This window comes from Gymnogyps californianus, chromosome 25 (assembly GCF_018139145.2).
Source record: "Gymnogyps californianus isolate 813 chromosome 25, ASM1813914v2, whole genome shotgun sequence".
Classification (NCBI taxonomy): Eukaryota; Metazoa; Chordata; class Aves; order Accipitriformes; family Cathartidae; genus Gymnogyps; species Gymnogyps californianus.
The window spans coordinates 6,141,988-6,202,935 of NC_059495.1; the positions used below are offsets into that span (position 1 = coordinate 6,141,988).

The 60,948-nt window shown below is 43.7% G+C and overlaps 1 protein-coding gene across 4 annotated transcripts; it reads left to right on the forward strand.

The window, feature by feature from the left end:
- Positions 1-6,127: 6,127 nt before the first annotated feature.
- On the forward strand, positions 6,128-47,965 carry ZBTB44 (zinc finger and BTB domain containing 44). Of its 4 annotated transcripts, none has more exons than XM_050910897.1 (6): positions 6,128-6,220; positions 25,308-26,377; positions 31,060-31,144; positions 36,753-36,916; positions 39,269-39,569; positions 41,703-47,965. In XM_050910897.1, the coding sequence occupies exons 2-6, from the start codon at positions 25,360-25,362 to the stop codon at positions 41,983-41,985; spliced, it is 1,851 nt and encodes a 616-aa protein (XP_050766854.1). In that variant the 5' UTR covers positions 6,128-6,220; positions 25,308-25,359; the 3' UTR covers positions 41,986-47,965. The 4 variants fall into 4 exon arrangements, with proteins under 4 accessions (XP_050766854.1, XP_050766855.1, XP_050766856.1 ...); XM_050910898.1 differs by having other exon boundaries at positions 36,804-36,916; XM_050910899.1 differs by having other exon boundaries at positions 36,807-36,916.
- Positions 47,966-60,948: the final 12,983 nt, after the last annotated feature.

The following is a 60,948-nucleotide window of genomic DNA, read 5'->3' on the forward strand; positions in this document are numbered from 1 at the left end:
ATTCTGCCGCTTACTAGGAGGACATACAGCCTAAACAGGGCTAAAATAAAGGGGATGCTGGCTCCTTTGCCTAACTATATAATAACTATAGATAGTAGGAACTCGGTGCTGTGTCTCTAGGTGCGGTGTTGTCCTCTGAAACGCAGGATCACTGAAATTTGGTATACGGCAACGCAGATTTTGGAGCTAGCTATCTCGCTGGAATAAGCATGGGCTTATTACAAGGTAATTTAGAGATCTTTGCTTGGGTCAAACAGGCTCTGCTGCTAGATGTCCTAGGTGAAAGCACAGCCTGATGTTGAACAGCGGCTGTGGTTTATTTTCTGTATATCGGTGATTTCCATCCACTGATGGAGCTAGGAAATGATGCTGCCGGGGGCTGGGCAGAGGCTGCCTGCGTTTAGCCCCACGGGAGGGCAAGGGAAAGGGTTAACCCATCGCCGTGGGACGTGTCACGACGTTAACGGGCACAGCGACGCATGCCACCCTATTTATAACCAGGTGTGACATTCATTTTAGATGACTTCCCTTGGCACCCGTACAGCCGGGTCCTGGGTTTCGGCTCATTAAGGCGACAGCCTGCCCCGGCTTTTTCCCCCGCTTTTCTTTTGTGTCGTTTTGTTGCTATCGCTGGGTTTGAGTTGAATAATTGGAATTTCAAACAATGCCAAAAGCTTTGGGATATTACCGGGTGGGAAATTAATCATAGCGGTGTAACCATCATAATTTAACTTTTAAAAAAGAATAGTGGGGTAAGAAAATAAACCTTACGGGAGCTTCTCTGTCACCGTATCCACGAGGGTACCCCAGAGACAACGGGGACCAGCGGGCAGAGAGACGCATTTCTGTAGTCCCATCGGGGGGAAATTATTAGGGTCAACCCACGGCTGGACCCCCTCCACCACCCCGTGCTGCGAATAGTGCTGCTCCCCAGTCAGGGGTAATTCTATTTTACCGGCGTATTTCCTCTTACAGGGCGCTTTCCGAGGATGTAGGATGCCCCAGGCTGCTCCCCCATGCATGAACATCACCAGGTACGTGTTAAAATGGTGGTTTGCTCCTTTGTTCCAAAATCTCCTCCCTCCAAGGGCTGGGCTCTCCTGATCTCCAACCCCAGTTATTGCCAGATAGTTGCTCCCCCTTGTTCTTGTGCTAATGCTGTTCTTTAGTTTAACCGCTTTCCTCTCTCCTTGGTTTACACCTCCCCTCCCATGTGTTTGTAGACAGGAGTTGTACCCTCCGTCAGCCTTATTTTGCTAAACTTTGCAAGCCGAGCTCTGTAGGCTCAGCTCATAAAATACCCTCCTCGGCTCTGGGCTGAATTTATTATCCCGGACAGAAGCAACCACAGTATCCCAGCAAGGTCACACCAGCACCTGGTGCTCCAGCCACAAATCCTTCCTTATTCCTGATGGAAACATCCTTCCTGACGTGTCCTAGGACCACAATGTCCCTTGTCTGCCGTTATCCTCTGCTCAGCTCATCCATCCCGGTCTTACGACTCCTCTGCTCGTCTAGATCTCTCTTTCTCCGTACAGATACCTGTTAAATCCATCCTCAGTCGCCCAAGCAAGCGGTCCGGTTCCCGGAGCTCCTGGGCGATGGCATTTCAGAGGGGCTGTTGCAATTCAGAGCATCTTACAAAACACGCTCCTCTCCTAAACTGCTCGCTTCAACCTCCTCTCCTGCCGACCAGGATCCTTTAACCCCCAGGACGGCACTCGCCGAGGACCAGGCAAAGCGCTCCCGGCTCTGGAGAGGACATAAACCCCAAATCCTCCCGACGCCAGGAGAAAATCAGGGGTTGCCAAAGAGAGAAGTCAGCAGGGTTGAGCTAAAGCAAATTAACTGAGCCCTGGAGACCGCAGCAGGCAGGAGGATGGAGAGGAGACAGCTCCTGCACACCAGTGTTAATTTAAGGAGTAGGCAGCAGGTCCTCGAGGGTGGGAGCAAAGAGGTTTTCCCTCCGGAGGTGCCGAGGTCAGGGAGGGGAGAGGAAGGTTGTGCAGGGAAGGTGTCGTTTGCTTTCGATGTTAATGGACACACACTGCCAGGAGCGGGAAAGGAGGCTCCTAGCAGCACGGGAGCTGCTCCAAGAGCCACTGAAGCGAAGGGAGACGTACGCCACAGGCTGCAAAAAGAGGGCAAACCAGCCTCCCGCCAGGAATTGCACGTCCTGGTTGCTTGAACGGGGTAAGCAAGGGAGAGATTCAAGGAGATTAAAGCGAGGGGCCAGACACCAGGGAAGGACGGGAGACGTAGCGGGGTGTCTTCTGGGTGGATGGGAAACCACGATTTCTGTTTAGACAGACAAGGAGGGCTTTAAGGGGACGGCACAGCCTCCTGCCGCGTCCACCGTGGCCGCAGACAGGACCCCCTTCCTCGCAGCGGCTGCTGGCAGCAAGCCCCGAAAGCGATGCAGGACCGCTCTGCTAAGCATCCCCGGCTCCGGCAGTTTGCATCCCATTTAAAAGCCGAAGGCGGAGGCTACGAGTCACCCTTTGAAAGCTTTCTCCTCATTTTCTCACTGGTGTTTTATACTCATCAAATTCCAGCCGGTTCAGCCACGGGACTCCTGAGGTCCCTATATGTCCCTATAAATGAGCAGTAGATGCACAGACCAGATTTACCACTGAATTACTCAGGGCTTATGTCAGCGTTGCTCCATCTGCGTCCACGAATGGAGCCCGCGATGCTGTAAAATGTGCGTAAGAGCAAATCTCCTTACCGGGAAAATACCGGGAGTCGATATTTCGGCAACTCATTGCAACGCCTCTCGCTGAGAAACTGCAACTCCGCAGAGAAAGCAAAGAGTAATAAAGGACGACCCAGTAGCTTAGGAAACCCGAGCAGGCGTAAATCAATACGGCTCCTTCCCTGATTTACTCCAGCAAGTGACATGGCTCTGGGAACCGCTGGAGAACCTCTTCAGATACCGAGGGCTAATAAATTGTTATTAATAAAACAGCCTCTTCTGCTGGAGCGAGAAGAAATTCATATCAGAGTCAGGCTGGCTGATGTGCTCCTCCGAGGTGACGATGTGCCGAGCGCTCTGCATCCCAAACCCCACCGGCTTCCTGCACCCAAACGCCCCGCCGTTAATTGGAAACCTAACGAGCCACGTGGAGATGGCGGCCGGGAGCCGGCTGTGCCATTGCGGGAGGTTGTAAGGAAAAGGGAGAAAGAGGAAGAAATTAAATAAAGGGCTTTTTTTTTTCTTTCTTTTTTTTTTTTTGTTTAGCAGGGACGGGTTTGAATCGCCAAAGACGCGGCGATTTTTCTGGGGGGGAAATCAAGGCACGTGTGCGGGCCAACTCCCCGCCTTGCGAACACCGCCGTCTGCAAGGCAGCTTGCTTTCCCGAGGGGGAAACGCCGTGGATTCAGAGGCAAATCCAACCTCCGTACGCCGATTTGCACCGGCCGAGCATCCCGCGCTCATCTCTGCTCCAGGGGAAGCCCGGGCATCCCAAGCTGGGTACCCGCAGCCCTGTCGCTCGCCTGACGCTGGGGCCGTGCTTTATTCTCGGGGTGTTTATGTGTAACAAATTAATTCCTTAGAAAGAAAGTCAAGGTGGTGTTTCGTCGTGCAGTTTTATGGCTTATTTCCAGGCCGCACGTAGCAGGTTGAAAGGCCGTTGGTTTAAATGCTTTATTCGGAGGATTTTGTTATTTTGCCGAAGCACGGCGAGGACACAGACCACGCTGAATTTTACTGTCTTGCAGACATGAATTTGGGTAGTTTGGACCCTCTTTCCCCCCTGTGCAAAGCCCCTGACCTGCTCAGAGCAAGTCTCAAGCGGGATACGGCTGTCGGTTGACTAAAATCACTCGATCTACGACAGTTTCGCCATCAAACGCCCCCAGCTCGACACTTTTCGGGTCAGTGTTTCGAAGGTGAGGGATGGCAGCCCGAGCTCCTTCCTTAATCCTCTGTGATTCAGGAGTTACCACGGACAGCCAGGAGCTGAGTCTTCCTTGCCTTGCAAATTACATCTTAGTAAAGCGGGAGCAAGCCGTGCACACGGGCAACCTGCTGAAACCGGTGCTATTTTGCTCCTGCTTTGCCCAGGAGCGGATTGCAACGCGCATCAGGGTTGCAATACAGCTCCCCGCGAGCGTGAAGCCAATACAAGAGGAAGCGAAAGGAGAATTAAGCAGCAGAGAGTCCGACCTTGGAGATCGCCGGGGCTCTGGTTCTCTCCCCAGTTTTGCAAGGAATCATCTAAAATGGTCCCAGGGGTTTTTTTTACGACGGAGCGGGGAGTTTAGCCTCTTTTTTTTTTGTTGCCGACGGAGCAGTGCGGCGTTTTCCAGGGGCTGGTTTGAAATTTTTTAGTGCTGATTAACGTTTTTGGATCACGGCCTTTCAATCTGTTCCCTGCTTCAATTTACCGAGCGCTCATCGCGAAAAAATCCCACAACAACAACAACAACAACAACAAAACCCCCGCCACACAACAAGCCATGGAGGAAATGGTTCCGCTCTTCACGTTAAATTAAGCTGTGCTTACCCCGATTTAGCGCAGATTTGGACCAAATTATAGGGGCGGATTAATTCAAGACTCGTTAAGTCTAAACTTGACTGGGATGGATGCAAACTGGAGGGCAGTTTGCACGGTCTTGGGCCCAGGGGGTGCATGCACCGGAGCACCCGGTGCTCACGGGCACGGCAGGGATGCACGGGGTGCACGCCCATGGGTCTCGGGGGTCCATGCACTGCGTCACCCCGTGCTCGTGGGTGGGGGGGAGGGCGTAATGCACGGTGCTGGGCCCGGGGGGTGCATGCACCCGAGCACCCCGTGCTTGGTCAGGGGAGACGCACACTGTGCATGGTCCTGAGCCCGGGGGTGTATGCACCGGAGCAGCCGTGCTTGTGGTGGAGGGATGCACGGTGTGCACAGTCCTGGCCCCGGGGGTGCATGCACCAGAGCACCGGGGGGGTTGGGATGCACGGTGTGCACGGTCCTGGCCCCGGGGGTGCATGCACCGGAGCACCGGAGGGTTGGGATGCAAGACCGTGCACGGTCCTGGCCCCGGGGGTGCATGCACCGGAGCACCGAGGGGTTGGGATGCAAGACTGTGCACGGTCCTGGCTCCGGGGGTGCATGCACCGGAGCACCGGAGGGTTGGGATGCACGGTGTGCACGGTCCTGGCCCCGGGGGTGCATGCACCGGAGCACCGGGGGGTTGGGATGCAAGACCGTGCACGGTCCTCGCCCCGGGGGTGCATGCACCGGCGCACCGGGGGGTTGGGATGCAAGACTGTACACAGTCCTGGCCCCGGGGGTCCATGCACCGGAGCACCGGGGGGTTGGGATGCACGGTGTGCACGGTCCTGGCTCGGGGGGTGCATGCACCGGAGCACCAAGGGGTTGGGATGCAAGACTGTGCACGGTCCTGGCCCCGGGGATGCATGCACCGGAGCACCGGTGGGTTGGGAAGCAAGACCGTGCACGGTCCTGGCCCCGGGGGTGCATGCAGCGGAGCACCCCGTACTCGGGGTGGGGAGGCGGGGATGCAAGGACCTGAGCATCCCGGTCCCGGAGGGATGCACGCACCGGAGCAGCATCCCGGTTCCTGGGGACACAGCGGCGGCGGGCTGCCCGCCGTGCAGAGCCCCGGGGCGAGCTAGGACCCTGCACACACCGGAACGCCCCCATCCCCGGCGCTGCCCGCCGCGGGGGTGCCCGTCCCGGCCGGTTCCGCCGCTCCGCACTGCGCATGCGTTCCCTCCCTACCACCCCTCCCGCCGCCGTCGCCGCCGTCGCCGCCGCCGCGGCGGCGGCCCCGCCCCCGCCGCGGTGCACTGTGGGACACAAACAAAGTGCCCGGCCGGGCGGCGCGGCGCGCGGGAGCTCGGACCGCCGGGAACCCCCCCCCCCCCCGGCTTCCTCCCCCCCCTCCTCCTCCTCCGCCCCTCCCCTCCCCGCGAGCCGGCCAGCGCGCGCGCGCCGCCGCGTGCACGCCCCCTCCCCCCCCCTTCCCCCCCCCCGCACACCTCTCGCGGGGGGGTTCGCGCGCGGGCCCCCCCCCCCGCTCCCCGCTCGTCGCCTGAGGGGGAGGCGGCGGCGGCGGCGGCCTCTTCCTCCTCCTTCTCCTCCTCCTCCTCCGCCGCCTCCCGGTCCGCCGTCATGGCCCAGGCAGGGCCCCGGCGCGGCCCCGGATAGGGGGCTCGGCCTTCCCGCGCACGCCGGGCCCAGCCGGCCCCACCGACCGCAGGTAACCGGGGAGCGCGGCCGGGCCTTGAGGCGGCGGGAGGGGTGTCGGTAGGCGGGGTGGTGGCGGGGGTGTGTGTGTGTGTTGTGTGTGGTGTGTGTTGTGTGGTGGCGCGGAGGCCGTTGGGGCCGTTGGTTCCCCTCAGGGGCGGGGGACGGCGCCCCTGCGCGCGCAGGCGGGCGCCCACCCGGGGGAGGGCTTTGGCTGCTGCACCCCGCGGGTCCGTCTCGCTCTCCTCCATTCCCCCCCCGCCGCTCTGTGCACGCGTGTTTCCCGTGGGGGCGGGGGGGTGGGGGGAGGAGGAGGAGGAGGGTCTGGCGTGACCGGCGTCCCCGGGGCTGCCCGGCTGCGGCTGTGCCCCCCGCGGGGGGGGGGGGGGGGGGGGGGATGGCATTGAGCGGTGCACTTCCTCCGCCGCGCGCCCACGTGTGTCCCCCTCCCACGAGGGGCCGTGTCACCCCAGCGCCTCCCGGGCGGGTTCCCGGGGGGACGACGACGACGACGATTTACCCCCCACCGGGCAGCCCCGGGGTGGGGGGTCGTGCTGCCCGTTGTGCGCGGTGTTTACGCGCCTCCTGAGCGAGCTGCGTTGCCTGTTGAAGCCCGTGGGTGCACTCGGCTGCCTGGGCACACGCAAACATGTAGTTTCGGGGCGGGGGGGGGGGGGGGGAGAGTGTTGTGTTGTCTCCTGCCTCCCAGCGGGATACCTGCTGCCTCCCTTTTCCACTGCAGGTTTATGGGAGGAAAAGAGGGATTCCCACTAGCTGTTAGGCAAAGCTTGCTGTCCCTTTGTTGTTGTTGTTTTTTTGTGTTGTGTTGTTTTTTTTTTTCTCTACAACACCCTTTTTTGCATATTCTTTACTGCCCATCTGCCAGGGTCTACTGTGCTGCCTCTGCTTGTGCCCGTGTCCACGCACGATGAGGATATCGCAGTGCTCATCTGCCAAGATCTGTTGCGTGTTTTTCTGCTCTCCTTCCATGTATTAGGGGTTATTTTCCTATATGCAAACATAAGCATTGGCAGATGCTGGGGATGGGGGGGGTATACGCTGCCTCTTGCTTGCCAAGAGCCTGTTGCCTCCTCTCGTACACACAGGACGAGGGTACCACTGCCTTCCAAATCTGCTGTACTTCTTCCCACACACAGGTGTGCTGGGGAATACCTCCACGCTTGACCGCCACAGCTTGTTAAATACATACACCCTGGGAGGCTTCTTCCTGCCTACGGAAAGCTGCAAAGTTTTTTGTTTTCCACCCCAATAGACATGTGGATGTCTTCCACCAAAGCCTAAGGGCCGACTCCTCCAGCCCATCTCCTGTTTGCGCTGTGGAGCTTGTTCTGCCCCGCTGATGAGGGAGGGTCTCTCTCCTCCTACATATATATACACACGCCAGGGTTATCCCACTGACTGCCTACCAGAAGCCGGTGCATCCCGCGTCGTGCATGTTTGCACACATGAGGAAAGGCGCAGGCAGCATTTCGCTGGTAGCCTTTGGGAGGCAGGCAGGCATTTCTCCTACACGCTTCCAGGGAGAAGGTTTCCCCTGTTTGTCCTTTCATGTCTTGCGTGTTCCCACAGACACCCAGCGGCAGCTGTTTCGGTGCCTGCCCCCAGACTGTAGTACTTCCTTGCTACACGTGCCAGAGAGGTCACCCGTTCTTACCCATTTCTTGTCTCTTCTTGGCTGCGCTTCATGGCTGCCTGTTACGTCTTTCATGGCTGAGACTTTCAACCCTTTTTCTTCATGTGCCCTGCTGATACCGCAGTGCGATACAGTCAGGTTAAGCCTACCTTGGTTTTTTGCTTTGACTTTTGGTTTTTCTTCGCTGAGCAGTCTGCCAGAGTAAAAAGAAGTAGTCTGGGTACTTCCTAGGTGTCTGCAGATCCCACGGGTCTAAAATACATTCAGTTTCTCTTTTTCCGGTCCTATACATAATTCGTCCAGCCCAGGATCTATTCTGATGTTTCTGGAAGTCTCCTGCTTTCATTATTTTCCTCACGTGAGGTCCTTGGTTTGCCATACCCACGTGAGGAATTTCTCAGGTTTCCCGGTTACGTGTTTGCCCCTGCTTTCTTTCCGTGCTTCTGCCTGACCTGAGACTTTTCCCCTTTCTTAATTTTTATTTTATTTATCCTTGGGGTGTCTAGTACACTTAGCTTTTATTTAGGTGGAGGTCACCCAGTTCACCTCCTGAGTTGATCCCCGGCTTCCAGCTGCATGTTTTTGTAGGCTAGGTGACGCGTTGTTTATCATGTGCAGGGCACATGACACTGAGTGGGAATGGCTTTTGTGCAGGCGGGTCACAGACTAGTGTCCAGGAGTCTTTTAGGGCATTTTGAGTGCGATGTGCTTTTCTTCTGCCATCGAGGTCTCTCAGTGCAGCTTGATGTCTGCAGGTAACGCAGATCCAAGTTGCGATGCACCTGGAGACCTTGCCTGGGTTTAAGCGCATCTGTTTAAGGAGATGGAGCTGAACAAGTGTTAACCTGCTAGCTTAGACACAGCTCTACCAGTATAAATGCCTCCATTGATGTAAAACTGTTTATACCAGAAACCAGTTACAATGCTGTAAGTGTCTCTCCCTAGGGACTACTTCTATTTAAACAGCTGTTTTTAATCCGAAACTTTAATTGGTGCGAACACTCTGAGCAGTCCCTTTCCAGGGGAAGGGAATTTCCAGCCCTGCTTTAGTCTCCCCAGGTGGATGTTGCACGGATGCTGACTTGTCAGGAGGGAGGATCGCGCTCGCTTTCCCACACAGAAGGTTTCGCGCTGGTTTTGTTTACAGGGTGAGAGAATTCCTCTTTTTGAGACTGTGAGGTTGAGGCGGGGGGGGAAGAGTGTCCTTACGTATTTCTTCTGTAATACGTAACAGAAGTAGTCAGCGAGTGAAACTGAATCCTTGCCATGTTTGTTGCAACAGGAGGTTAATCATAAACTCTGGCAACTTTTAAAAGGGGCGGTTTCGTTCTGTGGTGTCTGTAGCAAATGTGTGCTGTTAGGAGGGTCTGGTCAGCTGTTTGCTAAGAGGATCAAAAGCAAATACAGCTTGCCCCCTGTGTGAAGTTGAACAAGCGTCCGAAAGTTATTTTTGGTTGTATCCCGTGGCTTGCTTGAAGGAGGCTTTCTATTTTTATGTCCTTCTTGTGAAGGGATGTGTGATGCCTGTGCTACGAGGTGAACCGTGTTTGTGTGACTTGTCACTGATAAGGAGAAGGTCTTGGGTACTTCGCGCTTGTATTGGTTGCTTTGCACCTAGCATTTCGCAGGCATTGTCTGTTATGCCTGGTAACCTTCATTTTCAACGGGCTTTGAGAACATTTGAGTATATTCCTATGAGAAGATCTGGCGATACGCCTAACTTCACTCCTTTTAGGCATTGTAATCCACGAGCTTAAATGAGAAGAAAGTCAAACTGTGACAAAGCAGTGAAGCTTTTGCTGGCACGTGACGAGGAAGGAGATGTCCCTTGACGTAGAAGGGATTGCCTGTTGACATTCTTCTATCTCGCCCGGTTATAAGTAGGCTATCCCTGCTCAAATTATGCAACTGTGCAGACAGCCAGACTTCAGGAATTCCAAATACTTCAACGTGTCAAGTGCTGACTTCGACATTAAATGCTACGGTTGCAGAGCGCGTTCACAGTCTGTTGCTTGAAATGGGATATCAATCTTGGAATCGCGTGTGGCTGAAAAGGGGCAGCAACTTAATTGCTTGTTTCTTTGAAAAAGTGTTGTGTAAGATTGCAGGAACAAAACTGGGTGGGAGATGACCTGTAATAGCGTTTCGATATGGAAGTACGTGGTTAGCATTTCAGTAGTTACAAGCAGAAAAAAAAATACTGAAAGCATTGATTTACGTAAGAAATTGAAACGCCTCACTCTTTGTGGCTGCTGCTGTTGCCTCGAAAGATGCAGTTTCTAGCATGTAGATCTAATTAAATAGTTGTGTACTTACTGCTAAGTAAACATAGGAGTCCATTACTCTTAACTTGCCTTGGAGATCAAATTGATTCTTCTAATGGTTTCACTGGATGAAAACAAATGTCTAGTACTGCTTTGTACAAGGTGCCTAAATGAAATGGTGGTGGTAGAAAACGAACTGCAAACCTGATGAAATGGCATTCGCGCGTACAGATGGGAAGAGAGGAATTGTAAACGCTCGGCATTTCATTTAATTCTTGCATTCCATTTAATCAAGTTAAGGAAGTGACTTAAACTGTGCATTATTTGTAGATAGCGTGCTTTTAATATATTCCAATTTGGAGCTGGGGAAATAATTATTTCACATGAACAGGTTTATCAGAGTACGTGAATGATGGGATAATAAGGATGGCAGAATGTGCGTTGGGCTCAGCATGTGGTCTGTGACAGTGGCCAGAAGTAAGTCATTAGGGGGGAAAGTGGAAGAGCTTACATAGACGGCACAGTAATCATTCCTCCGCACATCTACAAGCGGTGAAGGGTTTGGAGGTGGCCTGAGCTAGAGGGTATGTGCTGACAGTCATGTTTAACAGTGCCTGTCGGACCTGTCGTCTATGGATTTGCCTAGGCCTTTTGAACAGTTTATGCCTGTAGCTTCTACAGTATACTGTGTGATGAATCCCACAATTTGTGCAAAAATCAGTTCCTGGGTTTTGGAGTGGGTTTTTTTTTGTTGTTTTAAGCGCGATGAATAGTAATCTCATTGAATGCCTCCTAATTTTTGTAGTATGAGAAAGAATAGAGAATATTTTCCCAGTCACCACCTCATTTGCAATTTTATAGATCTCTGTGTTCTCAGTTTTCTCTCTTTGGTTTTTTTTTTTTTTTTCTTTTCCAATCTGTATTGTCCCAGTCTGTTTAGTACATCTGTCTGCTGAGGCTGTTCTGCAACACTTGTGTTTTTTGTTTGAGCTCTGCTATGTTGTTTTGAGGTGATTTGACCACAACATTTGTTTGCTTGCTTTACCCAAGAAGACTGAATAAAGGCAGTTTTTTCAGAGCATTAAGAGATGCTTTCTAATAAAGGGACACTTTGTAGCTCATCTGTGATAACATTATAAACATTTACTGTGTGTAATGTTTTATATTCAAAAGTACAAATGAACGTAGTAATTGTAGTTAGAGCTATTTTAGTGGAAATACAGTTACAGACACTGAAGAAGATCTTAGTTTATAAATCTAGCTACAGATGGTAGTTGATACGGCATTTTGTATTTGGATATTAACAAGAGTGCTTTATGGAAAAACTGCTATTATGGTGGGTACTTGCCAGAGTTAAGTCTTTTGGAAGGTTTTGGAAGCATGAAGATGCCATGTCCTCTGGAGACCCAAGAACCCTAGAAATCACTAGTGGGTTCGGAAATAACTAGTGGGTTAAGGGGCAAGCTGGTCCCATGTTAGGGGCAGGTATTTACGTAGTGTTGGAGCTCTGCAGGTCTGACAGTTTCTGCCGTTTTCTTTCAGCGTCTTTTTTAAGTGGATAAATACCACTGTTAAGAAAGACCTACTCTGAGAAGTTTCTGTGAAATGTTAGTAAGGACGCTAAAGGCTTAAAAAAAAACCAAACCCACCAAACTCTCCTTATCCCCAGCCTGAACCATGGATATGGTTCTGCCCGTCCAGATTTGGCCATACAAGGGAAGAAAGTTAGAAAGCCTGTATAGTTGCTGCTCACCTGATAACGTGATTTGTGGATAAATACAAGGATTTTTAGTTTTCGGGGCCAAGAAGAACTCCTTTTAGGCATTTAAGTTTATCTGTATAAATGAGTCATTAGGAAAATAAAGGGTACACATAGTGCTAAAAGGGTGATGACACAACCACATTCCTGCCTTGCTGCAACTTGTTCGGGATTCTTTATAGCCGCTTCCGTTCGAAAGGTGGCTGCTTGTTTATGTGTCTGTGACACCTTGACTAGCTGGCCGCGGTCCATGCTGTCTGGATTAGCGATGCCTTTTCGCCTCTTCAGACCGTACACGATGTGTGACTTTGCCTTGATCTCTCCCTTTTGCTCTTTACGCAGGTTTTTCCGTGGCGTTGCTTGTCAGCGCAGGCTTCCAGTACTTCGGGCGTTAATGGGGCTAGCCTCAGGGAGATTTAAGATTTGCATTGGACTTCGGAAAAATTCATTAGTTGTAGTTAACGTGGATTTCATTAAGGTGTAACGCTTCCTTGCTAATCTGGAATAAAAGTGAGAGAAGGAGAGCTGTCATTTTTTGTAATAAACCTGAATACTTCAAACAACAAATCGATTGACAGGTAAGCTTTGTGCTGAACTAGTAAAAACTAGCACTTAGCCAAATTTGGCTGTCACAAACCTAATGATTGTGATATGCAGTTACAGTCATTTGTTTCCATAAAATGAGGAGACAGGTTTGTCATTGCCAAGTGACAAAAATTAAAGCCTCGTGCACGATAAAGGTAGGAGGCACAGCTTGGGGGTGATAGTGGAGAGGAGGGATTCTTCAGCTACCGAAGTTTGGTTGCTATTGGCAGCTCTTGGGGCGTAACGCACCCGGTTAGGCCCTGGTTTTGTCTTGGAGGAAATGAAGAAATAATTTCTTTTCCAAGCATGGTTTTCACTGCCATCAGTTAAAATGATCTCTGAAATTGACCCTTTTCTGTCCGAAAACGAGGCATGTGCCCTTTTCTCTCTTCAAAGACATGTAGTAGGACTTGGCACTGTTCTGTAAATAGGTGTACATGTGTGTGAGGAAGCACAGATAGTTTTTTGGTTGGTTTTTTTTTTTTTCCTATTGACTCTTTCATGGATCTAATGCAGTAGTGCTACCAAGAAAATCTTGAACCGTACTAGAATGTTTTGGTATGCAGATAGAAAAACCATGCCATTTTTCTTGATATTTCTTTCACCTGGTACCACCAAAAAGGGATTGGAGATTTTTGCTTTTGTTACTAATTTGGGAGGTTGGCTTGAGCAGTCTTTTTGATGTATATTTTTCATAAGTTTATGTTGATGTGCTTGCAGAGCTTCTGAAAGCGAAGACTGAAATGCTATGGGTAGCCATGGTAAAACAAGAAAAAAACCAGCTTTCTGAAATTAGTTTAAACTAGAAGGTTGCTGCCACGTGACAAATAGAAGTACTTTATGGATATTTTTTGGCAATTTGCAGTACTTAGAAGAATTTAATGTTCAACTTGTTTTTGGTGTTTTTTTCCCTTTGTGTCATTCATTTGTACTGCTGTTAAAGACCAAAGACTATAAAACCGAAGCCTCGCTTCTTATTACACAGAGTGGGAAACCGTCATGTAATGGCTTTTCTACACCAAGAATTTTGGGAAAAATTTAACCTGAATTTGCATGGAGCAAAAGTGTAAAGAAGGTATTAAGATCACGTAAAAATTATGCGTGAACACTGTCATGGAAAGAGTGGTTAAATGTGAATGTGTGCCTCAGGGATGTAACACATCGGTCCATTCAGCATAATCTGATTACGTTCTGTGGGGCTTGCCTACGTGAGGATATGAAGAGGACTATGAATTCACTTGTTGCTTTTATTCTGGTAAAAAAAAACAAACCCAAACAGAGGTTTGCTCATATGTTGATGGCACAAGCATCTCTAGCATGCGCTTTCAGGGCAAACAACTGTTAAACTAGCGATCTAATAGTTCGGTCATGTGCTTTTTCAGAGAACTGGTGAAAAACAGAAATTGCAGGGCAGTGAATCCGTTGTGAAATATCTCTATATGTTCTATCTGGTGAAGTTTGCACGTTAATTTTTATTATGAGAATAAGCGTAATTCAGTATATAACAAGAGCTTTTAGCGGTTACTGCTCGTATTGTTAAATGAGCCTCAGTTTTAAGTACTATCAGAAAATTTGCTTTTATGTGTTATATGGAACACTAATGTGAGATTCCTACAATGAAAAGTTCAAAGTGCTGGAGGCTGGGGAAAGTGGCATTTATCTAGTTTGCTTATTCAACCATGTGAAAGCTATATTAGGCACATAAACTTTATACTTTGCACTGCAGCTTCAAAAAGGCAACAAGTTAAATCTGGGTCCTTTGAAGTAGTGAATGGTAACATTCTGTTCTCTGAAAGAGCTGACTTCAAATGATCGCACCAAAACTTGAAAAACTCTGTCATGGCTAGGGAAAACAAGACTTGGAGGGGGAAGGCTATGAAAATGTGTGGAGTTTCTTGCGTGTTGTTAGGAATAAAGAGTAGCCAGACTATTGTGCCTGATTGCGTTCCTGAAGCTCTTTGCACGTTCTGCACCAGAATGGTGCGAAGTTACTGTTTTAAATTCTTCCCAGATAAATCTGATTTAAGAGTTCAGCCGTTGCATGAAACATGGAATTTGTTGGAGCCAGCGAACCTCAGTTATGTAGAAAGGTACAGTCTTTTAAGAAAATGATGTCTGTCTTCCTTATGTATCTGTAAATGGTTTCAAGAAACAGCTTGTCTTCTAGCTGTTGCGTAAAAACAGTCAGTGGCGACAGAGCAACAATTTACATACGACATGCACTGCTGTACTGCCCTGATTATTGTAATCTCTTCTTTTAATTAGATCCTGAGATTAAGAGCTGTCTTGCTGATCAGTGCGCTTAATGTATGCCCTATCAGTTCTAGCTAGTACATGTTTCTAGCTGAAACGTCATCTGGTTAAGTCAGATGCTCTGAAAAGATCTAAGCATAGTTTACTTTACAGACATGTTAAGGGGGAGCTGCACAGAGAAGAAAAACACACCAAAAAACCCTCTTGAGAACCTTTTAGGAGGTTAAAATAGATATTGACAAATACCTGACAAAAAATGAGGTATTGAAATAGTCTGGTTGTTCTGTGGGCCTTTCAGTTAGCTGCTCAATTTAATAGTGTGGAGATCTTACTCCAAAGTCACTTTTAACTAATTAGCTTCCAGATTATAGCTCAAGTCCATTACTAGCTCCCTAGTATGTAATGTTGAGGTTTTAATTTCATACTGTTGGATTTGCCATGAATTTCGTTCTGTTCCTAGGACTCCAGTTCTCAGTCGTTTGTGTTTGTGTTGTGCTGACGATACATCTTAACCTTTTCATCAGCATTTTTTGAGCCAGTGTCTCTACGGAAACACTCAGAGATCATTGCAAAAACAAGTCCTATGGCACTTCACAGGTAAAATCTTTAACCTGTTATTTCAAGTACATGAATTACTACTTTTCTGCTGGCTCCTTAGCTTCATCTCCTTGTTTTCACTAATAACTCTGTATGTCATGTTATTCAAACACTTTAATGAAGTTCTCATCGTACGTGGCGTTTCCTTTTTTCTGAAAAATACATTATCAAGTCAGTTTGACATACTTTAGATTCAGTAAACACAGGTGGTGTCCCATTTTCTGTTTGTGTTCTTATTCTTCTTTTCTTCAGATTGTTTCCATTTAGCCAGATTTCTGCAGTTGTATACAAAAACCTATAATCATATATCTTTGAGAGATGAAAACATCTCTATATTTTTAAATAATCAGAGCTTCTGCACTAAATATTGGAGAGACAGAATTAACACAGTGTTAATGTTGCCAAGCTTTCTGGCAGGTGTGTACCACAAAATGAGACAATCTTTGAACAGTCCTGCCTCTTCTCCGAGTATACTAGCACCTTTTCCTTGAGAATTAAAACACCGGTTTGCATGTTTGTAATCACAGCGGTGTCTAATGGAAACATTTCTAGATTGACTTCTAATGAAAGGAGTGGTAACATGTTTTACACACCTACAACGTGATCTTTAATCTTCAAGTTTTATCTAGACTAGGAGTTGTAGCTATGCTTTAATCTTCTTGCTGTATTAATCTGGCACGCTCAGTGCCTACATACAGCGCTCTCGATTGTCTGTCAGTGGTTCCCAAGCTTTTTTGGTTACAAGCTGTTGTCAGCTCTCAGCTTCTCCCATCAGTCAGAAGGGTCTGCTGTTGGCCACGGCCATTTACAGTGCTGCACAGACTAGTTTTCATTGCCCAGAAGCCAATGGGACCATTTAGCAGGTTAAATTTCACTATGTATGACTTGCATTCCAGCTCTGTGACACTTCCACAGTTAATAATTTCCCGATTTATCTGTGAATCGGTTATCTGCTATGGAGCTGCCTCATGACAGCTGTGAGTTCGTCAGGTGCAGAGACCAAAAGTGTCATTTGCGTATCATTTGCCCGAGACATGACTAGTGTGCAGTTCCTGCTATAGAAATTAAAAAGAAAGCTTTACAGTGTCACTTTCACAAGGAAATGACAAGCCAGAGCTGCACGAGAGTCTACTGCAAGTACGTGGCTGCTGCTGAAGTTAATGAATGTGGCCTTGGCATCTGTAATCTATTACGGTCAGGCAGATGACTTCTTAATTCTGCCAGATGCAGGGGTTGGAAGAGCTCCTTTCTGAGTTGCAGGACATGCTTGGGGGTTTCAAACAGATACAGTCTGCAGAGGACACGCTGGAAGATGTGTCGGCCCAAGTAGGTAAGTTCCGTGTCTTGTTCTGTTCCGTCACTGGGAAGTTTTCGAAGGTTTGTGGAGGCACTGTTATCGACAGATCCAGCTTGGTTTGGGTGCACGCATTTCCATCCTCTCTGCTGTGTGCTGGGCTCTCATGTAGGCTCCTCTTTAGACTGTGATACTTCTTCCTATCAGCCCGCACCCAGGCTCTCTTTAATGTCTTCTGCCACGCTGTCAGAACATGACTGCTGAATTTTTACATCCAACTTCTTCATTTCCATGCAAATGACTAATCAGGAAAACAAAACACAAATCCCTAAGACACGTTGTGCTTCACATTATACGTAGAAAGAGCAACTCCTGAAAAATAGCGATGGTTTAACTAACGGTTTACAGCTTTTTCTTTGTTATGACCTCATGGTACAAGAACAACAGCTCTGTGATATGTTTTAAGATTCTAAAATAAAAGTAGTAGACACGTTCCCCTCTTTTTCGTTACAGTAGATGTTGCTTTTTTCATGTATCCAGCAAACATCCTGCTTTTATATGCTGAGGCAGTCTTGTAGCATGAGGAAGACTTTGGTCTTCTCACTCTGCAATCTGCACACTTTTTACTTGGAGCTTTATAGTTTAGAACCAGAACAACCGAGATGTTTGGAACTAAGCAAATATTTCCGATTTATTCTTGGTCTGTATTGCTTTAACAGCAGTTTGTGTTTAATATCCATGGTGTAAAAAAAAAAAAAAAAAAATTCTGCAAAACCGAGGAGGAAATAGAAGAGCATGCTAAGGTACTGCCTGTCTTTTGGCGAACAAAGTCGAAATCAGGTAACGGGAATGTGCCCAAGTGGATTGCAAGAACAGTGCCTTTCCCCGTCCTGCCTCGCAGCAGAGATTTGGTAATATGTTGTTACCCGGGATCTCTAACAAGATACTTTGGCTTCTCTCACAGGCCCCTTCAGTTCTGTTCAGATCAGCTCTGAGTCAAGACAGCCGCGCTAAGTGGACATGTTTCTCGCCCTGTGTGCCAGGAGGGCAGTGGCAGTTGAGGGACGGGCTGCTGGAGTTTTGACAGAGTGCTGGCCAGGAGCACTTTGATTTGTTCAATCAAAACTTTGGAACCCCCTTCAAGGTGATAAAGGAGGATGACAAAACGATTTTGGTGGGCAGGCCCTGGGCTCATCATGACAAAAAATGAGGAGAGAGATGAGAATTTTTGTAACTATTTTTAGGAATTTGCACAGAAATGGGAGCTCTTTCATTAGCCTCATACCTGGTGCGTATCGGTTTCTTCGCCACCGAGTAAACCTCATGTTCCAGCTTGTGGAGAGCTCGAGTTCGGTGCATTGAGCAGCAGCATTGGTTGCTGACCAAAGCTTACGCCTTGATGCTAATAACGCTTAAAACTGAAAGCCAGAATAGGTGAATCTTTTGCTAGCTCTTGTATGGGAATACACTTCAAGAAGTTAATTAGATTAACTTCTTAAGGGGGGGGGGAAAAAGCAGCAATTAAGCCACAGTTGCCAAAAACAGTACCTGGGTTTTAAAAGATGAAATGCAGGGGAGATAAGTGGCTGGGAGCCATGGCATCTTGAAGAGGAGGGGTATCGGCTCCCTCTAAATTCAACACTCAGCTGAAGCTCCAGTCATGCAAGCCGGTTTAAGATAGTCTGTATTCTGCTGTGAGGGGAAAGAAGTCTGTTGTTACTGCAAAAATTGCACCCTGAACTTTCCCTTAAAATGTATATGTAAATGTTTTCTAATTTTATCCTTTCAGAAGTATTCTGTTGCAGCTGACCTACCGTCTCAATTTACAATAAAACCATTTTGTAGAATAAATTGCTGGTTTTGGCACCCCGCTACTTGTCTCAATGCTTTCCCCAGCTCTGAGAATTAAAATGCACCTACCAGATTAGCGTCACGCAAATCCACTTTTCCATCATCTGAGATTTGAGTCGTTCTTTTCTTATCCACGTTAAAGATTCATGTTTTCAATAGCAATGATAATGTGAGTCAGTGCTCTAACTGCGATCTAGGACTTTGCCATGCCCTCACACATCTTCTTTCTTCTCGTGGCATGTTACAGTTAAAGCTTTTGCTTTCTATTATTATAGGGTTTAATTTTGGGGAAACTTAAGAGATATCTGTTAGGATATCACGGATACTCTGGACCCTCCTTGTTCCTGAGTAATTATTTTGGAGGAGGAGCTGTTGGATGCTTTTTCTCCTCGTCCTTTACAGATAAATATTATTCCTGGTCTGTCAGAGAACTTGCAGTAGAGGAATAACATGTGCTTTTGCATGTGCCTCTGTTTCCTGTCCTGCAGAGGTTTACCTTGGTTGGTACCAAGCAAGTAAAGTCATTGTGGACCCTGGCACAGCTCAGGATTTCCAGATGTGCAAATCTTTTCAACAATTTTTTGTGAAGAGTTGCAGCCTTGGTGCTTCAACTTTGTAAACCACTGGCAAGGAACTTAGCTAGATCCTTACAAATTCATTTAAGATTGGGGGGGCAGCTTCTTGCCCCAGTGCAGTTTCCGCAAGGGTTAAACAGAGGCGTGGGTGCATAGAGTTCATCTTTCGTCTGAAAATTATGCAGGCTATTTACACAGACCTGGATCAGTTAGAATTATTTGTGTGCACTTACACATTTGAAACCATAGCTGCTTCCTGATAGTGTTTTAGTCTGCCTCTATGAAGCTTAGCTCTAGTTCTGAAATACTGCCTGCCACCCTTCTGCAGAAGCTTCTGGTGATCTGTACCTAAAATTTAGGAAGATCTTCTGGGAAGTCTCTTTCCCAGGAATTTTTCGGAGGAAGAGGTAGCTGCTTGTGAAGCAATTTGCCACTGTAGCATCCTTGCAAAGTGCTCTTGCAAAAAAAAAAAAAAAAAAAAACAAACCCAAAAAAAATTAAGTGGTGAACATAGGTACAAGCTCGTGCATAAGTGCAAAGAAGCTAACATGCTTTTTGTGAGCGACACTAATGGTAGATGGAGTCAGTGGCCTCAAAAGCTCTGGCACGTGAACTTGTCAACAGTGGCGTGCCAAAACCCCAATTTTTACAAAATAAGTGGCCTTATTTTATCAAATGCAGTACTTCTGGAGTACGTAGGAAAAGCACAACACACTCTTTCATACACCTTTTACTGTGAAAGGGAATATTACTGCTAACAATAAATAGATGGATTGTAGTATTTCAAGTCTTCAGCTTGCTAGGTGAAATTGCTCTACCATTAAAGCTCCCAAGTGGAGTTCTCCGGAGTTACTTATCTTGCTGTCAGTGGTTCTTTGCTGGGCAGATGGAGGTCTTCCTGGAGGACTGTCCAATGTGCAGCTCGAGAGGCCTGTCCAAGAACAAAAGCCCCCCACAAACTCCTTAAAACAGAAAATGCCTGAAAATTGTCCTCTTCTGTGAAGCTGGGAGGAAAGGGACACGGGAGCAATTTCAGTGTCTGGGGGTGTTTCAGTGGGAGTGGTTTGGAGAATAAAAGTCTGGTTCCCAAACCTGAGAGACCAAGGACAGGTCAGCCCCAGTACTGAATGCTCTCCTGTCTTTTGCAGGGTATAGTGTCACCTCGGCCTCCATTTATAGATTGCAGCTCGGCATCTATTTCAGGTTTTAACATAACGGTGTTTATGAAATAGCTAACTTAACACTAGCTCCTTTGTGCACTTACAGTTTGAAGTACGCTGTCCTAGAGGAAATTGAAGTTCTGAAACACTGCATACTTATCTGGGTGGTTCATTTCCCTGGTCCAGTCACCCACTGCAGCTAAAGGTTACAGGTTTGCATTCCACAGATTCCAGTACACCGAAGTGAATGCTGCACATTGACGTAATTTTGAGCAAAGAAACCTTGTGTTTTCCTTCTCTTTTTCATAAATACCATCAGGCTTGGCAGTGGTGGGCTGAGTTCAAACCAGGTTTACTGACCTGACTTAAAATACGGTTTTAAACAAAGTTTGGAAAGCGCTGTTGATTCGTTTGAAAGGAGAACAGTTTGGCAGCTCCAGCCAGCAGTTTTGTCGAGTGAAGCAAGGCAAGATTTGTAGTGGGAGATAGTACCTTTTATTAGGCCAGCTGGTGTTGGGGGAAACAGATGCGTGTTTAGATACACAAATGTTTCAAGTCTGAAATAGAAATAGCAGGCTTGAAGTTAAGTACACACTGAGAGCAGTTGTTCTAATTCAATTATAAACTTAATTATACTAACCAGTTAGGCAGTTTGAGGGAGCGAGGGGTGCTGGTACCTATGTAGCACAGCGAGAAGTTGACAGAGGTAAGGCGGCCCAGGTTAGGCATTTATCCCCGCAGAAGATTTGTCGGTGCCTGGGCTGCTGCTGCTGTTTATGGGATGGTGCTGTAACCAGTGCCTAAGGAGTGGTCTGGGTTAAAAATAAATTGCAAAAAAAAAGATAACTAGTGATCTGGATTACACCATGGCCTCACAGTTGAATGAGTGTACCTGAGGGATTGGTGAGCACAAGGGTGGGAATTTCCTAAGCTTTTTGGGCACTAAAGCCAATGGCACTTATGTATCTGAAGTTTGTTGGGTTTAGTATTCAGAAAAGTTAGCGTTTTCATGGTATTTTGTAAGTTGCCACAGGTCAGGATACAGGGGTTAAAGGTGGGGTGGTAGTTTTGTGGTGCTAAAAAATTATTTACTTCTGTTGTAAAATGATGTAGCTAAGTGAGAAGCTGAATGCAAACAGCTGTATAAGCTTGATTCACTGACTTTTCCAAAGGAAAAAAAACAAGATTATTGTAGGTACCACGTTTCAAAAGCAATGATTTGAGCCATAACATTAGGCAGCAGGTGAACAAGGAGCTAACTCTTGGGTACAGGGAAGCAGGCAGGTCACATAAGCAGTATTTTTCAGTTCTGTTACAGTTTCTTTTCCATTTACACAACACAGTGTACGCTTGCACCTTTACTGTTTCTAAGCCCAGAAACTTGACATGTGTTTAATCATTGTCCCAAACCAGGGTATATGACTTGGTAACTTGCTAAAACTTGTTTTTCAGTAGCCTTGAAACAGTAAGAATGAGCTAAGTTCCTTTGAACTGCTTAAAGGTCAGGTCTACATTAGTGCTCTTAGGATTAAAAAAAAAAAAAAAAAAAAAAAGAACTAATTTTCAAGTGAATTGTACAAAGTCTTTGGTACGGGAGCACTTACCTTCAGACTGCTTTCGGCTAATAGAGGAGAAAATTCTCCTTGCTCTGGAAGTCCTGGAGTGCTGACGTTTGAATTCTCACCTTGTTCGGGGATCCGCGCTTTGGTGGTGAATCCCCACACGTTTCCAGTGTGCAGGAATGCACGCTGGAAAAACCATTCTCTCAAGCTGTAAGTGTCGGCGGCAAAGTTAAATACAGCCCATTAAATATGGGCTGAAGTGTCCCGCTGACAACATTTTTAAAACTTTTGAAAGTGTTTTTAAATTTCACCGTGTTTCTCTGGAACTTTGAAATACTCTAATGTATTGTGGACCGGGGCATAAGCGTGTGCATGGGGATTGTGAGGAGGAGGAGCCATGCTGACAGCAGCTGGAAGGGAAAGCAAGCCACCCTTTCTTTGATGCCAACCCCAGTCCCTGCCTAGAGAATCGCTGATGGTTTGTGGCTCGAAAATGAACAACTTTCCCAGCTCCGACTCATTTTATGTGTGCACCTTGATCTCCCCACCCCAAACACTCCCAAGGTACCGTGTATATTTAGTTCTAGTTTATGGTTCTTTAATCACTCCTGAATGTAGCACCCTATACCTTATGGTCTAACAACTGCTGTCGTGAACTATCTAATGATCAGTAATAAGACGTGACAAAATGTCATTTCGAAATGGTGATGATCCAAAGATGTTCGACTTGAGGTGAAGTTGTAACGTTGCAGCCCTTTACCCTCTTTCGTCACTGTGACTTAGTGTAGCTATAAAAGTGCCCTGTGCCACTAAAAGATTAACAAAGAGAATTGAACCGTTTTATAACCTGGCTGAGCTTTTAGCATGCTCATCTTTTCATGAGGAAAATATTTTCATATTGTTTAAATTACCTTCTAAAAACATTTGACGTTTTTACTACCTCACTAACTGTAAAGAACTGATATTTTACCTCTCCTCAGCCCATCTCTTCTGATTTTTCTGAAAATAGCGTGCATATGCATACGTCCTTTGTCCACACTGAAGCCTCTGTAGGAGCCACTTGTTTGAATGGTGGTGTGAGTGCAATGAGGGGGAAGGTCATTTTACAGAAGCGACTTAACAGAGCAGTATCCCACATTCATGGCAGGCACGCTGCTCCTGTAATAAATTTAAATCAATTTATTGCACATCGCTGACTTCCGCGATTTTATTTTAAATTCTGTAACCAGATCAAGGTCAAGGAAGCAAAAGATGAAAGGAGAAGGGGAAAGGAAGCCAGAAGAGGGGAGAGGCGGGCAGGAAGGGGGAAGCAGGACAAGGAATGGTTCAGAGCAGGGTTTGAAGGAGGTGAGCAGAACAGAGCTCTCACGCTTAGAGACTGGAGAGATGAGAGTTACTCATTCAGATGAATAGAGAAGGAAAATGGGTTGGTCTTCTGGGCGTCTAAGAATTGGGAGTACTGCTTGCTTAGATTTTTCTCCTTGTTTGTAATTATGTATTGGTACTGTTTCTAAATACCAGATACACCATTCGTAGTCCTTGCAAAGGTATTATTCTTTTTGTAGCCAGTTGCTGAACAGAAGTACTTCTGGACTTCTGATGTGCCAAGGAACTGCTGCAGCGACTGGGAATTCAGAAGGAAAGGTATCCCAAGGCCATTTTAGAATATGGTGTTAGAAGATTTTACTGTAGGCTTTTGGTCTGAGATCAATTAAATATGCTTTTCATTTGATTCATGCAGGAGAACAAACAGTCTGGATCTTCAGATGCCTCCTGAGGTCGATATGTTTTCTTTCACTGAGGGGAGTGTTTTGCTTGTGCTTAACTTCTTCCTCTGCAGTAGTGTGAAATTTCGTTTTAAATCCAAATGGCCCTTATAGTTTCACTCAGACTTTATATATATTGTTAAGTGTTAGTTAATCTCTTCTCTCGAATAGGTATTTTTCCTCTGTCTGAAGGGGTTTGCAGTATCAAAAGTGAAATCATAGGAACATGAAGCAGCCAAGTGTAAATGTCTGTAGAACAAGGTAGGCTCTGACAGCTGCCATTTAAATATGTGCTAAGACTTGTGAGATTTGTGGTAAGTTGTTCCAACCTTGCGGTACTCTTTGTATCTGCGAAGCTCCGTGTGAGCAATTTGCAAGCGTGGTATGTTTTTGCGTACGTGTAAGGGAAAGGAGAAGGATGATGTGAAGAAGCTGGCTGACTCCAGGAAATAATCAGATCCAGTTATGTTGTTGATGTTTAACCACTAACTTGACTGAGATGATGTTTCTATATCATGTTAATTGCGTGAGTCATGTGGAACATGGAAGACTTTTCATGGAAGCTTGGGGGGGCCTTAAGAAGGTGAAACATGGTGGCTTATGTTTCCTTCACAGTGAAATAATTCAGAAATAATTGGAGCAAACCCAGGAGCTGATTTTCTTTGTTTGGAGATGCTCCGCTCTCTGCAAGTAGAGACAGCCTCGGTGGCTGCAGAAGTTCCACTGCAGGGGCAGAGGCTGTCCGGGCATATTGCACCTAGCTTGGCTCAGTGTCTTTCCCCTGTGTATTGCAGAGGGAGTGAATCGTGGATCAGCTTCATCCTCCTCAAATCAGAGGCATTTAGTTTTCACATACTGCTGCGGCCTTAAAACTTGCAGGCAGTGTGGGGCATGCAGTCCCTTCTACTCCTTCAGGACCTTGCACAAAAAACATGCGTTTGCTCCCACACATAGGAGAGAACTGGTCCCGAAGAAGGCAGGTTTGTATTTTTCAGAAGGAGGAAGTTGCCCTCCGTGTATTATTTATCACATATATAAAATCAATTTGCGTGTATTTGGTTTAAACCTAAACTTTCCTTTGAGGTTTATAATCCATTGTGTTTTTGAAGGAATTTTCAATAACTTCTCATCCTAGTCCAAAACTATTTATTAAAAGCAGCTTTAGGCAATCAGTACCTGCGCTACAGCAGGAAAGCAGAGCTATTGGCAACTGTTATTTTATGTTTTCTAGCTTGAACTCTGTCCTCTGAAAATTCATGCTGTAGTTTCTCTAAAGCTTTTCTGGTATTAAATACCTTCTCTGGGAGATTTGCTTGCTCCTGCACACTTGTGAGTGGACCCAAGCTAATGTCTTTTCCACTTAAAAGAAACATTTGACGAAGTCTGTCAGGTTTAAGAACTGCGAGCAGTAGTTTCCTGAGCCCAGAACACAAAAATACAGGTTTCTTACACAGATGATAGTTTCAAAAATGCTTTCTTTTTAGTGTTACAGACATTTGTTTTTCTCTAAACGGTGTTAGGAATTTGTTTTGGGTGGGCGGTAGCAGAAATGTGGAAGATGATATTAGTGATAGATTGCAAATAATGTGATCTGTGTTTTTGAAAATTACCAGTAGGTAATTGCATTGCTGTAGAGTTAGTCCATTGCACAGTCTGGATCCTAGAAAAACCTGACCCTAGAGAATTCGGCTGAATTTTCTTCATGCAGAGTCTTATAATCATGAAACCACTTCACTTTTGCTTTCAGAGAAGAAAATAACAGTTTTCCTCTTTGTTTCAGGATACCTGTGATCTCTCGTATGTGGAAAGAACGCTAGCGGAAAGGTGAAAAAATGGGTGTTAAAACATTCACTCATAATTCCCCTGCTCACAGTCAGGAGATGCTGGGAAAGCTGAACATGCTCCGCAACGATGGACATTTTTGTGATATCACCATCCGCGTCCAGGACAAAATCTTCAGGGCGCACAAGGTGGTTTTGGCAGCCTGCAGCGACTTCTTCCGTTCCAAACTCGTCGGCCAAGCAGAAGACGAGAGCAAGAGCGTGCTAGACCTGCACCATGTGACAGTGACTGGTTTTATACCTCTCCTGGAATATGCTTACACAGCAACACTATCTATTAATACAGAAAACATTATTGATGTGTTGGCTGCAGCCAGCTACATGCAGATGTTCAGCGTTGCTAGCACGTGCTCAGAGTTCATGAAGTCCAGCATTTTATGGAATACGCCCAACAGCCAGCAAGAGAAGGTGCTGGATGCAGGACAGGAGAACAGCGCAAACTGCAATTTTACTTCTCGAGACGGCAGCCTTTCTCCAGTCTCTTCTGAGTGCAGCGTAGTGGAAAGAACCATTCCTGTTTGCCGAGAGTCGCGAAGAAAGCGCAAAAGCTACATAGTTATGTCTCCCGAGAGCCCCCTTAAGTGTAACACACAAACAAGTTCCCCCCAAGTGCTGAATCCTTCAACTTCTTACCCAGAGTCCAGAAATCAGCCCGTGGACTCGTCCTTAGCTTTTCCCTGGACTTTTCCTTTTGGAATTGATCGAAGACTTCAGTCTGAGAAGGTGAAGCAGGCGGAGAACTCTAGGACTTTGGAAATGCCTGGGCCCTCCGAGTCCAACAGAAGAATTGCAGATTACGTGACTTGCGAGAGCACAAAAGCCAGTTCTCCCCTTGTGATTGAAGAAGACGTGCGTGTGAAAGTGGAAAGGTTAAGCGATGAGGAGGTTCACGAGGAAGTATCGCAGCCTGTTAGCGCATCCCAGAGCTCTCTGAGCGATCAACAGACAGTCCCAGGAAGCGAGCAAGTGCAGGAGGATCTCCTGATCAGCCCACAGTCTTCCTCTATAGGTACGAGCATTTCTGGGGTTGGATATATGTACAGATAGGCATGTGTGCACTTGTGATTTTATTGGAGGCAATCTGCTTCATGCTTTTTCATGCTTTACTTTTGTGAAACTGCCTTTTTTTTCCCCTGTTTTATGAAATGTTACTTATAAACCCCGATGGGGGGACGGGACTTGGAGCTCTTTAAATAACTTTGAAGAAGGCAGCTAGGAAAGGTAAGCCTGTTGGCAGACCTCCTTATTCAGTAGAGGTTGATAGCCCCTTTTTATCTCTGGTTGCTTGACTGGGGAAAATAATTCTGTTTTCTGTTTTCATTAGTGTCAAAAGGCATGATCTCAGCTGAGCTGCAACACCAAATTGGAAAGACTTGTGGCTGTAGCCACAGAGGGATAGAATGGTACTTTGCATCAGACATAAAATCTTGTATAATCATGACAGAGTGCCTTTGTAAGAAGATTTGCAAAATAAGTGGTGGAACACTGTCATCTTAATGCCCCAGACGAAAACAAAACCACACAGTCATAATATTGAGAATCTTTCCATTTCTGTGGGATTTGGTTCTCAAGTTGCTTCTTCAAGTACTGCCAATTGCTGAGAGAAACCTTTTTTCCATGAAAGACAGTTTGAAGCCAGTTTTGGGTTCTTCTAGCAGGCTGTTGTTTATTAATAGCTAATACTGAAAGGTTACTGTAACAATCCCTTTTTCCTCTTTGCGCAGAATGCATTGAGTGGCTTTTAGTAAGTCAGAAGATAGAGGTTTTGCAATATTCCTGGTTTAATTACCAAAATTTTGCCTAAGTCAGCTATTTTGCTTTCAGTTAAGTGGCTTGACCTGTGCTCGGTAGAGTTTGTTTACTGAAAGATTTTTAATAAAGCCTGTTTGTTTGAAGACCGTCAGAATGACAGATGTACTAGTCTGCTTCATTCAAATAATGTATACATGAAAGGCTGCTTCAGTTAATTAAATAAATAAACTACAACAAAGTAAATAAATGTAGCCTAATAGCCTGCATTATTTGTTTTGTTTGGTGCGTGTAACACTGTGCCTTCTCTGAAGCAAGTGAGTGTTGGATCAGTCTGACCATTCCAGGATTGCAATATCTAATCAGTGTTGTTAAACTATTCAGGTAATACTCGCTAAAAAGACATGAAAATATTTTCCATTTATCCCATCCTTCAGGACTTTACATCGGTGTTTTTGTTCGTCAGTTTGTATAGCTCATGTGTTGATATTTTAGATTGGTAATGCTTTTTCCAAAGGAAAATGTTTTATTTACTGGAGACAAGGCTGTTTACCTTTTCTGAGAAGCAGACTTAATATCAGTTTAAATAGGAATCTTTAGATGTAGTTTGCCAAAGTAGTGCATAGATTAAAAACTAAAAGAAACAATTTGTTTGCTGGGTAGTCTCCAGGAAAAGTGGTCCTTGTTCAAGAACAGGTTTAGTTTGACTCAGTTTTTAACTCATTATAGTAGGAACTTCGGAAGGGCCTTGCCAGGGCCGTGTGATAAGAGATGCAAATTATTTCATCAACATAATTGTGCTATCACAGACAAAATGGAACAAGTAGAAATAATGATTAGGGAAAGTTAAAAATAGCATATCAAGTGAAAGGAGGGAGTTTTACCAACTATAAATATCATACACAAGCAGCTCAAAAGAACAAACTGGGTGTAAACCCTAGATTTACTCTAGATGAGTAGCACACGATCTACGGAAGTTTTTGGAGGACGTCTCTGGGATTTAGAAATATCAGAAAAATTGCATACTCAAAAGTGGCTTGAATGAATTGGGACGTGAGAATGTGAGACTAGGACTGAATTGGAGAGAGAGAGGTGCCACTGAATGCTATAAAATCACCTTTGCTAAGAGAGTCGTAGTGTTAAACAAAAAATGCTTTGAAACATACTCCAATAGCCAGGCACCTTACTGAATTCTGTTCTTGCTTTAGCCAGTTTCCTGAAATGATTTCTGTTGACAAGCAACTGTGCACATCTGTCTTCGGAAGGTTTCTGTTTTGAAGCCACATGACGTTTTTGGGAAAGTTTTCCATTTTCTATTTCCTATTCTAGGTTTTGTACCACTGGGGTCATGTACCTGACCATTTGTACGGCATGGGGCAGAGGATCTTAGGCTTTAGTGATTATAATGTTTAAACTTAAATGTCTGTTATTGAGGATGTTAGTACAGCATGTTCTTCCTTAAAACAGCTACAGAGAGAAGAAAAATGTGCTAGGCCAAACTCTTTCAAAGTACAGATCTGTTCTTTGTCTTTGAATATGTTTGAATTAATATTTAGTGGTCTTTGCATAACATTGTTAACTATCCTCAGAATAGTTTTTATTCACGTTTTGCTATAAAGAGAAACAGTGCTCTTGCTTTTTAGCACAGTTCACATGTACCTAATATATGATAAGGCATGCTTTGTAGCTAGAAAGCACTTCTTACCTCCCAAAGATGTATTTCCTTATGCAGTAATATAAGAACAGTAAATGGAGGCAGCAAGAGATGTTAAAGTACAGCTTTCTCTTCCCTGAACATATTTTCTTCGTATAATTGCATGTATTTATCTCAGTGTTTTATAGCGCATTTATAAAAGCATTCCTGCCTCTCTTTCTGATACTGCAAAAACCTCTTATTCACTCTTTGGGCAATTTCAAGAATTGCTCATTTGCAATTTATTATATTTGGAAGCACTTTATAATACGGGAGGAGACGTGAAGCAGGGCCTTGATAAATAAGTCATTATGGTTACAACAATAGCTATGTCTGAGAAGATATTTTCGTAACTCATTAACACTTTCCATTTGAGAGGTGAAGGCATAAAATTAAACCTAAGAGCAATTGGGCTTATTTTTCAGTAGACTTTCAGTTAAGTATTTCATGAGAAAGAAGGATAAATCAAAATGGGCTTAACTTTTGTAACTTTATAGATTGCATAGTTGCCGAATTTCCCAAACGTAATTTGCCAGCTCATAACAAAATTAAAAATTTTGATTTTACTGGTGTTATTTTGAAACTGCTAGTGATGCAAGTTTCCTCCTATCACTGGCCCCGTAACGTGGGATCACATTAAGACAATGATCTTTCACTTCAGTAAGGTTTTGTAGAACACACTGTCCTTTATAGGGACAGCCTTTTTTGGAGACAGTACTCTCTTTTTTTTTTTGGACAAAATATGCACATTTTCCACTTCACTTTCCATGTCTTTGTTCCTTCTCTTCGGTTTTCCATTTTGGCTGACACTTGTCATTGTAGACCTAATGATACTTGATTTTCCTAGCGAGCTTTAGAGAAGGGTTCCCAAATTCAGATTGCTGATGTACCACTCTCTTAGAAAGCAGCAAGACCAGCTCCTAGCACTGTCCTAAGCATCGCTCGTTCTCAAGATGTAGGTGTAGAGAGAGAAAGCTCCTTCCCCCGTCTGTTCTCATCTCACGTGGATTCGGTGGTAGAGACCTAAAGGCTGCTTGGCTGTTCAGAAAAGTTCCAGCAGTGCTTAGTATTCAGTCTCAACAGAGGGAAAAGGAGGCAAGATGGAATTACCGCTTCCAAGTGACTTTCATGCCACTGATCATACATGTGTCATGATTTGGGAGCCCCTGTTTTAGAGAGGAATGACAGCAATTCTGATCCTTTGGAAATTCGGCAGAGTTCAGTCATTCATTTTTATCATCTCCCATCGCACCCATAGACATCATCAGAGGAAAAGGAGGAATGTGAGGTGATCCAGTCTGCTCTCCGCACTCAGCTTAAAGAGGGAACAAACCATGGTTTATCTGAATGGTCACACGTAACCAAACCAGAGGATTTTTTTTCTCAAGGGGTATGGTTGGCGGGGGGTGGGTACCAGTTCTTAGAACTGTTTTAGTACTGTACTGCCAACTTCCCTCCCTGTTATGGTGACATCAGGCCCGAATAACCTTGCTTAATACGCCTAAACAAGGACTGAACGCCAGACTCCAAGTGGGGATGAGGGAGGCCCATCTGAGCAACAGCCACGTCAGGTGAATGAAGTCGTAGTTTTGTTGTAGTGCTGCATTTACCTTAGATTCTGTTTCCAAAATCCACTTGAGCTATATTTGTCTGAATGTTGGTGCACGGAACAAAGCTCTGGAATGGTTTTGTGTATACATTTCTCTTACGAAACAGATGTTTGGTCTCTTTTGTGTTGCATTTCTGGTTTCTCAGAGGGCTCTTCCTGTCTCAGCATCTTATCAATAAATGAAGGCATTATCAATGAATATATATATGGAAGATTTGGAACATAAAAGCAATGTAGTGTAGCAGGATTGAACTCCTTATTGCTCAAGAAGTCTTGAAAATTGATGAAATAGTCCCTTTAGGTGAAGGTAACATTTCTGCTTTACAGTGTTCGTACTGGATGTGTTTTGAAAAGTGTGGCTGTATTTAACATAGATTCTCTCCATTTTCTAGGTGTGCCAAATATTTGCGCTTTATTGAGTTGTCCATTTACTAGATAATCTGTGCAGAGGAGAAGCTGATTTGGAACGTGTTGCTTCTGGGTTTTCTAAATGATTTTCCCGAGACAATTCTAGTGTCTTACCACTCAGGAAGCAGTGTCTCTCAGAGATTTGGGAAAGCAAGCTTTATGTGTATTTACCTGCCCCCCAACCCTTTTTGAACACTTATTTGCATTAAATTGCCCTTTTTTCTTTGCCTAGGCTCAATAGATGAGGGGGTTACGGAGGGATTACCCACACTCCAAAGTTCCTCTGGCACTAACGCTCACGCAGATGATGATGATCGGTATGTACCAATGTAGTGTGCAAACTGTTCTGCAGCAAGTGTTGTGCTGTAATTAACCTACCCAGCCTTAATCCCAGAATGTTTAGTTGTTCGTACATCTACTTCTCTGTGTTGATCAAAGTACAATCAGTGCCTGAAGGTTCAGATGCTTTAGAAGAATGTAGGTGGTGAAAGTCAGAATTTGCTTACTTGTTGCTTTCCATTTCCTGTCTATTTCCAGGCAACACTGGTGAAGAAAGATATTCATGTTTTTGCTGTTTCTTCATCGCTGCTCTTTATTAATAAATAATTTTTAAAAATCTTTGCTGTGAGACAGGCGTGGCAGTTGCATGCATGCTAAAGCTGACGTAAAGCCACAAAAGCAACAAAATGAAAACAAGTACCTCGTCTTGGCTTCACCAGACATTGCTATTGCCATAAACCACAAAACAGGCAGAGCAGCCTTAAATCTTTTCTCCCAAACCTTCTGCATGTAGCTTCTTTCCAAGATGCTGTGTGTCACTTACTGTAAATATTTAGCGGTCTTCTGCTGTGCTGAGATGAGTGATTTATTAAGGGAATCCCTTATAAGGGAAGGCTGGCAGAGAAGGCCGAACTAAAATGGGTCTGTTTGGTTGAAGAAGTACCGTAGTTCTGTTAGAGCAAAGTGATGTACCTGCAAGTGGCATACAAGGGTGCACGCAACTGGTTTGACTTTTATTTCTTTGCTTTTGTGGTACGTATCAAGTATGGCGTATAGCTAGCTATTCGCTTTCTAAGCAAAATTTTTGAAGTATTGACAAGGTAGCTTTTGCATAGTGTTTTGTTAGACGAGTGGGTCTGAGGAAGAAGAGTGAACCTTTGGGAGTTGTTCCAGAAACTGTGTCAAGTGAAACTCCCTATAGAGATAACTATCAAGAGCTGCATTTTCATAGCTCATAAAATCTTTCCTGCCATTTCCATCTAAGACCTGTCCGACTGTAGGATTAAAGCTGAAGGGAAGATAACTGCCTAGATAAGATTTTTTTGTATGACATAGAAGATTTTATCTATCTGCTAACAAACCTCAGTATAAAAATAATACCCAGCACTTAGGGTTTGAATTGATAGTAGGAGCACATGGTGCATTAGAACTAATCCAGGTTGTTAAAGCTATAATTCTGAAGTCAAGCGGCACACATATTTTCAGCAGTGGATTATTTCAGAAATTTCCCATGAAATTGCAGAGCTGCGGCACAAACTGCATAGAAAATTCAAAATACATAAAATCCTTTGAACACGCTGAAAATTCCCACTAAAAGATCTCTTCCATGCAGAGAAGGAAAGAATATTTGCGTTAGTTTATGCCCAAGTTTGAAAATAATTAGTCTCAGAGTAACAGAAGCATCAGCAAAATGAACTATGATTTGCACATTGTTTATATAACAATAAGGCAACCAACCGTTACGTGAATTTATGAGACTTTTAGACTCCAGAACTAAAATTCTCTACCAAGTGATTTATTTTATAAATTCAAATGAAAGTGCCAAGACTGTACTTATTCCGTGAATCAGTTAAATGTGTAAAATGGTGCTTTCAAGTCCTAAGAAGTTTTCCTTCACATGCGTGCGTGTATATGCCTGTCAGGATGGGACAGTGCATTCTGATACGCTGTGACAGTCCTTCAAGCACTGGACTTTTAAATTCCCATTTCAATCACGCGATGGGCACATCAGCAAATAAATGTGGCCTGTCATTCACTGTGCAGCAATTTGGGCACACAGTTTTGGGTGCATAAGAATTCTGAATAGAATAAAACATGTATCTCTAGCTGAGTCAAATGAAAACACGATCAATAAATCATACGGATGGAGAAAATTTCCCTCACTTTCTGTTTGTTGTTTTTTTTTTTTTAATGCACCTTTAGTTTAAGTCCAGGTTGCACATTGCTTTATTAGCAGAGATTCTCAAAATGTCAAAATCAGTTGTGAGTGGACAATGCAAATTTATATTGAAAAATTTATTTTTTAGTAAGTATATATTATATTTCTGTTCATCTAACAAAGCAAAAGACTAGTCCATCTAAAGGTCTTTCAATATTACATCCTTACCACTGTGGAAACAATCATAAATATTTCAAAATTTAAGATGTCTTATCTCTTGAGTTTCTGTGTTAAGTAATTAACATCATTAATTGGCCCTCCTCCATAATCAGTGTTTCATAAACAGCAGGTCACATGTAATTGTTGTCAGCTTAATAGATACACAGGAATCTGTTAAGTATTAAAACTACTGTTTCACAGTGAAGTCTGATCTATTCTTTCTCTGATATTTCACATTTGGATTGTAATACACTTTTCTAGCATAGATCTGTAATTCAGCCTTGGCTGGTTTAACAGTTAGTCTCTGTATCAGTTCGTGGCTGCATTTAAAAAGGAGTTGCAAAGGCTCAATTAGAAAAGATCTCTCTGATCCAATATAATGAGAACCTCCACTTTTCTAAAATAATTGTTATTTACAAATAGAGAATATTTCTAGGCTCACTAAGCATTTTGGCACTCACGTTTGTCAGAGTTTAGTTCTACATAGTTAAATATTTGTATAATCTCTTGGTGAAAAAAAGAAAAAATTGCACGTAGAATATTTTAGTGTTACAGTGAAAACATTTTAAACCTGTCTCTTTAGCTGTTAGAGAAATTCTGAGATGTTAGACGAATCTCAACTGTTAAATGCCACATTTATCACAAATTGCAAGTCATGAAAAATTGAGTATATATGGGGAAAAAGAAGCAGGGGAGAGAAAATATGATTGTGTTTCAAATGTAATTTCTTCATTGTGCTAAGGTCTGCAGTTATGTCACCAATAGGTATTTCAGCCTGCTTGCAGTGTAAGGATGGAAAAAGACATGCCAGTCACTGGTAGCTGGAGAGCCTCGTGATTCCCATTTTATCTGCTTTAACCAGCCTTTCTCATGATGAAGCTTTTATGTAGGGAAAAAAACAAACTTTATTTTAAATTTCTTCTAGGGAGATTGTCCCCATAGCACTTCTCCTTTCTGTTTCAGTTGCAGAGAAGCTGGCACCAGTACAGGCTTTGAGGATGAGCTAGCCTGAGAAAGCTGGAAACAAAAGGAGAGCTGTGGCTCCTAATTTCTGCCCTAGTTTGAGTGTCTCCCTAGAAAGCTCTAGGAGCACAATGCACTTTTGCCTCTTCACAATCACCTAACGCACGAATGAGGGAGGAAGGACCTAAGAAACATGTTACCAGAAGATGAAGTTCTCTATAAAGCAAGTTAAATGTTGTCGCAAAAGACAAATGCAATTCTTATTTGAGCACACCGCATGTGTATATGTACACACGTACATCTAAGAGCCGGAGTTCCTGCTGCCCAGCCAGTCATCCCTTTATCACCCCTGCACTGCAGCTGTCACTTCTGTTGCACATAGCTGTGAAAATTTTAGTTGTGAATTCTCCAGTCAGCTGAACGCAAGGAAACCTTTTCTGGAGGGATTTGCCCCTTAGCCAGACTGCATGATGTTTGTCAAATACCAGATGAGGGGCAAGTTGTCCATCCTGGGCCAAAATCAGTTTGGCTATTTGATTATTAGGCTATTACGGCAGCTGGACTTCTATGCCTTATGCTTTTTTTGCAGTGTTGTTCCTTTTTTATTACTTTTTTCTTTTTTTTTTTTTTTTGATAACAGACCTGTCTGTTAATCTGTATTGATGGACTTTTCATTGGTAAAAGTGGAAAGCATATGGTCATACCAACTCCAGAGACAAAACTAGTGTTTCCACATCTGAGTAGAGTAAAATCTGTTCTTTACCTAGCGATCTGCTCACAAAGAGGAACAGGAGTGCCAGAGTTTGTCAGAAGTTTGGTTAGACCAAGCAGAACCTATGATTAAAAATACCCTCATTTACCGCAAGTGCATTTGGTGAGCCATCAGTTGGCTTTTTTAGACCCGTAAGCGGCAGTGCCAGGCCCAGGATATGAGCTGGTAACTTCCCTCTTACAAATATTCCCTTTACTAAAAAGATCAACAAGTCTGTCAGCATCTATCTTTTCCGCAGCTCTCTAGGACCCTACTGTGTATAAAAAGAAGTGAAGGACAAAAAAATCTCTTCCTTAGAGGAAATATTATTCCAGTTCCATGTGAGACCAGAAATCCTTATGGCTTTTACAGACTGATTGATACTAAACTCCTGCAGGAAACTTTCTTATCTTGTGTGTATCGAGAGATACCTGGTACGTTCTCTCTCTCCAGATAAATCTTACAACTGGAACTTTTGCCACTAAGACCCATCATTGTACTCAGAATTCAGATACCTGGTTTTCATAGTTGTATTGACATCCATTTCCAGAGTAGATAAAGATAATTAAGGTACTGATTTTAAAGAGATGGTCCTAGTTCTTGTCCTCCTGTGCTGATCTGCTCTGTGGATTTTTGTATGATGTGTAGGAACATGTATTTGTGCAAAGTGCACGTTTCATTCCTGTGAACATTAGAAGTCCACAAATTCAGCCTAACCTTGAAACCAACAATCTGGGCTCGAGATGGAAGCAGACCAGCAAAAGGATTTGTTCAGTTAGGGAGACTTTCTGACTATGTGCAGCAGGACACATCATGATACTTTTTTGTCAATACATTCCAGACATTACAGTTTAGTAAAACTAAAATTGCATTGTTTTGGCCATGGAGTATTCGGGGTCAGAGCAGTTCCCTGCTGCCAGTGACATCTGGTCTTCCATCAGGCTGTGAGCAAGCTGAAATGTCTATTTCAACAAAAAATATAGACCTTAATGCTCAGGAAAGGGAAACCCCAGGTAAGTACAAACTCCTATTGTTATTATGTTTGTACCAGCAAATTTGTTTTTATTTCACTATGCCCTTTAGCGAAGCAAGTTCCTTGCCAGAGGGCTTGGATTATAGCACTGTAGTTCCCTTAAACAGTTTGCAGCTAGAGGCTATGTAGGAGCAATTAGTCAGTTTTAAATAAATTACTTTGAATGTTAAATTGTTCCTTTATTATAGTCTGTGTGCTGTTTTTTAAATACAGCGCTTGAGCTATTTTCATAGAGCAGATTGAATCAGACAAGGAGCAAGTATTGATTAATTAGATTAATATTTTAACCTTAGAAATATGTAATTGTAGATACTAATGTTTGTTCATTGAACTTGGATTGAAATGAAAATGAATCGGCCTTAATTTCGTTTGTAAATATCACTGAAGCTGCAAAATATTCCTTTGCTTTCCAGTTTGCTCGGTTCTTTAAATTCTTCCTCAGGGACTGTTTGCTGATTGTAAATCGTCGATACGCTTGAGAAAATGCCCATGCCTGGAAAATAAAGTTCAGTCTGCAGCTGGTGCTCAGACCTGTTGCCCAAAGAAACAGAAGTCAGAGGTTATTCTCTGGTTTTGTTCAGATGTGCAAAGTCAGTGACTATAAGACTTGAGATGCAGGTTAGACGCATTGCTGTAGAGGCAGAGATTTCCAGCATAAATATAGATTTCAACAGAAATGTGAAACGCCCGTCTTTTTCTTCTTCTCATACAAATGCATTCAAGGTTCAGATTTCCACGGACAAGGCTTCTTACTTTTTTTCCTCTAGCTTGCGTGTAAATCAGTGAATTTTTTCTTTGTAGTTTGGAGAACGTTCAGTATCCCTACCAACTCTACATTGCTCCTTCTACCAGCAGCACAGAGAGACCCAGCCCAAATGGTCCAGACAGACCTTTTCAGTGTCCAACCTGCGGGGTCCGGTTCACTCGCATTCAGAACTTAAAACAACACATGCTTATCCACTCAGGTAAGAAACGTTACTGTTTCCAAGAATTACTAATTTACAGACTCAGAGAGGTCTCTGCTCACTGTGCAGCAAATAGAATAATGCAATTCTTCTTAATCACCTACCAAATGCTTGAGAATTGATTTCAGAAAGATTGGGTAGAGGTATGTCTCATTGAATGCTTGTTTTGATACATCAAATCTGACTGATAGCTCTACTCACGGATGATGAGCGTTTGTGTGGACTGAAAAAAATCTGATTGCCTGAAACTCATCACAATAAGTCATTTTCATGATAAAGATTTGAGATGAAATAAAGTATACTTGGCTTTTTTATTATACTAAAGAAGTGATGTAGATTGAAATTCTCCCTCTTACATGTTGTAACTGTCTGCTGTGTTTTAGAGGAGGCTTGCAGCCATAAGAAAATATTATCTATCTTATGTCCTTGCATTGAAGAATGTTGTATACGTTTGGATCTCGGAATTTTTGGAGGGCTTGCAGGACAACTGAATTGGTTTGATAATCAATTTAGCTACTACAGATAGTACAGGTAGCAACAGGTTTGTGTGAATGCCTCCTCTGAGTCTTGATCCCCAAATTGTTGCATTCATTTTGATTTCTAACCTAAGTATGAACTCCTAATGTCTTTGCTATCGGTGTTTTTCAAGACTTGTCAGCATTATCTGGCAACAGCATTGACATTTGAGTGAATGAAGGGAGAATTAAAGGGTTATTGCGCTTGAGCACTAAGCTTCATGGTTTAGCATCTCCTGGTTTGAGCTTGACTCTTACCTGCACACAGATGCTGTACCATTTTTGGGCAGAGCAACCACAATGGTCAAGGTGTAATTTTTTCACTGTCAGCAATTATTTGTCAAATCCCTTGAAGCAAAATGACCATACTATGTTTAGGCCAGCAGTAACAATATATGTTTAATACTTCAAAAAGCAAACTTTGTGGGCATATCGGGTGCGAAATTATCCCAAGCCAGTTGCTAAAGTCTTAACTGACAGCAGACAGACAGGCTTCATCAAAGCATCTCTGGCCGACCTGTCAACTGGGAACCCCTGGGCAAAGTTGGGAGAGATTTGAATAGCTGTTTTAGAGTAATTAGCATGCAAAAGAAACTCTCAAAACCTGTAAATGTTGAAAGTGTTTTCACATAAGCAAAATGGCTGAGAGATTTTCCTCAAACTATCAGAGGAAATAGATGCTCTTGGACAGTACGAAAGCATGAAAAGTTTTAGCTCCACAAGACAATATTCTAGTATATTAACTTGTTTTCACATGCTTCACAAGGAGTTTCAGTGTAACCTTAACTACAGCTTTCTCTGTATAAAAGCCCCAATTAAAAGTTCAGCTCCCGCTTTGAACGTAAGGAAAGCAGAGTGAAAGACTGGTGGAATTAACAGCCTGGACTGATGCACATTCAGCCTTTTGAAAAAACCTTTTTCATTCCTTGACAGCCCTATTATGAATGGAGCTCCATATTCCAGATTCTTGGCCTCATGTTTGGATTTCCACACTTTCTGGAGTTCAGGCTTTTTATTGAATCTTAACTTTTTGGTGATTCAGTCTTCTATGTTGTAATAGTTCTGTTTGGGTGCGATTACGTACTCTCAGCCACTGCAACATGTTGCAGAGCTCGTATGTTTTAGGGTTTTATTAGTGCCTGTAATAAATGAAAAATGAACTGGTAACAGAATTTCTAAATTAATACGAGAAAAAAAATGAGAGGAATGAACCTAAACTGTCTTAGAGAGCTGTCTGTCATGCAAAGTTGCTGAAGATTCTTGTATAGAAAGGTTCCCACGCAATATAAAGGCTGCTATTTCAGCCTTTTATCACCATTCCTGCTGCATTACAGGGGCATCCTTGTGCGCACAGTCCCTCTGCCAGAACACTTCTCTGAGGCCAAAGGCAGCCAGAAAAAGACATTGCAATTAAGGGTAGTCTGATAATTGCATTGTTGGGAACCAGTCTGGCACAAGAATCTCCCGAGATCAAAGGAGTTCAAAGATGGTTTGAGATGACTGCTGCATCGGATACTTTTTGGCTGTGGCTCAGGATCTTAACCATAGTATAATCCGTGGAGGCTTATGTTCATTTTAAACTGTGGGGAAGACGACGTGTAAGCGTTACGGACAGGTCACATTGTTGTGAAATCTGTTGGCAGTTGGTTCTGAGAAAGTGTAGTTCTGTGATAATTGTTTCTGCCATTTTAAAGTTAACCAGAGAATTTCTTCCTAAAACAGCGCTTCGCTGTGACTGGCCACAGCTGCTGTCCTTTTGCTGTTAGAAATCTGGAAGGATTTTGCCAGTGACCTCTCATTACAAAAGGTGAACGTTTTTTTGCTCTCTCTTCCGCAGGCATTAAACCATTTCAGTGTGACCGCTGTGGGAAAAAGTTCACCCGAGCTTACTCGCTAAAGATGCATCGCCTGAAGCACGAAGGTAAACGCTGTTTCCGGTGCCAGATATGTAGTGCCACTTTCACTTCCTTCGGGGAATATAAACACCACATGCGGGTTTCCCGGCATATTATCCGCAAGCCTCGGATTTACGAGTGCAAAACATGTGGCGCCATGTTCACCAACTCTGGAAATTTAATCGTTCACCTGAGGAGCTTGAACCATGAAGCGTCAGAGCTAGCAAACTACTTCCAGAGCAGGTGAGGTGCACAGCAAAAACCTAACAGGGAAACTTGCTGCTTTTTTTTTTTTTTTGCCTTTTTTTTTGCCTTTTTTCTTTTTTTTTTTTTTTTTCCTAAATCATCTTTTCCTGCTTTCAGGGCAGCCTGCTGTGCCTCTCATCAGGTTGCCAGCTAATTCCAGTCAAATTCATTCTTGCGCCACTATCTGTTATATCTGATCTGTCTTACAGCATATAAGCTATATAGGAGGGCACTGAAGAATCAAGTGATATGCAGAAGCTGCTTCTGGGCTACTTAATTTCTCTTTTCAGTAGTATCTGTGGACAGGCTAATGGTGTTAAGGCATAGCATTCTATACTATAGTATCTGTGGAGTTCTGTAAATGATTTGCTGTTCAAAATCTTGTACGTAGCCTGTTCACTTACATAGGGAATAGACTGACTACTTCATTTTAAGTACTTGCTTGATGGTGGATATTGTGGAAAGATTGCATGACTCCATACCTTCTCTTTTTTCATTTTCTAGGTAACATGTTACTAAATGATCAGACTAATAGGGTTTGAAATAGTAAGGGCCAGCCGGACATTTCTTGTTTATCAGGGCACAAAAGACTTGGCATATCTCACAAATGCACTTCACTAAAGACTAGTAAAAGGGTTCTGAGGCATGAGACTAGCACTGTATTCTCATGTTGAAATAAATGTTTGTAACCGTTGGAATTTGAGATAGAAAAATATGAAAGTGGATGAGGGAAATTGGAGGACGATAGATCTCGCAGCTCTTAAATCTATAGAGAGGGTGCAGCTTGGTGTAAGTCATCTGTCTTCAGCAATGCAAACGAAATGTATTGTAAATGTTATGGCATCTACAATACCATCCCTCGTGATTTCTGGACATTATGCCTTTTCCCCTGCAAAACATTCCAGCATTTTATTCTATTTGGTTATCTCAGAAATGATGTAGGATGAAAAAATTGCAAAACAAACCAGGAAAGCCAGTCGCTGTTTTTCCAATAGAATATTGTTTAAAAGTACAAGTGCTTCATATTTGTGGGTTTACGCAGTTCTTGTTCTTAGCACTTGTGCCAAAACTAGAGCGAAAACTCTAAGTGATGATGCCATGATTGTGGTAAGCACTTCATTGTTGTCGTCAAATTAAAGTCAGATTAAAGTATTTTAGTTGTCTGTAGGCCTTCCTTTAGTTTGAATTTACAAACACTAGGTTTAGCGTAGTTGATTGTGAATTTGGATTTGAAGCAGTGAATGCTGCTGTCGTTTAAGAGAAGGACTGCTTTTAAATGGATTATTGCAAGGAGGAACCAAAGCATACAAACGTGCATATACGTAATATATATATACACTCGCCTCAAGTACAAACTTCCATGTCTGGTGCTGAAAATTTGCAAAGAAGTTTTATTTTCGTTTTGTGCTCATGCTCTGAAAATACTGCTGGAGAGTTTGGTGCATTTTCTTTGGATACACTCGGCCATCAGTTGGTAAGAGTAAGTTACAGAACTGTTGTCCAGAGAGGACTGAAACGGGAAGGAAATGCAATTCCTTTCTTTTCACAGTAGTGTGATACGTGTCAACACCACAAAACACCGCTGTAGTTGGCAGCCTCCTCACGCTTTCAGCAGAACCCTTGCTTCCTCACCTCATGCTTCTGTGTACAGCCTGTCCACTCTGAGAGGAGCGCTGCTGCTGTTTCTTGGGTGGATCTTGTCTCAGTGGTGGAAAAGGCCCACATCTTTGCCAGTGCTGAACTCATTTTTGCTTCTGTTTCTAAAGGCTGAGTGCTCCCTTTTTCCAATGAGGTTTTCAGTGCCATGTGATGTTCCAGACATTAACTTTCATTCTCATCAAGGTGATACAATCTAAATAATAAGAAGTTGCTGTGTAGGAAATATGGATGCAAAACAATGCGAAATAGATGCCTTTGAATACATGCTCTGTGTGTTTAAATGAGAAGCAGGTTATAGTGCTTAGTGAAGTATGTCACTGTGATGATCTTAGAGCAATGTGAAATGAGTATCTTTGTTCTCTGTGCAATGCGGTGTGTAGCTTGTGTGATGTAACTGATACAAAGAAACTGATATCGCTAATGTTTGTGTGAGAAATGACATTTCTCTTCTGTCCTTTGCCCCTCTTCTAGTGACTTCCTAGTACCGGACTACTTAAACCAGGAACAAGAAGAGACCCTCGGGCAGTATGAGCTAGGGGAGCATGGCTTTGAAAGCAACTCTTCTGTCCAAATGCCTGTCATTTCACAGGTGTCGTCAACTCAGAATTGTGAAAGCACTTTCCCCTTGGGGTCTCTGGGTGGGTTGGCAGAGAAGGAAGAAGATGTGCCAGAGCAGCCAAAGACTAACGCCACTGCTGAGGCAGCCGCAGGTGACCCTCCGAAACCGGAGCTGTCATCTATTACTATTGAATAATTCATGGTTTGGTTTCATTTTTGTTCTTTGGAAAGTGCCTGTGTTTGGTCCTGTACATTTTAATTTAATTTTTTTAAACAGAAGTGGGGAGATTTTCCCTTTTTACTTTGTAAGCTACGCTTTAAACAGAAAACTGCAACAGACGTTACATTATTTTTCATGACTGAATGATCACTTCTGTGAAAAAATTTAAGACTGAATGCACAAAAAGATCTTGTCAGAACATCGTGGAAGCTGTGATACACTTCTAAAGAAGAACAACTGATTCAGCTCACTTTAACTATTTCTTCTTCCACAGTTAGAGCAGCTCATTAAGTTTCTCTTGCTTCTGCAGACCCTCTGGTTAAGGGAAAGAAATCAGAGGAAACCTTTTTAAAATGACAAACAAAAGGATGCATTGGAAATGATTATTGAACAGTTTTGCCTAGTTTTGAGTGGATGCTTTAATCTTCTGCATAAAAAAAATGACACTTCCTATCTCTGTGCCTGCTGTTTTTCAAAGCGCTTACTGTAACCCTTTTCTTGGAAACGGTAAGCATTCTTGAAACTAACAGTCACACACTTTTTAAAAACACATTGTCCCTTTTCATCTCAGATGAATCAGTTTTGACAAACCAAGTGATGTCATGCCAGGTATTCCTACTTCTTATATTCCAGTCCTTTTAGAAACTGCTTGATCAAATAGCCTGTCCAGATTTGCCCATCTAAGGTTAGGCGTGGAAATACTACGGTCAGGAAAAGTCCGGTGGTACGTAATGAATTGAGGCTGATAGAAGAGTATATATCCGTGCAAGCCTGACAAATATCTCATGACTGTATCTTTCTGTAGAAGGGGAACCACGTATGAAAATGAAGGTTTTCCCAAACTGAAATTCTTATTGTTTGCAGTTCTGGTCACTTCCCCCTATCATATATACTGTATTTTTATTATTAATCTCCAAAAGCTAGCTAGAGGGAGTTTACAGATGGGAAAAAATGAGCTCTTTTGTGCATTATTGCACATTTTTTTGTTTATACATATGCATGTATAGTTTCTGAGATTTTTATGAGTCTGTTTTGGAGAAAACAAGCAATTTATTCTCTTCAGAGGCCAACTTTCTAACCCAACAGGGGGTTGTTTACAAAAAGCCTATATAGCAATGATGAATTGTTCCTGTTTCAAAACATTTGAAATCCTTGCCAACTCGGTTTATTAAAGGCCATTACTCCAGCTACATACACAGCTCAAGTAAGCAATAAATTGAAAGATTTGCAATTTCATTTTTCTGTATTTAGAAAAAGCTGCAAATTTAGGGTGTGGGATTTTCGGAGCAGTGAGTCTTGTTTTGTCAAGGCTGTTTGGGCTATAGTACTGCTTTGAAACCTAAATTAGGAAATACATTAGGAGGTTTGTGATTTTTCTTACTGCTTCTGAAGTTAACTCAGTGTTTGATGCCAAATGCCTGTCGCCTACAGATGACATGCTGAGCGCGTAGGTATTACTTGATCTTAGTATTCCAAAGGCATGATATACTCCCTTAGTTTTGATTCTTGTTTTTTTAAATCGTTGTTTTCTGTCCGGATTTGTTTTACGCAAACATGAGGAGGAAATGAAACCAATAGAGAAAGGTTGCTCCTGAAGAAACAGAAGACACAAAAGTCGTATTATATTGCAAGATCAATTTGTATTCAGTTAGCTTAGGCAGCTCTGATACTCTGTAGGTCTGAGTTGTTTCTACTAATAGCCAACTTCTGTAAGGAAAGAAGTTTATTGCCCTTTGGAAAGAGCTTAAAGGGTTTCAATGACTTTAACTTTTTTTCTCTGCTGTGTTTTAGGTAAAAAGCACACATTTTAGTTAAATAGAGCGAAAACAGTTGGGATTTAAGTCCTTTCCAAGTTACTGGAATGAAGTTTCTCCACCAGATCCAAAGGGTGTTTTAGAAACATGCTGCAAAGAAGTTCTCTGCTACAATTCAGTCTTGTATGTCTACCTTTGTAAGTCTTCTTAAAAGGGCTTGAAGGAGAAATTCTTTTTTGGGGATGCTGTACTGTGAATTAGTGCAGTGTCTGTTGACGGGCTGAATTTAAAGACCAGCTCTCTTCCACTTCTGATTTCTATAACTAAGAAACCAGTGAGACAAGACAATGCCTTTTGCTGAGTTTTTTCCTGAATTATAGGGCTATGACACTGAACTCAAATACATAATTTTCTTTTTCTCCAATAAGTGTTACTCCACTTTGCAGGTATATGAGAATCCTTTTTGATTCATGTAGTAAAAAGTACTTCACACAGAAACACATTTCCAGGCTGCGCAGATGTAATAATCAAAGGTGGTCAGATAGAGATGGACCTAATTTCTGTTAGAATCTGATAATTTTCACCTATTAGAGATTTTGCTAAACAGTTTATCGGTGAGGAGATGTGCAAATAGAGAATAGACGTATCTGGATATTGGATTTTTAGGACTTAAAATTTTGTGTCGGAAGGCAAACTGCTTTCTGAATACCAAAGAGAAGGGGGAAAAAAGTTAAAAAGACTTTGTAGCTCTAATCTGTTCTTCCTTGAAAAGAAATGAGAATCATTAACTGTTAACACCTTGGTACAAGGCAAGTCATGGGTTTCATTGTTCATTGCACTGTGTTACACGTTATCTTTTCAACCCTGTAATCTCTGTGTAGCATCTTAATTTAGTTCTCACTTTTCAATCTGATTCAACTGCAGGAACAATAGAGTTCTTAGAGGATTTTGTTTGTTTGTTTGTTTTAGGGTTGGGTTTACTTGTTAATTTTCCTGTTTGTAATTGTTTCTTGTTAATATCTCTTTTCTCCATAGAAGCGAACACAGATTAAATACAAATATCGTTTCATTTCTCCTCCCTAACTTGTTAGAAGTGTTCAGTTCTTTGAAATGCTGGTGTTCTTCACAGGAGCGATGTAAAATCATAGGACATCTTAAAACAATCTCTGTTGCTAATATGCTTAGATTCCAAATTGAGCGAGATAGATAACTAAGCTAGAAGAAACTTGCCTTAAACTACACTTGGGATTAAACCTAAAGCATAAATTTCTTCCAATACATTATCAGAGGGTTTTGAACTCTGGACTGCATTTTATTTTTTCCTCTTTATTTTTTTCTTTTTTTTTCCTTCTTTTTTTCCCCCAAGAAAACCCCATTATTTGATATGCATTTATATTTCTGCTTGACAAGGATCACAGAATCACGGAATAGTTGAGATTGGAAGGGACTCTGGAGGTGATCTAGTTCAATCCCCATACTCAAAGCGGAGGCGGCGAGAACAGGTTGCTCAGTCCAGTCAGATTTTGCATATCTGCAAAGACGGAGACTCCCTGACTTCTCTGGGAAACCTGTTCCAGTGTTTGACCACCCTCACCGTAAAAAAAGGTTTTAGTATGTTTAGGTGGGATTTCTTGTATTTCAGTTTGTGCCCACTGAGAAAGGTCTGGCTCCATCTTATTTGCCCTCTTCTATCCAGTCGTTTTATCCATTGATAAGATCCCCCCGAGCCTTCTCCAGACAAAACAGTCCGGTCACTCTCAGCCTGTATGGCAGATGCCCTAGTCCCTTCATCATCTTTGTGGCCCTTGTAAGTTGTTCAGAATTTCTTCCAAATAGCTACACGTATGACCCATTGCAGCAGTTTCTTTGTCGATGAGTGGTTTCCAAATTCATTCACAATGTGATTTATGTCATGCTTTTGCATATCCTCCTCCCATGTGGCACCAATCTTTGCACTCAGTGGAAAATCCTTTCCTCACCCATTTATTTTGCAAGCAGAGTGCCTTCACTACCACAGAACTAGCAAGGTTCTGCCGTATGCCAGGGAGCCGGATTCTCGGAGTCTGTGCAGGGTCTTTACTCCTTGCATATTGTGTAGAGCAGTACGTCTGAAGGGAACAATGGGAAAGGAACGGATAGGTCTTTTCCTGATTTAACGTGGTGTTTTGGGAGAGGGGAAAGAATTTAGAAGCTTTCTATTTCCTCGCAAAAAGTGGAAGAAAAAGAAGTGACGTTTTAGCTGTGCGGGAGATTTGGCCAAGTTGTAAGGGTTTGTTTTGTTTTTCGATGCAGACACATAGCACAACTCCCCTGGAAATCCATGGGGATGCCTACACATTTAGCAAATTAAGCTCCCCGTCAGAACTGTTTTGTCGCCGTTCTCACACCACATTAAAAAAGATGTGTGTTCCTGATGATTTGTCTGTCTTACTACAGTTTGAGTTCAGTTGTCAGGCTCGCAGATACTATGGTCAAGTCTCTCATACTGAGAGATTAGTAGACTAGGTTATTGAAAATGGTTCTGGGTTCACATGTATCTTGAGTCTAAAAGGTGTGAATTTAAACTTTTTAAAAAAGTAATAGCTGCCAATGCAGTAAAATATATTTTCTAAGACTATGATCCCTATATGTCCCTTACGGGATAAAATTTTATTGTTTTTAAGCTATGGTTTAAAGTTTTTATATGAGGGCTTCAGTCGCTTCTTGGTTGCTGGCTTTCCCCTCCAGCCCCAGGATGTAAGAGCACTGATACTATTGCCGGTCTCTCTCTGAGACGAACCATGAAGCATTTTATATGCAAATAGAACGGGAGCTTTGTGCACCCTGCAGGGATGGAGAAAATGCAGGTGTAGGAGCACCTGTTGCTCCTGCATCCATTGCAACTTCCACACCATCAGAATATGGAAAATAGCTAATTTTCATTCAGATCGATTAAGTTCGAGTTTTGCTTACAAGGTGAAACCCAGTTTTGGAGGGTTCTCATCTCCAGGTATGGACATAATAAATCCCATAGCATCTTGATTGACAGATAAGAGGGTTCAAGGCCGGACGGTGCCTCAGCCACATCAGAGGTCCCTAGTAAATAGAGTCGGTTCAAAGTATTTGAGGAAATGTACCATAAAAAACAAATGTGAATTTTTTTAATGCAACAGTACTTACTGCTCTGGGTTTTTGTTAACTCAATGTGTGCTATCACAGTAATTCAGTGTCCCACAGGTCTCAACTACAAATCTGGTTGCACTAAAAAAAAAGCCGAATCAGTTTCTGGTGCTGCCAGCCTGTGTGGCAACTGTACCTGCAGTCTTCCTGAGGGTTGCTGAAGTCCCCAGAGGAGTGATTTTGTTTAACCATTCGTTTAGCTGATGCATGCTTTTGATATTCTGACGTATAGCCCTGGCTACACAAAGTTCTTGGACAGCTTCTTTGCCCTGTTCCTGCAGTGCCTTCACTCTAGGTGCTGCCCTATGGTGAAACCCTGAAGAGGGAGAAGAGTAAGCTGGAGGAAAAAATGTGAATTAAATTATTGTTGGGCTTCTTTGTGCATTTTAGTAACAGTGAAACCCCCTTAACTGTGCCAGTCTCCGGTCACCAGCCGTATATCCAGTCGTCATCTCATCCACAGTACAGCTTCTCTTGTTGATGCTGGCCACAGCTAGATTACTTGGCATGTTTATTGACTTAACAGAATTGTTTTTTGGTTTTGGTTTTGTTTTTTAATGTATACGATGTTTAAATACACTTCACATTTTATATAATACTATCTGGCTATTAGTATTTTTCAGGAACCATAGTTCTTGGTGGCTATATATATTTTTGTGACTTTTTTTGTAAACTAAGTGCCGTTTCAACGTTACAATCATTTTTAGAGTTATTGTAATCAATGTGAATATCATGTTTTTTCAAATCTGTTCTGAGCCTGTAGTGTTTGCTTTGTGATCATATGTGTAATGTATATATTCTGTATAGTTACATTGTATTGAAATACTAGCTTGTTTGATATAAGAAAAGTATGTATTGGGTACCTTTTTGCTAGCCTGGTTGTTTAATCTTTAAAAAAAAATGTTCTAAAATACAAAAAAAAAAAATCTCCAAACTGGTCCCATTATAGGTCAAAATTAAGGGGGGAGAAAAACTAGTTTTGAGTGTCTTTGGATAGAAACATGAAGCTAAGATTTTTCATTAAAATATTAATGTTTTATGGAGTATATCTTTGCTTTGTGTCGTTATTTAACTAAACCAGAGTTTGTCTTATGGTACAAAAGACTAGCTCTGACCTTGTGTAAGAAGGTGCAACTCTGTTGCTAGAGCTACATTCTCTCAAAACTTCTGCTTATAATTAGTCTCAAAATAGTTGAGTATGAGGAGAACTCACTGTTGCTGAAGCTGTCATTGGGAGGAAGGTAGTTTAAAACAAAATAAGCGTTAATAAATGATTGGAGAAGTTACATGAGTGAAGAGTATTAAGAATAAAGTACACATTTCTGTTTAATTTTCCATTGTATATTACATTTCCTTTTGTTAATGTTCTCTTTTAGGCTGTATTCTGCAAAAGCGGTGGGGCCATCTTTTGAACGGGGTTTTATTGATGGAAAGCCAGCCAAGAGTGAGCCTAATCAAATTAGTCAAAGCAGAAGATGTTTAAAAAGGACAGTAGACAGAGTCATCGTGATCGCAGCTGTGAGCTTCAAAATAGTCATGAACCAGCCTAGAGTCATGGGACTTAAAATACACCTCTGCTCTTTCTGGCAACCCTTGCAATTAAATTAATTTGCCTCCTACAGACCCACCTGTCTGACCGAGCTGGAATGCTGGCTGGATCAACGCATAGCTAGGGCACAGGTAGGAAAATGGAAGTTTTGTAACTGCTTGGCTGAAATGATTGTAACTCTGCCCAGTAGCCTATATGAATGAGAAGCAGGCTGGCACCATTAATACACTAGCAGTCCAGTTGCGTTCAGCATCTGACACAGGAGTGAAAATGAAAATGGAAGAGCGTTCCGTGGCGCAGAGTAAGCAGCCACAATGAACCTTGGATGGGGGGGTGGGGTGGTGAGAGTTTCTAAATTCCGAGGTCTCATTTTCCTGAGGACCTTGCGTAGGGACAGAAGTTTTTTATCAAAAGCATAATTGGAAGAGGGAACATAACTGGTGAAGGCTTTGGAGAGAATGAAGCTTGAGATGTAAAGGCTTTGACACTGTTGGTCTCCCGTAAAAGCAAGAATTTTGCTTCTTTGAAGACAGACCCCGTTAGGAGTATGCAGTGATGCTTAGCAGACATTACAAATCTGGAGCCTGTATGACTGTGTATGAACATAGACTATCATAAAGCTAAGGCAAGACTGCTGAAATGCATACCTTTGATGGATATCGAGGTTCAGACTTGTGACTCGAGCGGATTTTTCCAAAGCACAACCATATGTTTAAGTTTAGTATGAAACATCTTTTAGACGTCCTTAACAAAGCAAGTGTACACTATCGAAGTTTTTCTGTGGCTTCCTTACAGCATTTAAGCGTCTTATTGCTGACAGTAATGAAGTACTATTTCTTTTGCACAGAGGAGAGCGGCTGAGATTGAACTCATGGCTACCGAGAATGTAGTAGAGCAGGGAACAGAGTTCTCCCAGGGCTTACTGCACCGTTCCTACGTATGTGATATCCTGATGAAAATGAAGCTGCTAAGAGAAACCTGGCTTGGATTATGTATAGAGCGCTTTTCACAAACTGCTTGTGCATGCTGCATCTCCAGAGTACTGAGCGTAACTCTGTCATCACCGTTCTTAGAGCAGAGATTGCTGTGAGACCATGAGCAAGCAGAGCAGGGGTAAGTGTGTACAGGTTAGAGCCTCGGTTACAGCTCAGAGACACGTGGTTTTCAGTCATTCTGATTTTTGGGATCTGTTAACACTTTTTTTCAGAGGAGACATGCACTCTTGAATAGCAGATGTACACTTACTGATAGTAGCCCTGATTTTCTTAGTTGCCTTTCACAGATCCTTTAGAAATAGGCCACAGACACCCAGAGAGTGAAAACCATGTGTTTGAAAACCACAGTAAAGGCTTGAGTTAATTGCCTTTGATCATGAGTTGCCTTTGTCTCAGTCACAAGGTCGCCCCGTGAAGATTAGAGAGCAACTCATGGGGCATCTATTTGTGTATCTCGCTTGAACCTTTACCTCTGTTGAAATTTGAACTCTTCTATCCAAATTTTGAAGTTAATGACCTCAACGTAAGAGAAGTGCTTTGCTCAACGGTATGTTAATTGGTGTGGCTGTGCCACTATCACTGACTCTTAGACACGCTTCCCCCCCCCCCCCCCCCCCCCCATTTCAAATACAACTGATTGGATTTATGTGGGGGTATCTTTGAGAATACATCCACTGCATCTGGCTAAACTGTATTCCCAGTCTTCCAAATGCCTGTATAAAGCTAGATGCTCAGGCCCTGCCTTTTGTAATACATCATTTAGAAGGTAACAGTTTTTTCTCACAGAGTACTGCTTGTTCCCCTGTACACGCACGCGCACACACACAATCTGTATGTGCTCATTCAGAAGGAATTTTGAACAACGACCATACAAAAACATCGATTGACCAACTCTTTCCTTGCTGCTTCCCTACAGAAACAGCTGGTATTACTGTCTTTTTCTTGGTTGATTCTCATCGGATGAAACAGGTTACTAGCTTAAACCTCCAGCAAGAACCTTGCTCCGCTCTTCTGTTAGCCCTTACAAACTTCTCTTGAGTTGGGAGTGAAAAGGAGAGGCATGGTTTCCTGCAATCCTGTGCTCATCTCTGAACAAGCTTCTCCTCCACGGGGAGGCAGGGCTTACAGACAAGATATTAATTGTAATGAAGCAGATATCTTTTAGGGTCTTGAGAGGGTTTGGGGGTTTTTTTGGGGGGGGGAGTTATTGATGGTACTTCAGTGTATTTTTCTCCATATAGACTGACATTTTCCAGACTTATTTCTAAGAAAAAACAATGTCGGCTACAAACAGATTGCTGTTAAGTATGAAGGAACATCGAACAAGTATGGGCAGTATTCATTTGCGCCAAAACAAAGTACAGTCCTTCATTATTTGTTGGCTTAAAGCATTTAAGTCTGCAGTGCAGTATAGCTTTCAAACTACCTTGGGCCCAAGATAGCTGTGACTATGCCCCTGGCATTCGTGCCTCTAGAAAGACAGAAAACTAATGGTAAAATGGATCATCTGAATTCTTTGGAGGCAGGGGAGAAGTCTCCCAGGTGAGTACACCTCTGAGTCAAAGGGGAATAACCAGAAGTGTTGGGAGAGGAGCAAGGAAACCGTGATGTGTTTGTGGGCTGGTGGAGGAGGTGACTCCCAATTCCAGGGTCATTTTTGTGTGTGTAAGTGAAGAAGACATTTTGACACGCACACAAGGAGAAATGATCCCTCAGGGTTTGATACTACATCACTGGAGGGTAGCAGTCCACGGGCTTCAGAAGAGCGAGATAAATTACAATCCCAGTCCACTGAAGCATTTAAATAGTCTGCCTTTCCAGAAATGTGTTTAAATCGCTCCTTAAGAGCTTACCCATTTTGTGAACTTTACTTTTGCCAGTTGCTTCTCTGACTCAGCCCAGTGTATTTTATTGCCTGTGTATTAACGGGGTGCACAGAACTGTTCTTGGAGAGTTTACGTGCATAAACAGACCCTTGCGCTGTGTAAAACAAAACTGGAGAGAAAAGACACCAAAGCACAGGACTAATAGGCAACAGAGCTCGGAAAACCAAAACATCTCTCCAGGGTAGGACTTCATCTTCCCACAATTTAAATGAGAAAAATAACAAAAATCCTAACAAAACCTTTTATATAACTTCAGTGTTGCAGTGATCAGTTTCAGGGTTGACGTGACAGCAATTATAAACAACAGTTATGCAACTGCCTCCTTGATTGAATTGAAATTAATACGGAGAAAGAAAGAGCCAAACAAAAAGAAATGGCTTTGGGTTGACTTGTTATGTTTTAAATAAATAAAAAAATGCTCAGGTCAGCCCCTTTTGCAAAAGTGAGCGCAAGCCCAGGGTGAAAAATATCCCTGAAGAACAGACAAAGTGAATTGCTCTTAAAAATTCTGTTTGTGTTACAGGCAGAATTTTATCTTCTAAGGCTTACAGCTCCTTTTTTTTCTTTTTATCTGACAGTGAGCTAATTCAATATTTTAATTTTGCTCAAGTTCCTTTTACTTTAAAACTCTTTTTAAAAAACTGTTTAACACATTGTATCATAGGGTATTGTGATTCCAGTGTCACTGATTCACGCCATCTGAAGAGAAGGCCCACGTACGCGTGTGTGCGTACACATTACTTCCTCCGCTCGCCATCTGGCAGGCGTTCAGATGTTTTTGAGTGGAACTGAAGGCAACGTGGCTGCTGCGTATTGCACGGGCAGTGTCTGGTATCTCGGAGAGGAATGCTTCCTTAGAGTGAATACAAGTTGGTAGCGCTTGAATTCATGTAAAGAAAACTCCAGGAAATTTTTAGTCTAGCTGGCTGTACTAGCAAAGCCTGAGTCCTGCTGGTATTGTACAAGAGTTGTGCCCAACTCGTTTTCTGTGCTCTGTCTGATAGAGGCAGGATGCAATTACTGTTCAGTACCATCAATGGTTTTGTGCGGACACGAGCTAACCTCCTGGAATTAATCTGCCGTTGTGAGGTGGGTGTATAAAACAATGCCAGGGTGGATCTCTTATCAAAGAAATACTGTGGCTTTTCTGTTTCTCCAGGATTTCTCCTGTTGATTCAGGGAATAACGCATCCAGGAAGAGATGGGGGACAGGAATTAAACCCGTTGTTTCTTTGCCCCTCCTCACCTCTTCCACCCTGAGTAGCAGGAGGCAGAGGAGCCTCGAGCTTGTTGCTTCCAGTGGGAGAGAAGGAAGCAGATTTTGGAGGCTCCTACCCAAGATGGGTTTGCTACACGTCCCACTGACGTGTGTGCTAGCGTGAGTCATCCAGGGAATTCGCTACCCTGCATGCAACAGGTTCAGTGAGAAAAGCGTCAAGAAAACCTGCAGAATATAGCACGCTCACTATTCGTACATGCATGCTCAGCTGTGACGAGCCTTTGTGCTGGATTCCCTGCCAGGTTTGCCACAAGTAGGCATTGGACAAGTGGCTTCGTCCCTGGTAGCCTTGTTGAGGGAAGATAGCTAATCTCAAAGCTACCTACCTGAGCTGTTGAGTTTCCAAAGGCCGCTTGTTTACACTTGTCTTTCCTGGGCCGGTAACTCGGTGTTGCATATTACCCTTGGCGCGCTGTTAGGTGACATGAAGGGTGCGGTCTGTGCAGCCATCTTGTTGTCCTTGCTTGCCTTTCCTGCTTTCTTCCTTCCGTCTGTTGCTCCGGATTCTAAGGGAGCAAGGAAAAAGTGAAAGCTCACATGGCCTCTGACATCTCTCCAAGCCAGAAATAAAGCACGGGGAGGTTAAATTTTATGTTTTGCTTAGCCTTGCCCTCTGGAGACTTGAAAAGAATTATAGGAGCTTGATCTATAGCGTGGCTAGGCAGCTGTGATGGGTGCTTTATTAAAGTCGATAGCAATCAAGCTAACACAAACCAGAACCTTTCCCTGTAGCTTTATGTAACCCTTTAAAAAGTGATGGATGTTTTGCAGCAGGAGTGGGGGGAAATCAGTAGGTTAGGTCAAACTGCACAACATGATAACCAGAACAATTAATAGCACTTAATGTGAAATAGCAAGCTCTTGGCTCCTCGAATATTATATAGTTTATAATCCAGGACAGATTGCCATTAAAGTATGGCTCTCATCAAAAGAGTGGCTATGGAGCCCTCGGTACAATAAAGCTGTTCCGTGGAGATGATCCTTTTCGCTGTCTGTGATGTCTTAAGTAGTTTTTTTGCTACTGGTTTTGCCCCTCTTTGTCTCAGCGCTATAGGCGCAGTGCAGCTTTGGGGGAGGGAGCCGGATTCCTTTCTTTCGAGAACTGGCAGCTGAACCGTTAGCTGAACTCTGGTGGCAAACAGTGCCTTTTCCCCATCAGTTGCCATTTGTGCAAATTCGCTGGATCAGCTGCAGAGCTGTAACTGGGCACGATCTGTTTTTGTCTTTATTGCTAGTGATGATGCCAGAAAGCCTGCAGCTTGAATTGCCATCTCAAAGTGGGTTTGCAGGACCCGTGTTCTGAAAAAGCCTTTCTTTTGTTTGCTGTCCAACACAGAGACTCAGAGCTGGATGTTGGGAGAGACAAAGAATCTAACAGCACAGAATGCAACTTGCTTGACATACGAGGGCACATTTTCCTCTCCTTCAGCACCTTGGCTATTTTGATCCCTTAATTAACCTGAGGCATTCCACTTTCTAGGTACCTGTTAGTAGACCAGGCAGCTACTTATCTGTCTTCTTTCCTGAAGCCAGAGAAGGAGGAATCAAACCTCAGCAGGAAGAGGGAAGAATCAAACCACAGCAGGAGGAATCAAAGAGAAAGAGGCAGTTCCTGCTGAACACACGTCACTCTTACCAGGATACAAAAAACCAGCCTCCTGGATCTCCTTGCCATCTCAATCGATGCAGGGGCTATACGCCTAAGTCTACACTCCATCCCCTCATGCAGTAACTTAGTGTTTTAGGCAATGCTGTGTGCTATTACGGCTTTCTCTCACACAGGGTGCAGCCACAGCCTTTCAGGGTTTCGTGTGTTGTGAGATTGGCACAGAAGTGTTCTAGTGCACTCGGAGACTGAGGTCCTCATGCCCGTAATATTTTTTATGCAACTGGATAAAATGCATTACTGTGGGTTTTTTTTATCAGGGGTGTCAAGTATGTCCTCTTTTCTCATTAAAGCTAACTTTATTCTTAAACTCCTGAAGGGAGACAGGGGAAGGAAGAAGTGGAGTTTTGGTTTTCTAAAAGTGGCTTGGAAAGAAAATTACTGGATTATTGTAATTATCCCCAAAGCAAGAATGTAAAACCCGCAAAATTGGAAACTAATTTTCACTGTAACTTTTTAATTTAGAAAGTAACTTTCGTTCTGAGTTGGTGGTTCATTTTGAAAAGACAGACTTTTTTTTTTTTTTTTTTGGACAAAATACCTCTATGTTTTTGAAATTGCCTCCCGAAAACGTCTCTGGTTTTTTTTCCATGATATACCTTGCTATTAAAGGTTTTCTTCCTGCCTTGGAGGACAAGGTAATTTCAGATCATTAACATTTTTCACAAAGAGGACGCAGTTCCCTGCAGGACTCTGGCTTAGCCTTTTGGCAGGCTCAGGAAGCTAGCGCTCCCTTACTTGCATTCAAGTCATGTTTGGTAGGTTGGCTTTGGGGCACAGGGGGTTTTGTCGCGGCTTTGAAGACTAAAAACCGAACCCTTCATTCCCTTCGTGGAAACCAAAAGGAACTGTGTGGGAAGATGGCAGCCCACCACAGAAGTGCCTTGAGAAGGGCAGGTATTTGCAGCCCTCTTTCAGCTAAGCCATGTGTAGTTGCATTGCCACAACCATGGAGCAAAATGCTTGCCCTCCCTATTCTATTTGTAGAAAACAAATATAATATCATTAGAGCAGGAGAGAGGCTGGACTTAGTAAATTGCATTAGCATATTGGCAGAGTTTAGATTCCTGTCCCGGAAGAGTGTCCATAACAAAACAATCTGCTTAATTACCCCTAGGTCCAGCAGCCTTGAGTGAGAAAAAACAGATTTTGCAAAGTAAAACCAGTTCCGCTGTTACCTTTCCAGCCCGCTGTCCTTAAACAAAGCAGTTACATCTCTGTATAACCTTGTGGTGAATGAACTTCAAGTCTCAAAGCCAAGTCTGAATTTAGCTTGTGTTTTTTTATCTCCAGAGGTGTTTCATTAGCTCAATTACAAGTGACATGTTCCACTATGCGCTGCTGACTGAAAGAGCTCAGCCAACCTAAATCCCTCTCCAAATAGAATCCAGTTAACCTCTTACTCCCCCTTCCTTTAATCCCCCATGCCTCATGACTTGTTCACAGACACACCTTTTAAAGAAGACCAAAGTAAACTACCTGAGATAACAATGTTCTTGACAACTGAGGTGTTTGTACTTGATTTTTTTGGTTCGGTTGGGCTTGGGTGTATGCTGTTGTTGTTCTGAAGTAAAAGCCTATGGTTTTTGCGACGGTGTCCAGTGACAGCTCTCTGTTGCACAACCCACCATTTGGGCAAGGGTCTGTCCCTGGATTTGCCATATAGGCGCTTTCCGTGCCTCGCTCTCCCCATCTGTAAAAGACAGGCGGTGATCCTCAGTAACATGTAGAAAGGTTGAACGCGTTGGATGCAGGCTGTGTAACTGCAGAGACCACCCAAGGACATGACTGTTGTTGTGAACGTGCTTGCTAACGATTCGGTTTGCTTATATGATCCTGGTTAAGCGTTGTTTTGAAGGTGGTTAAGGTGCCTGGATGTTACCCTGGCTTCCTGCTCGGGGCTGAGTTTTGCCCTAGATCCATTAATGTTTTGGCAGCAGTGCTTCCTCGTTGGTGTTGTCAAGACAGTTAGGTGCTGAAGTCATCAGTAAGGCATATAACCCTAAATGGATGGGTTGGATCAGTGACCTACTTTAACATACGAGTCTTGCACAAGTCTGACCTTCTCCCCACAATCCGCCCTGAGACCTCAGCAGCACAAGCCATTTCAAAGCATCCTGTGCGCTGTTCTGGTCATGTGTTGAAGTCTTACTAGCAAGGCAGCGAGGCCGTCAGCTGGGGCCAGGAGCTGTGATTTGGAAACCCCGAGTGCTTGATTTGGCTACAGCCTTGCTTTGCAAATCCACACAAACATCTCATTTTCTCGATTTTTTTCCATTGTATCCACAGTCCATGTCCTGAAGAACTTGTACTCCCTGTGAATTAGTGGTAGGATTATTACTGGAATTCTGTCTGCTTGCATGCTCAAGTAAGCTCTCAATCTGGGTTGAGATTTAGGCTGCAGCAGTTGTTGGGTTTTGTTTTGTTGGCGGACAGTTGTTTTTTAAAATAGTTCTGTTTTCGTCTTATAAGCGTTTTCCTCCAAACGTGACTACAACAAATAAGCTGTAAAACTCGAGAGTGGCATAAATGTGCTGTTGAGGACAAACCAGCCCTGGGGACTGATCAGAACAGGTTACAGCAGAGGTATGGGGTTACACCCCATAAACTGAGGAATACAGTAAAAGACACACAGAAAAACTCAATCTCTTCCGATAAGGATGCTCTGTGTATTTTGTGGGTCTTGGATCAGCATGATCCAACTCTCTGCGTTCCAGCCAAAGCTAGTTTTGGAAATGTTGCTACAGACAGCGCCACAAAATTTCATATCTTTGTTGGGTTTCACTTTTTAGTCTTGTAGGTTTGAATAGCCTGACAAGCATGTTTCCTAAAAACCTGGTGCGTGGACTGACACTGGGCGTGCCATATCACTGCCCAAAATGAGTTAGTGTGTTATGTGGGATAGACTAGGAAAACGAGCATCTGTCTTGGGAAGGCTGACAGGTTCTGGATGGGAGTCAGGATGAGTGCCGACGTGGTGTCGTGGTGGGGCAAAGCGGGCAGATCATCCAGACTGGTGCGTGCCTGTATTTATATACGTGCATGCATTTGTGCAGCTGGCTGAGTGATAAAACAGGATGAATGCCCTGTAACGTGGGAGGGCAGCGATGAGGCTGTACTTAACTGCAAAGTCAATACAGAGAGAACTAGTCTGGTCAGGTTTTCCTCAGACAATTATCTATTTATTCTCCTCGTATAACGTCTCTCTAAATCCTTGTTTGGCTTTTCTGCTTTTAATTCTCCTTTCCTCCCCTAAGCTGAGCATCCATCCTTCCTATCTTTTGCTGTCTAAAGCCCGTTTTCGCCAGCGGTCCCAGCGGCCTTCGGACGAAACGCACGTCTCCCCGCTTCCCTCGTCATCGAAAACGGCAGCCTTCTCCTCCCTTCGCCGCAGCCCCGGGCAGCCCAGGACTGTTGGCTGCTAACTGAGCTTATGCAGTTTCTCTGCTCTGGGCCCAGCTAATGTGTCTGGCTTTTACGTAGCAGTGGGCCCGATCCCAACCCTGATCTAAGCCTGCCTAGAGGTGCTTTCCCCATCTCCTGAATCAGGCTGAGACGTTCACAGGTGTCTGTCCGGTTCAAAGCATGGGTGAACCACGTCCCTCGGTGCTTTGGGCGGTTTGAAATCCGCACAGCATTTCTGTGGCTTTGGCCTATTTCTTCCTTTAATGTTCTCTGTTCTTGGAGATGTTTCATTTCTGCCTATCCCCTTAAGAGGTCAAGTGCTTCCACAGGGAGGTTAGCCTGTAGTTTTCCATGTGCCCAGACTACTCCGCACACGAGTGAATTTGTTCTGTGATAATACAGCCGAGCAGGCAAAACCACAAGTAAATCAGACTGGGTTTTTTTCCCACTTTTAATAACAGTTTACTATTCTGTAAGTGCATGTAAAGCACATGCCCTGTTCCCCCAGCCAAGGAGCTTGACAGCTTGTCAGCAAGAACTACCATAGGTCTAGAGTGACTGATTTATACAAGTAAAAGCACACGTGCCAAGACCTGGCAGCAGCTTGCTCTTTCTTTTTTTTTTCTTTTTTTTTTTTCGTAACAACTTGGCAACCCTCTTTCTTCTCCTTTATCCAAACTTTTGCCTTTTATAGTCTTTGAATAACGCCTTTTTTTTTATTATTTATGTATGTAGCAGTTTCCCCTCCCTTCTCTTTCAGCCATTTGCTCTCCTTATCTGAATTGGCCATGGGACAGGAGATCTTGGCTTCACAATAAGCAGTTCTTGACTGAGTACACACAATCACAAACCCGATTGCAGAGGGACTCCTGTTTTTGTGCACGGGAATGAGTGCATCAGGGCTTCATAATGCTTTCTTACCTGTGCTCTGATGTTCCCATGCTCGTGTGTTGTACGTGCTTGTGCTAAAACTTACCTTCCTTCGTAGAAGCATATGCGCATACACGAGCTCACACTGGCGCAGTCAAGTGTTTATTAACATTGATTCTCATGTTCTCCGTGTGGAATGCTCATTTAAAGAATTACACAAATTTGTCTGCATATCCAAGTGGGAATTCTTACACACATGCATATACAAACAAGTATAAACCACCCTGTATAATTATATGGCCTCCAACGTAGATTCGAACGCGATTATGTTTGAGGGTTTATTGACTGGCTCTATCTCACTCAAGCCTGTATTCAGGTATAGGCTCATACATAGCTGTGCGGCCACGCGATTTCTCAGACGCAAGCATTCTTAGGCACAGACAGTCTCTCACACATAAGCTTATAGATTTATGATTTGTTGTGAGAGTGGAAAACAGCTGCTGCAGGCTAATCAAATACAGCAGAAGATTTAATGCAAAATATTGAAAAACACTGTCTGGTAGGAGGGTGAAATTCTTAAAAACATGCTGGTCTCATGGCGCTAGGCCAGTGCAAGAAGATTTGCACCTGGCCATGATAAACGTCAGCAACGGGTCTGGAGGAGGCTGCTTCACCCTGCCAGACACACGGGCTACAATTCACATTGGGTTTGGCCCTGCGAATAAGCCACATAAGTCTGAGGCTGTGGTTTTTCAGGGGCACGCAAGCAGAGCTGCTTAGAGTGGACTGGTAGGGAAGAAGAGTAGTCCAACTCGAGCACAAGCTTTGCAGCACGTTGGCAGAGCAGGCTGAAGTTCTTGCTACTGGCTCACTTCTGCCTGTCTCTGTGGACAAATGGAAAGCCTGTTTCTCCAGGGCTGTCAGTTCAGCACCTTTCACCAGTTCTGCTAAGGCTGCAAAGGCTTGGAAATAATTAACTGCAAAGGAAAGAATTTCATCTCAGGTTTCTGCTGACTGACGACACAGGCAATTTATGATGCCACAAGAAGCTCAGGCTGGGATTATTTCTATGTAACTCCCAACGCTGCTGCTTGGCAGCTTAGTGACTGTGTTGGAAGTGACTGAACTAGATTAATACCTTGTGGATTTGAACTATAAACTTCCATGAGTTTGGAGTTCGGGGGCTCGGCTTAGCTGAGTACAGACTAGAGCTACGGCACTTGCAACGTCCTCATCTCCCTTTCCCGGTGCCGGTAGGTGACTTGTCAGCACAGCTCTCCCGCTTCTCACCCAGCAGGTATGATCTCACTCATCCATCTCCAAAGGTGAGACCGCGAAGGGCTGGGCTGTGAAAATAGCCCGGGATCAGTCTTCAAAGTGTCCTTCCCGTGAAACCTTGGCTTGGCAGCCTCAGCGGGTCTGTGCTGCCGGTCAGTCTCTGGAAAATGAAGCGAGCGGCTCCTGCCTCCTTGGGTGCTAGGCAAAGAAAATGTGATAGCTGAGCAGGGCGCTCAGATGTCGCGGCTAAAGGACAGGTGTATTTTGTTCCTGTCTGCTCGTGGTCTGCAACAGGAGACGAGAGGCTCCTGCTCCGGTAGTGGTTTCAGCTGCAAAAGGAGATCGCTCTTTTGCAGTTGGTGGTTGTGGGTTTAGTCCCTGTTATTTACCTGCAAATGTGTATCAGTCTTTCTGATCGGAGACTCCGCAGGCTGACCCAGCGAGTCCGTTCTCCTGTGCACCCTGAGAGAGAAGATTTTCTAAAGAGAAGGGCCATGGGGCATTTTGCACGTGCCTGCCTGCACAATCTTCAGCCAGCAGCTCACCCTTAGTTATTCCTGGTCTGTCGTATCCACATGTGCTGTGAATACCTCCCTATCTTTGCTGGGCGTTCTGAGACCGTCAGGTGAACAGTGCCGTTCAATCTGTTCTCTGCAGTGAGGCACCAACTGCACATCTACAGACGGGTGAACCAACAGCTCTCTGACTCACGGCTGATGGGCTCCACTCTGCCAAGGAGCCCATATGCCCTTTCTTCGTGGGTAGACAGCCCTGGGTGGCATGAAGTACACATTGAAACGCGCCGTCCGGGGATATGAGAAGCATCTGTTCCTTCCAGATGTTCAGTCATCTCATTGTTTGTTACATTTGAGGACAGGAACCCCCTTCAGTTATGTGAGGCACTCACTGTTCTCAGATGTCCGGGTGAGTGTGTGCGGTGGGGGGAGATTTGGCTCTGTGTGACGCCAGCAAGGAATAGAGGCAGAGGTTTCATGCTTTTTGGAAAACACTTGAAAGGCCTTTGAGCTCTGGCTAATCTCCATTGTTCGTGTGTTTTCCAGCAGCAGAACGAGAGAGGAAGAAGGGGAAGAGGCAAGA

Coding starts and splice junctions, on each gene's coding strand:
- ZBTB44 (XM_050910897.1), top strand. CDS start 25,360: ATGGGTGTTAAAACATTCACTCATAATTCCCCTGCTCACAGTCAGGAG. Junction 36,917..39,268: donor ACACATGCTTATCCACTCAG/GTAAGAAACGTT, acceptor TCTCTTCCGCAG/GCATTAAACCATTTCAGTGT. Junction 39,570..41,702: donor GCAAACTACTTCCAGAGCAG/GTGAGGTGCACA, acceptor CCCCTCTTCTAG/TGACTTCCTAGTACCGGACT.